The 72089-nt window shown below is 44.5% G+C and overlaps 1 long non-coding RNA gene across 4 annotated transcripts; it reads left to right on the forward strand.

The window, feature by feature from the left end:
* Positions 1–5055: 5055 nt before the first annotated feature.
* LOC148138548 (uncharacterized) lies at positions 5056–54878 on the forward strand. 4 transcript variants are annotated; one of them, XR_015753984.1, is made up of 8 exons: positions 5056–5141; positions 13035–13141; positions 15843–15925; positions 17644–17739; positions 18628–18714; positions 32573–32650; positions 34867–34975; positions 54774–54878. It is a non-coding gene; the product is annotated as an uncharacterized LOC148138548 (long non-coding RNA). The 4 variants fall into 4 exon arrangements; XR_015753983.1 differs by lacking the exon at positions 5056–5141 and adding an exon at positions 12270–12395; XR_015753985.1 differs by lacking the exons at positions 5056–5141; positions 32573–32650 and adding an exon at positions 12270–12395.
* Positions 54879–72089: the final 17211 nt, after the last annotated feature.

The raw sequence follows: 72089 nt of genomic DNA on the forward strand, positions 1-72089 counted from the left end.
GAATAATTTTGCTAATCCTCTCTTCCACATCCCTGGAACTCTGTGGAGGCCTATAAAAAAAACTCCAAGCAGTGTGACCTCTCCTCTTCTGTTTCTAACCTCAGCCCACACTACCTCAGGAGACTAGTCCTCATCAAAAGTTCTCTCAGCCACCGTTATACTCTCCTCGACTAACGTGACGTGCATGGACCCATTGCAGAGCTTCAAACTCCATGAGGCAGCCATACTCTCTGACAGACAGACTCAGTCTGGAACCTCCTCTGTCCTTAAGACCTTATGCACTGCCTGTGCTCCTCCATTTCCCCTTGGCACGGTCCCTTTTCAACCCACCCTGCATCACTCCATGAATGGTGCTGTCAAGGGCAGAAGTCTGTAGAATACCCTCCCTAACCTTCTCTATCCTCCTTTAAGAGGTATTTTAAAATCATTCTCTTTAATCAACGTTTTAATCATCCATGAAGCACCTTAGGAGATTTGCCATTGTGAAAGATTCCATACAATGCAAGTAGTTGTTGTTATTGCTGTACATTAGGAGAATGTACAGCAAAATTCTAACAAGAAAGTCACTGACAGGTGTAGTGTGCAGGCCACCAAATAATAACATCACATTGGGATGGGCAATAAACAAAGAAATAACTATTGCGTGTAAAAATGGTACGGCTATTACCACAACTGATTGTAATCTACATGTAGATTGATCGAACCAGCTCAGTCAGGGTAGCCTTGAGTTTATTAAGTGTATCCATGATAGTTTTCTTGAACAGTTGAAATGGAATTGACAAGGGAGCAATCTATCCAGCATCTGGCCCTGTGCAATGAGACAGGAATAATTAATGACCTCAGAGTTAGGGATCCTCTTGAAAGAAGTGATCACTGTATGGTTGAATTTAGAATACATATGGAGAGCATGAAGATAAAATCTAATACCTGGGTCCTGTGCTTCAACACAGGGAACTACAATAGAATGAGGGAGAACCTGGATAAAGTAGACTGGAAACAAAGATTTTATAGAGGGACAGTTGATGAGCAGTGGAAGATTTTCAAAGGCACTTTACAAAGTGCTCCGCAATGGTATATTCCAGTGAAAAGGAAGGATTGTAAGAAAAGGCATACTCTGTGATGGGTATCTAAGGAAAGCGATCAAATTGAAAGAGAAGACATGCAAAGTGGCCAAAAACAACCTGAAACTAGAACTGGGAAAACTTTAAAGGTCAACAGAAAGCCACAGAAGAGCTATAAAGAAAAGTAAGATAGAACATGAGAAAAATAAACTAGCACAGACTATAAAGATAGCAAAATTTTATATTGAATGAGAAAAGAGTGGCTAAAGTAAATGTTGGTCCTTTGGAAAAGGAGAAGGAACATTTAATTATGGGATATCACAGTGGAGGACACTAATATCTTGCCAATAATTAGCAAAGAGACAAAGATAGGTGAGGATTTGGAAACGATCATTATTAGGGAACAGCTAGTGTTGGACTGTTGGAGTTAATTGAGCTAATGACAGAAAAGTCTTCTGACCCTGATGGAATGCATCCCAGGGTAATAAAGGAGATGCCAGGAGAAATAGCAAATGCACTGGCAGTAATTTTCCAAAATTCTCTGGACTCTATGGCAGTCCCAGCAAATTGGAAAGCAGCAAAATTGACGCCACTTTTTTTAAAAAGGAGGTGGACAAAAGGTGGGGAATTATACACAAGTTAGCATATTCTCTGTAGTGGGAAAGATGCTTGGGTCTATTATCAAGAAAGAAATAGCAGGGAATCTCGATAGAAATTGTCCCATTGGACAGACAGAGCATGGGTTCATGTAGGGCAGGTCCTACTTCACAAATCTTTTGGAATTCTATGAAGACATTTTGAGCATGGTGGACAACGGGGACCCAGTGGATGCGGTGTACCTGGATTTCCAAAAGGCCTTCAACAAGGTGCTGTGCAAGAGGCTGTTGAATAATATAAAGGTGCATGGCGTTAGGAGTAGAGTATTAGCATGGATAGAAGATTGGTTGACTAACAGGAAGCAAAGTGTGGGGATAAATGAGTACTATTCTGGCTGGCAATCAGTGACTAATAGTGCGCCTCAGGGATCAGTGTTGCGACTGCAAATATTTAGAATTGATATAGATTATTTGGAGTTGGCGACCACATGTAGGGTGTCAAAGTTTGCATATGACACTAAGATGAGTAGCAGAACAATGTGTGCGGAGGACTGTGAAACTTTGCAGAGGAACATAAATACATTGAGTGAGTGGGCAATGGTCTGGCATTTGGAATAGAATGTTCATAAATGTAAAGTCCGACTGTTTGGTTGGAGTAACATTAAAAAAGAGATTATTACTTGAGTTTTTAAAACTTGCATCATTTGCTATGCAGGGCCACCTGAGTATCCTTCTGCATGAAGGTTGGTCACCAGGTACAACAATCAATTCAGACAGCAAATGGAATTTTGGCCTTCATTGCTGAAGGGATTGTGCTTAAAAGCAGAGGTTATGTTCCAGCTTTATTTGGGTGCTGGTGAGGCCACACCTGGAGTGCTGCATGCAGTTTATGTCTCCTTACTTGAGAAAGGATGTACCGGCACTAGAGGGGGTGCAGAGGAGGTTAACTCGGTTGATTCTGGAGTTGAGGTGGTTAGCTTAAGAGAGACTGAGTAGATTGAGATTATATTCATTGGAATTCAGAAGAATGGAAACATATAAAATAATGAATGGAATGGATAAAATAGAAGTAGAGAGAATGTTTCCACTGGCAGGCGAAGCTAGGACAAGAGGGCATCACCTCAAGATTAGAGGCAGCAAATTTAGGACTGAATTGGGAAGGAATTTCTTGACCTCTATGGAATTCATTGCCCAGGGAAGTAGTTGATGCTAGTTTAGTAAACGTTTTTAAAGCTAAGGTAACATTTTTTTAAAAGAATTAATTAATTAATTAATTAAGGGATATGGTGAGAACGTTGGTAAATGGTTCTGCGCCCACGAAATGATCAGCCATGATCTTAATGAATGGCAGAGCAAGCTCAAAGGGCAGGACGGCCTTGTCCTGTTCCTAGGTCTTTTGTTGTTATATTTTGCATTCCTCCCGCACTCTTGACTTTCAGGTGCTGGTGTTGGATTAGGATGGACAAAATTAAAATTCACAGAACACCAGGTTATAGTCCAACAGGTTTATTTGGAAGCACTCACGTTGCAGCTTCTTCCTCAGGTGGTTGTGTGATTTTGAACTTTGTGTCTCACTCTTGTAACTGATAAACAGCAACAAAAGCCACAAAGCAGTGCGCATGCACCAGCCAACAATGGGCCCCTGGTGGTTGATGTCAGCGGAAGACCAATGGAAAGGCAGGGGCAGGGCTGGAGGACCTGGCGGGGCATTTGGCCCTCCGACCAATCACAGTAAATGAGGGACGGGACTAGACTATACCACGTGATCATCCTCACGGTGGGCGCGGATGTGCGGGACGTGTGGATGGAGAGCTGTTGGTAAGGAAAGAAATAAACAGCAGGAAGTGGGACGGAAATGGTGTTGGTATGGGCTGAGAGGTTTTACAAACATTTAGTGCACATCGGAAAATACAAATTTGAAACTTACAGTCCCGTTTTTGCAGTAAACTGGAAAATAACCTCATCGTGTGATTGCCGCCATCTTTATTCGGGGCAAAGATTCACTTGGCACATGCGTGGCCGCCAGCTTTGTCGGGGGCAAAGTTCAGAGGGGTGTATGTCGAGCCCTCCCTGGTAGAGAGTCATAGGGCAGGATTTACCTAGAGCACATTTAAACCCAGAGAAATGGATTTTTTTTTCTGGATTTGTTTCTTCATCCATTTAAATGATTTGGATGTGAATAGAGCCAATACGTTTCGTAGGTTTGCAGATGACACCAAAATTGGAGGTATTGTGGACAGTGATAAAGATTGTCTCAGAATACAATGGGATAATGATCAGATGGGCCAATGGGCTGTGGAGTGGCAGATAGGCTTTAATTTAGATAAATGTGAGGTGCTGCATTTTAGAAAAGCAAATCAGAGCAGGACTCACACTGAATTGTAAGGTCTTGGAGAGTCTTGCTGAACAAAGAGACTTTGGAGTGCATGTTCATAGCTCCTTGAAAGTAGAGTCACAGGTAGATAGGATAGTGAAGAAATTGTTTGGTATTCTTCCCTTTGTTGGTCAGAGCATTGAGTAAAGGAGCTGTACAGGACATTGGTTGGGCCACTTTTGGAATATGGTGCGCAATTCTGGTCTCCCTGTTATCAGAAAGAGGCACTGAAACATGGAAGGCTTGAGAATTGATTTTGTAAGGATGTTGCCAGGGTTGGAGGATTTGAGTTGCAAGGAGAGGCATAATAGGCTGGGGCCATTTTCCCTGGAGTGTCATAGGCTGAGGTGTGATGTTGAAGAGGTTTATAAAATTGTGAGGAGCATGGATAGCGTAAATAGACAAAGTGTTTACCCTGGGGTGGTGGAGCCCAGAACTAGAGGATATAGGTTTAGGGTGAGAGGAGAAAATTCAAAAGGTGCCTAAAGGGAAACCAAAATTGTAACATTTAAAAGGCATTTGAATAGGAAGGGTTCAGAGGGATGTCGGTCAATTGCTGGTAAATGGGAATAGTTTAGGTTAGAATATCTGGTTTGCATAGATAGGTTGGACTGAAGAGTCTGTTTTTGTGCTAGACATTTCTGACTGTGGGATCATAAAAGTGAACACTGCTCTGATTCACCTCTGGGCTCCTTGATGTCCACTTGTTCGTTATCTAGCTTCCTCAGTCTCACATGAGTGTATTTTTGCCATGTTTAGTATTTTACTACTACGTTCACAGATCTTTTTGTAAATGGATTGTCCACTGCTGCCTGACTCTTGACCGTATGCTGCTCCATTATCAGGTTATTTTTTCCACAATATCTTTGACAGTCAAGAATTCTTTTTTCCAATAGTGAGTGGATTTTTCTTCCATTTCTGACAGTCAAATTCTGCACCATTTTCATTCCCTATAATTCATATTGCACTCCCTGAAACATCATGTGTATTTCTCCTTCCACAGATACCAGTGATCATTACCAAAGCCCTGTTGCCTGTGGAGAGGGTGATGTTCGACTTCCTTGTACAGCTGCAGTTTGAATGGTGAAGGCGCTCCCACAACGTGGTTGGGTAAGAGACATTACAGATTATTCACTCAGCGATAGTGAAAAGTCGAAGATATCTGTACAAATCAACATGTTTTTAATTTCACAAAAATATTGAAAACTTTTGACATAAGGCCACAGCTGGAGAATATTATGTCCGGTGACCAAAACCATTGCCAAATAAGCAATTTTTCAGGAATGCCTTAAAGGAAGAAAGCAGATGTTAGAGGGTGGGAATTCCAGACCGTGTTGCCTTGGAATCTATAGAAACAGTCACACAGCTGAACTCAAATAAACACATCATTGGGAGTCTAAACTAAAATGAGTTATTGAGATGTGAAAGTGTGTCTGTTGCATGGAGATAGGAATGATTACAGCCAGGTATTAAATCAAGTGTGTGAAAGTAAATTGTTGTTGCTTATAAATGGGAGCCTTTTGATGGATCAGCAAGTTCTAGTACAAGTGAACACTTGGGCGGTAGAGCTTTCAATATTCTGGAGATTATAGGGAGGGTGATTGTGGGATGCTGGCCAGGAGTGGGTTTAGATCATGAAATCTAGAGTTAACAAAATGAATGAATGAGAGTTTCAGTAAATGAGCTGAGACTGTGGTGAGTTCAGGTGATATCACTGAATTCGAAATAGTGGTCTTGGAGTGGGAATGGGCTATCACCCTCACCTCACCTCTGGAATTCAGCTGTTTGTCAGTTTGTGAATCAAGTCTGCAACAAGATCAGGAGCTGAGTGGCCCTGGCAGAACCCAAACTGAGTGTCACAGAAGGTTATTGCTGAGCAGCTGCGTGACAGCACTGTTGGTGACTCCTTCCATCACTTCACTGCTGAGGGAGTGTGGACTGATGGAGGGAAATTGGCTGGGTTGGCTCTGTCCTGCGTTTTTGTGTTGGAACATCCCTGGGAAATGTTCCACAATGTCAGTAGGTGCCAGTGCTGGACTTGTCTTGGTGGGCAGCAAGTTCTGGAGCACAGCCATCAGTATTATTGCCACAATGTTGGTAGGGCCGACAGCCTTTACTCTACTTCTCCATTTCTTGATCTGATTTGAAATAAGTTTTCAACCAAGTTGATTCATATCTGTGATGTCAGGGACCAATGGAGAAGGCTCATCCACTTGGCACTGCTGGCTGAAGATTGCTGCAAATGCTGTTGTCTTGTCTGTTGCCTGGATGTGTGAGACCCCTCCATCAGTGAGGGTGGGGATATCTGTGATGCTTCCTCCAGTGAGTTGTTTAATTGCCCATCACCATTCCTGACTAGGTGTGGCAGAACTGCAGAGTTCAGATCTGATCCATTGGTTGTTGGATCACAGTTCTATTTGGTGTTGCTTGCGCTGTTTGGCATGCGGGTTGGGTAGCTTCACCAGGTTGGCACCACACTTTTAGGTATGCCTGGTATTGTTCCTGGCATGCCCTGCGGAACTCTCCATTGTGCCAGGGTTGATCCACTGGCTTGATGTTAATAGTTGAATGGGGGATATACCAGGCCATGAGGTTTCAGATTGGGCTGGAGTACAGTTCTGCTGTTTTGGCCCACAGTGAGACAGAAGTTGCAGGGTCAAGAGGGCTAATTGTGTTGTATTTTCCAGTGCATTGGTAGCTGCAATGTGGTCCATACAGTTTCATTCCTTTGTTGAGACTGTGCAGTGATTAATACAATGAGTGATTTGATGGACCATTGTCAGGAATTCAACTTTTTAAAAAAGGTTTTGTGGTTTACACATGAAAGAAGTGAAACTATCATGGTATTCGAACAGATGAAAGACTCAACAGACAATCAAGGTATTTTTCAATGGATAATTTCAGTTACATCACACTACATTTTTGCTATAAATTCTGTGCCTTAGAATTGTGCCCTCCACAATCACCTGATGAAGGAGCGTCGCTCCGTTAGCTAATGTGCTTCCAATTAAACCTGTCGGACTATAACCTGGTGTTCTGTGATTCTTAACTGAGAATATGACAGCACTACTAACAGGGCTGCATGTAAACAGGCTCAGTGCAGTTAATCAATACATTCGGAAGGATTTCCTCCAAGTTTGATGACACAATATTCGTCAAATCCGTCAACTTCAATCTGCAATGTTGTTATTAACAAAAACTTCAGGCTGACACAAAGCTCCCCACCCCACTGCAATGTGGTAACTGGGCCCGGCCCAGGAATTGGAACTGGGACATTTGTGGACTGTGATCTCAAAGGAAGTGAGCAAAGACAATTCTGACAGATTAGTCCTCAAAGATGAGTAGCAAGTTTGAGACAAGGCCAGTGGTATACCATCTTGCACGTAGCTTAATTGCATTTCTTATTTACAGTCGTGTTTTGCAAAGTATAAAGAACTATGTGGTTTTTTTTCATGGTTGGGGAGTTATATCCCAGTTGATCACAGTTGCTGCCTCTCGCTCCCCAAGTCAAATCATAGGATCGAAAACAAAACAATAAACTGCAGGTGCTGGAGATCTGAACCCAGAAACAAGTGCTGGAGAATCTGAGCAGTTCTGAGGGCATCGGTGAAGAGAAATAATGTTACATTTCAAGTTTACTGACTCTTCCTCTGAATGGACAAATGGTCATGAGACTTGGAGCTTACAATGTTTTCCCCCCTCAAAGATGCTGCAGGGCCTGCGGTTCTCCAGCACTGTGCGTTCTATATTGAACTTTATTTACAAACAGATCGGAAAAATACTGATCTCCAAAAGTGAAAGGTTCAATGCAAACATGAGCATAGTTTCCACACTTGAGTTACACAAGCACGTCTCGGTTTAAAAACAAGATTTAACTCAAAGTAATATTCCATCTCAAAATTAGCCGAGTTACACCAGTAATAAAGCTCATCCACCCAATGAGGCACTTCAGCACAACATCCTGCAGTGTTGCACACAGCCAATCTTACCAAAGAATGATCACATGTCACAAAATTGAAGGCCAAGAGCATGTCTCTTTAAAGGAGCTGAAGTCAAACTCTCAATTTTTGGAAGGATTTTTTATTAAAGCTGATTGAACATTTAAATCTCAGAGCATAATCTTTGTTTAAAAAAGCAAAGTGTGTGGGAAACATCCCACATCTTGGTAAAGGTTCAGTTCGGCCTGATACAAAGGTCAAGCAAACATCACACTTTCCATTCACTTCTACTACATCACAGTTCTTCAGGATTTAATGTATTTTATAAATTGTTTGTAAAATCATTTGTCACATTAAAGAACTGGACAATAAATGTCATTGTATGCAATAAGAGTGAAGCCTGTGACAGCAGATTGAGCTTTGGAGGGCAGTATGTGCACTTTCTAAATTCTGGGAGCACTTTGGGAGACTGCTCCCAGATGGTGATAATGAGCATATCTGGAATGCACTGTTCAGATTTGGGAATCCTTGGGAGACAATCTGTGGTTTCACTAATACTTGGTTTGCGTTGTTGGTGTACAGTAAGCAATTCATAAAGTTACTTATGTATTGTTGTTGACTACCTGAATGGTATTCAAATCTGCCAGGTTACCTTCAATAGTGTGAATGCATCTATTGGAAATATTTGGAATATTCCAGAACTGCCCAGTGCTTGGCAAATTCAGGGGGGATAAAAAAATCACTGAGTAATTTGAAATTAAGAATCCAAGAGGACTTAACCACTGAAGTATTCAATTCAAATAGTTAAATGGAGTGCTCACATTTAAATTACCTCTTATCCATAGGAATGGATGGACTGACAGAATTGGGATCAAATTCCTAGCTGGGGAGTGTGAAATGTGTTTTCATAAAGTCACCTGCATTTATCAACAATAATTTGGCAAGCTCGGAAATTTAAAAAACAATACGAGCTTCATTGCTGCTCCAGTCGGTTCCTAAGCTCTGTGAAAAAAATAACAATGTTCAGGTTTATTGTTTACAGTCTGAAACATGTGTTCCTTCTACAGATCTTGCAAGTTTCCCCAATGCGCATAGTCCATCTAAATGATGTTGCTAACTTTGGCCAACTCATTTCTTTCCTAGCCTCTATAGCCTGAAGAGTGACCAGAAGCAATTACTCCCCATATGTGGGAACATTACCAACGAGGAATTTTTCCTTCAGCATTGACTTCCATATATTCAGTGCCCAGAAAAAATAAAAAGCTTGTTACCTTTTATAGAGCAATGATTCAGTGGGAGTAAAACACCAACATTTTCTTGCTTAACAATCACGCTGCCTACATTTAAACATGAACACTTCTTAATAGTTCACTAGATCCTAATGAAATATTTTGTGCAAAACAAATCACATGATACATAGTTATTCAGATAATAAAACAAGTTTGTTCATTGAAGAACCCAGAGGAAAAGGTCATGAAATAATGTGAGTTTGATACACCTCAATCATCATTTCAAATGCATTCTCTGCATAAATTCTCCTTTTCCTCCTAGAAGTATTCAACTTCTTGAATAATTGAGAGAATGAAGTCACAGTTGTACAACACAAAATCAGACCCTTCAGTCCAACTTGCCCATGCTGACCAGATATCCAAAATTAATCTAATCCCATTTGCCAGCATTTGTTCCATATCCATCTTAAACCCTTTCTACTGATTATCAGTTTTATTTTACTTTATCAGCACTTCAAATACTGACATTTTCTTCTCCCATCATTGGCTAAAGAAATCATAAGTTCATTCATCCAAGTTAATTTTGTAATCTTTCACAAAGAAACAAGTGAGAACAACATATAGCTGAGTGCAAAACAAAATACTACAGCTGTGTGATATCTGGAAACACTCTAAAGCTGAGGCACTGATACTGCACAAGTTTGTCAGCACGGTTTCAATTATTGACAATAATTTAGTAATGTCTTAGCCTTCACATAGTTAAGGTAAATGTGAGATATCTGAATTTCATGAATTCAGATTAAACCAAGAATAATTTTTGTTGATCAAAGGAGAAAGTGATGACCAATAAAGCTGGACATCAGAGTCGAAAAGTGTCATGCTGGAAAAGCACAGCAAGTCAGGCAGCATCCGAGAAGCAGGAGAGTTGATGTTTCGGGCATAAGCCCTTCATCAGGAATCACAATCTTCAGAAAATTAACTGGCATAAACTTATGCCAATGCATATGTAGAACGGGTCAGAGCATGTTACTATCAGATTAGAGACTAATTTCAGATTTGGTACCATTCAGTGCAACATTTTAGTATGATATTTACATATGTACATAAAAGAGAAGTTGTCTAAAATTACAAGCTCTAGAATGATTATACGATTAAACCTGGAAATAAAGCTGGTGAACAAGAATGGCAAAGTGAAGTCCCATCAGTGGCGCCTTGGGCAGTGTCAGGTAAGAATTTGACAACAGAGTTGCCACTTTGGTGTAACCTGCAGTCTGGCCAAATTGCAGCAAATATCTGTTCAATTTTATCTGCAAACTATTGCATGCAAAATCCTCCTTGCACAATAATGAGGCAGCATTTTGGGATGTCATTTTTAAAATATATTATTTTCAAAGTTACTCACAATTAAGAGTGATCACTTGGTGCTGTCTGCATAACACAGTACGAAAAGGAATAAACAGAAAAAAAACATTATAACCCAAATTCAGAATCATTGATTATTGCATGGGTCCAGCATTTATAAGTAATCGATTTTTAAAATTAATACAGATACATTTACTAACTATATTGGAGTACAGTCAAGTTTCTTACTGAACACTGACAGGATTGGACAGAGTCCGCATGGATTTAAGAGAGGGGAATCATACTTAGCAAATCTACTGAAAGAATCTACAGAGTTGAATATTAAAGAAAAAAATTGCAGGACATTTAGAAAAGCTTATCATTAAACATGGGAGACTGGGTTTTGTGAAAGAGAAACTATATTTGACAAATGTACGACAGTTCATTGAGGAGACAACAAGCAGGGCTGATAAAGGGCAATCCAATGATGTTCTGTATTTGGATTTTAAAAATGTAAATGATAAGGTGCTACATAAAAGTTAATTGCACAATTTAGGAGCTCATGGTATTGGGGTAATGTATTAGCATGGACTCAGGATTGGTTAACCACACTGGCTTTTGCTGAGTCCTCACTTGGAGTACTGTATACAATGTTAGCTCCCATATTTAATAAAGGATAAACCAACACCTGAGACCATTCAAAAAAGATTCACTTAGCTGCTTTGAGGACGAAAGGGTTGACATATCAAGAATAGATAAGCAGGGGTGATCTTATGGAAACAAGATTCTGAGGAGCTTGACAGGGTAGATGTTAACTCGATCTTCTAGCACCAGTGAAGTCTCAAAACAGGGGACATTACATAAGGGAACATTCATTTTAGAAAAAGTAAAGAATTTTTTCTCTCAGTGAATGGCTAGAGTTTTCTCGCCCAAACAATTGTGAAAGTTAAATGTGGGAGGGGAATGGTTGGGTTACTCTTCAGAGGGTTGTTCTGGCTTGTTGGGCTGAAGGGCCTGTTTCTACACAGTAGGGAATCTGTGATTCTATCTCAAATTATTTTAAAAGACGGCAGATAGATTTTTGAAATATTGAGCAGTTGAGGGCTATGCGGATCAAGCATAAAAGAGCTGTTGAGGCCTGGGTTGGCCCAGCTGTGATCTGATAGAATGGGGGAACAAGCTGAAGGCGATGAATGCCCTATTCCTGCTCCGATTCCTTGAGGCTCCATTTCATGTTTTTTTTGTTTCCGAGGAAGAGCGTTATACAATGTGCGAAAGATCTCAGCTGTTGTGAAAATGGGGTGTTTATGTACTGATTCAGATGGCATTGATTCATCAATCACAGCTATGCAGTCATGAGTAGGAAGGCAATTCCCTCCATGAATAAAGGAAATCTACTGCAGAGCTCACACAAAGGGAATTCTTAGCCTCAGTAAACTCTCCCATCACATTACCCAACATATCAGCTAAAGCAGGACGCACTGCGCATGTTCTCGCCAACAAAGTGACCCGAAGTTGATTGATGTCAGCACCGGACCAATGAAAGGACGGTGGGCGGTGTTGGAGGACCTGGCGGGGCGGTTGGTCCTCCAAGCAATCAAAGTGAATGATGGGCGGAGCTAAGCTAAACCATGTGATCACGAGGTAAAAACAATGACTGCAGATGCTGGAAACCAGATTCTGGATCAGTGGTGCTGGAAGAGCACAGCAATTCAGGCAGCATCCGAGGACAGGCAGTGCTGCCTGAATTGCTGTGCTCTTCCAGCACCACTGATCCTAAACCATGTGATCACCCTCGCGCGCGGCGCACAGTCGCTGTAATGAATGCTCGGCAAGATATGGAGAGAAAGGATACGGTAAGGAAAGAACTAAACAGGGAAACGGGAGAAAAACTGTGTTGCTATGAGCGGAGAGGTTTTACAAACAAATTGTGCACGTCGGAAAACACAAATTTGAACGTCCCAGTCCCGTGTTTGCAGTAAATGGGGAATTGCCTCAGCGCGGCTGCAGGCCTGAGTGAGCGCCGCCATCTTTATTCGGGACAACGATTCACTGGACATGTGCACCGCCGCCATCTTTGTAGGGGGCAAGGTGCAGCCAGGCGCATGTGCAGCCTTTCTGTTGTATAGAATCTTTGGGATCATAGCAGTCAATACTGCTCTGATTCATCTCTGGGCCCCCTCATCACCACTTTGTCAATATCTAGCTTCCTTAGTCTCGAACCATGAGTGTATTTTTGACCTGTTTACGACTGTATTATTACTATTATAGACCCTTTGCAAATGAGTTATTCACTGCGGCCCAGCCCCTGACCATGTGCTGCTCTATTATCAGATTACTTTTTTTCTTGAATATTTTTGACAGTCAAGAATTCTTTTTTCCAACAAGCAAGTGTATTTTCCTTTCATTTCTGACTATCAAATTTTGCACCATTTTCATTCCCTGTAATCCATTTTGCACTCCCTCAAACATCAACTGTGTTTCTCCTTCCACAGATACCAGTGATTAATGCCAAAGCCCTGTTGCTTGTGGAGAGGGTGATGTTTGACTTTCTTGTACAGCTGCAGTTTGTGTGGTGAAGGTGCTCCTACAATGTGGTTGGGTAAGTGGCATTATAGATTATTCATTACAGCAACAGTGATGATTTGAAAATAATGTCAAATCAACAACAGTTTGTATTTTTATTATCATGCTTATAAATTCACAAAAAATACTATTGAGAACTTTAGACATAAGGCCAGAGATGGAGATATTAGGTCAGGTGACCAAAAGCAGGTTTTGAGGGATGTCTTCAAGGTGGAAAGCAGACCTGAGAGGTTTTGGCTGCGAATTTCAGACCATGCTGCTTCAGCAACTGTAGAAACAGCCACACAGATGAAGTAATGAATTAACAAATGGTTGGGAGTCTCAAAGAAAATGGGTTGTTGAGGTCTCAAAGTGTGTGTGGTGCAGGGAGCTAGGGATTATCACAGCCAGGAATTAAATCAAGTGTGAGAAATTTAAATTGAGGGATATTGGCCACATGCTGTCAGGTGAGACTAGATTGGGTTGGGATATCTGGTTGGCATGGACGGGTTGGACCGAAGGGTCTGTTCCCATGCTGTACATCTCTATGACTCTATGTTGTTGCTTATGAATAGGAGACTTTTGATGAATCAACAAGCAGATATTTAGATGTTCTTGAGATTACAGGGAGGTTGAATGTGGGAAGTTGGCCAGGGAGTGAGTTTGGATAATGAAGCCTAGAGATAACACAATGTGGATGAAAGTATATGAGCTGAGACAAGGGTGAAATCAGCTTGAAATAGTGGTGTTAGAGTGGGACTGAGCTATCACCCTCACCTCACCTCTGGGATTCAGCTGGTTGTCAGGTTGTGAATCAGGGTGGTAACACAATCGGGAGCTGAGTGGCCCTGGTGGTGCCTAAAATGAGTGTCACTCAGCTGACTGTTGCAGAGCAGCTGCTGATTGATTTCCCGGTAATGACATTTTCCATCACTTTACTGCTGATCGAGTGTAGACTGTTGGAGGGAAATTGCCTCGGTTGGATTGCCCTGTGTTTTTGTGTTGAAAATCCCTGGGCAATGTTTTGCATTTTTGGTAGATGCCAGTGCTGGAGCGGTACGTGGCTTGGTGGGTGGCAAGTTCTGGAGCGCAAGCTATCGGTATTATTGCCAAAATGTTGGCAGAATCATAGCCTTTGCACTACTTAACCATTTCTTGATGTTATTCAAACTCAGTCGAACTGACATCTGTGATGTTAGAAGCCACTGGAGAAGGCTGAGATGGATCATCTCACTTTACACTTCTGGATGCAGATTGCTGCAAATGCTGTCATCTTATCTGGTGCATGGATGTGTGAGGCCCCTCGATCAGTAAGGGTGGGGATTTCTGTGATGCTTCCTCCAGTGAGTTGTTTAATTGTTCATCACCGTTCACAACTGGGTGTGGCAGAACTGCAGAGTTCCGATCTGTTCCTATGGATGTAGGATCACGTAGTTCTGTTGCTTGCTGCTGATGCTGTTTGAAAGGCAGATGGTCCTGTTTGGTAGCTTCACCAGGTTGGCACTTCATTTTTAGGTCTGCCTGGTGCTGCTCATGGCATGCCCTCCTTTACTGTCCATTGTGATGGGTGAGTGCGGGATTTACAACCCCATGAGATTACAGATTGTGCAGGAGTACAGTTCTGCTGCTGTTGATGTTCCACAGTACCTCATAGATACGCTGTTTGAGATCCTACATCTCTTTGAAGTCTGTCCCATTTAGAACGGTAATAGTGCCACTCAACACAGTGGAGGTTTTCTCAACTTTAACCCAAGACTTGTGTCTCCAAAAGGAACGTGTGATTGTCGTTCTTACCGATACTGTCATGGCCAGACGTATCTGCAGCTTGTCAATTCATAACAATGAGATCAAGTATGTTTTTTTCCCTCTTGTTGGTTCCCTCACCACCTGCTGCAGACTCAGTTGAGCAGCTATGTCCTTTAGGACCTGGCCAGCTCAGTCAGTAATTCTGTTGCAGAGCTAGTCTCGATTGTGGACATTGAAATCCTGTACCCAGAGTACGTTTGACACCATTTTGTTGCCTCAGTGCTTCTTCCAAATGTTGTTCAACATGAAGGAGAAGTAATTCATCAGCCAAGGGAGGACGGTACATGGTAATCAGCAGGAGCCATGAGACTCCCAGGGCGAATCCTCCCTGTCTGTACACCACTGTGCCACCACCTCTGTCTGGTCTGTGCTGCCGGTGGGACAGGACATATCCAGAGATTTTAGGAGAAATTGAAGACTGCAGATGCTGGAGGTCAGAGTCGAGAGTGTGGTGCTGGAAAAGCATACCAGATCAGACTGATGAAGGGCTGAGGTTCAAAACGTCGATTCTCCTCCTCTGATGCTGCCTGACCTGTTGTGCTTTTCCAGCACCACACTCTCGATATCTAGGATGGTGATGGTGGTGTCTGGTCTTTGTTTGTAAGGGATCATTCCGTGAGTATGACTATGTCAGGCTGCTTCTTGACTAGTCTGAGGTACAGCTCTCCACATTTTGGCACCAAAAACTAGATGTTAGTGAGGAGGACGTTGCACCATCTAGAGGGCTGATTCTGTGGTTGTAATTTCTAGTGCCTTGTTAGATGCCACATGGTCCATCCAGTTTCATTCGTGTGTTGAGACTTTACAGTGATTAGTACAGTGAGTCGCTGGCTGGGCTGCTGTCAGGTTGGCAGGATTTTTTTTCACCATTGACAATGGTTTCATGGAAATCAGGAGATTCGTAATTCCAGTTATTTTTTTCGTGAATTCAGATTCTACCATCTGCCAAGATGGGATTCGAACCAGGACTTCAGTCGCTTGTTTTAATATTCTGGATAAAAGCTAAATACATCAGGTTTGTTAACTCATTTTAAATATCACTAACCCTGAATTTGTTTCTTGTAAAACACTGTCCATCATCCTGTCTCCTCTATCCTCCCCTCCAACAACATGAGTGAGGAGCACATGGAGTTTCTCTGTCACCATGACTGAGATAATCCGATCTGCTGCTTCCCTCCCTCCCACTAGCCCACTGAGCCAAACTGCCTCACGTAGTGTTCCTGGTTTTTGTCCTAAACCTACATCTTTCTCCAGTCTCTTGTTAAGCCTTATCAGAGCTCCTCTTTACAATTTACCCAAAGCTCGCTAAACCACAGACTTTCCAACACTCTGTCTCCTCCTTCTCACCGATTCACAGATATTGTTACTTGTTCTGTCTGTCTGTCTTTTCTGGTTATGCCCTTCTCTCCCCTTCTTTGAAAAACTTCCTTTTGACCTCACGGTTTTTGGAAAATCCTGCTCCATTTCCACTCTCCCTTTCCTTTCTGAATTCCTTGCATTTGGTGTCCCTCCAGTATCTATCCTTGCTCTCTCCTGTATCTCACCTACATACTGCCAGGAGTTGACATTGTGAAAAAGCACCATGTTAGGTTTCACATGGACAATGACACTGCCCAGCTCTCCCTCCCCACCATCCCTCTCCATTACTCCACTGTTACTCAGTTACCAAACTGCTTATCACATTCCCACTACTCGATTAGCTGCAGTTTCCTCCAATGAAACATTGTCATGGTTAAACCCATTGCCTTCAGTTGTTATTCCAAATTCCTTTCTCTTACTGCTGAGCCTCTCCCTCTCCCTGGTAACTGTCTGAGGCAGAAATACGTTCTTCACAATATTGCTGTTATATCTGACCCCAAGATGACCTTCTGATCAGACATCTGCACAATCCCAAACACCAGGAATTCCAATCTCTTAAACATTGTTTGTCTCCTCCTCACCCCAGCTTCATTGCTACTGAAACCCCTTACCTGCCTCTGTGTCGCCTTAAACTTGATGAATCTGAAGCAGAACCCTTGATTCCGCGACTGACCCAGAATTTGGTTCCAGACTCCCTTTTCAGTATTAACACTCGGAAACGTCCACTCAGTATTTATCCTGTCAAACCCCTTAAGAATCCCATCTGTCTCAATGAGATCACCTCTCTTTCTCCAAACTCCAGTGAGTAGTGTCCCAACCTGTTCAGCCTTTATTTAAAAGATAATCCCTCCAAACCAGGGATCATCCCAGTGAATCTCCCCTGCTGAAAAATGTGTTGCTGGAAAAGCACAGCAAGTCAGGCAGCATCCAAGGAGCAGGAGAATCAATGTTTCGGGCATAAGCCCTTCAGCTTATGCCCAAAACGTTGATTCTCCTTCTGCTTGGATGCTGCCTGACCTGCTGCGCTTTTCCAGCAACACACTTTTCAGCTCTGATCTCCAGCATCTGCAGTCCGCACTTTCTACGAGTGAATCTTCCCTGAAATGCCTCCAATAAAGTGACACATTTCCTTATCTAAAGGGACCAAAACTGCTCACTTTACTCCAGATATGGTGGTCTCACCACCACTTCCTCACGTTACTCTCAGGTATATACTCCAAACTCTCATACTGAAAACCCTCTGAACAAAACATTCCATTCCCCTTCCTGATGACCTGTTGTAACTATGTACAGTAATCCTGCGCCAGGAGGAGGGGATGGTGTGGGTTTCTAACTTGAACTGAGAGTGACAGATTTTATAAACTTGTATTACAGGATATTACAGGTGGACATTCAGATGGTAATCTCAGTAAATGTTCTGCCAAACTCTGATTGAATTACTCAGTACATCAGGACCTGGATATTCGCATTGTGAGTATTGCATTCCAGATCAATCCCCTTTGCTGCTTAAAATTTCTCCTTTGAATCATCACATTCTCTCAAAAGGTCTCCCCAAACCATCATGTGTTATGTAATCCTTTTATGATGATGTGATGAATGTAATGTTTATTATTCGAATGTGTAATTTTTGTACAAGGATGCCTCAGAGAGGGAGCAGAATATTCTTAAAGGGGAGAATAACCATTTTGAGGGGTGGCTGTTGTTTATTGGTATCAATGACATAGGAATAGAAGAGTTCACATTGTTGGATCATTCGAATCTCTTGTGGGGTAGAATTGACCTCCATCAGAAGGATGGATTGTACCTGCACTGAAAGGGAAGAGTTGCTAGTGCTATTCAGGAGGCATTAAACCAGTGAAGGAATGGAGGTAAACTCAAAAGAGTGAGGAAAGAGCCAAGTCTGAGGCTGGTACAGTTCAGGCGTCAAACAGTCAAGGCAGGCAAAGGCAAGGCACAGAATGAGGTAGGACTGAGCAGTTACACTGCATTTATTTCAATGCAGGAGGCCCGATAGCTCAGGGTATGGTTTTGAACATGGCACTGGGATATTACAGCAATTACAGAGGTATGACTTAAGCTGCTGGTCCTAACCATTCCTAATGTTCCAAGGTATAGATGCTATAGCAAGGATAGAAAGGGGGCAACAGAGCGGGGGGGTGAGGTGGTTTTGATGAGGGATAACATTATGGCTGGGCTTCAGGAGGATATTCCTGGAAGTATATCCAGGCAAGTTGTACAGGTGGAACTGAGAAATAAATAGTCAGCCGGGAATTGAGAAGCAAATTTACTAACAGATCACTTGTCTGTAAGAATAGTATGATTGTATACAAGACTTGACCTTTTTTAATTCATTCACAGGATGAGGGTGTCACTGGCTGGGCCTCAGGGGCAGTTAAGATTCAACCACGTTGCTGTGGGTCTGGAGTCACATGTAGGCCAGACCAGGTAAGGATGGCAGATTCCTTCCCTGAAGGATATTAGTGAATCTCATGGTTTTTTTTTGCAACAATCAACAATGGATTCATGGTCTTTAATAGATTCTTACTTCCAAATTTTTATTGAATTCACATTCCACTGTCTGCTGTGACGGGATCCAAACTCTGAGCCCCAGAACGTTATCTGGGTGTCTGGATTATCCATCTAGCGATAGTATTACTAGACCATTGGGCAGGGTGAGTGACTGAGGTATCAATGGGGCAGCACATCAGCACCAAATATCCCATGGTCTCTGTGGAACATAGAAAGGGCTGGGGAGGGAGATATATCCCTGGTGGTGGGGTCTGACTGTAGGTAGTGGAAATTGCAGAGGTTAATGCGCTGTATCTGGAGATTCGTGGGGTGGCAGGTGAGGACCGGTGGATTATATTCTTATTGTGGTTGGAAGGGTGGGGGGAAGGTGGAGGTACGGGATGTGGAGGATATGCATTGGAGGGAATTTTTGATCACGTGGGAGGGAAATGCAGTCCTTGAAATAGGAATCCTTTCTGGGATGTCCTGGAGTGGAATTGCTTCTCCTGGAAGCAGATATGGCAGAGGCGGAGGAATTGGGAGTACAGGTTCATGTTTTTACAGGAATATACTCAAGGGAAATCAGATGAGCAAAAAGGGAACATGAAATATCTCTAGGAAATGGTTTAAGTAGAATCCAAAGCGATTCTACAAATATATCAAGGATAAAAGAAAAAATAGACAAAGAATACAACTTCTTAAAGATCAAGAAGGCCATCTATGGAACAACAAGAGGTGGGAGAGATACTATGCTACTCTTTTCTGGAGAGTTTGGAGAACTTGATACTTAACAACAGTGATAACTTGAAAAGTGTCCATGTTACAGAGGAGGTGGTACTGGATGTCTTAAATGGCATCAAGATGGATAAATCCCTGGGTCCTGATCAGGTGTATCCCAGAAATTTGTGGGAAGCTAGGAAAACAGTGCCCCTCCCTGAGGTATTTATATCATCGTTTGTGACAGGTGAGGTGCTGGAAGACAGGTGTTGTTATTTTAAAAAGGTGGTAAGGAAAGGCCAGGGAACAACAGAACAGGCAGCCTGAAGTCAGTGGTAGGCAAGTTATTGGAAGGGATTCTGAGGGATAGGATTTACATGTATTTGGAAAGACCAGGAAAGATTAAGGATAGTCAACATGACTTTGTGTGAGTAATTCTCTCTTTCTAACTTGATTGAGTTTTTTTGAAGATGTGACAAAGATGATTGATGAAGGTAGACTGTGGACGTTGTCTATATGGACACTGAAAGATGTTCCACAAAGCAGACTGGTTAGCAAGATGAAGTAGTGGAGGCTGATACAATTACAACATTTGAAAGGCATCTGATTGGGTACATGAATAGGAACGGTTTCGAGGGATACGGATCAATAGCTGGGAATAGGATTCCATTAGTTTAGGATTCCTAGTTGGCATGGACAAATTGGACCAAAGGTCTGTTTCTGTGCTGTACATCTCTATGACACGAATAAATGAAAATAAGATGTGTTCCTCTTTTGTAGAGAGCTATCAGAAGCACAGATAATTGTATTTGGAGCTGAGAAGGTTAAGCAGTGAGTTTGACCAGTTGCAAATTTGTGTCTTGGATATTTAATTTGCAGAGAGAAGGGAATTGTGAACAATGCCACAATTTTAGTAACTATTTTCAGGTAATTGGCAAATAATATGTGAACATGTGAACATTATTTTATTCAGTAAAGTCTGAGCATCTGGAACTGTCTGATTGGCAGCTGGACACAGACTCAGCAGTTATTCATAAACAGATTTGGAATTTTACTTTTTAGGGGAAGATTTGGGGGGCTATGGGCAAATGGGAAGGGAATTGGGACAGATGTGCAGCATCTCCAGAGGGAGAGAGTACAGTCCCAATGGGCTGAATAGCCCCCAGCCCCTGTGCTCTGTGATACTGCCCCATTCACTGTGAATGATGAAGCTCTTCCCAGGGCAGAGAGAGGGAGGATCCCACCACTCACCTCACAATGGGCCCCGATGATTGATGTCAGCGCAGGCCAATAGGGGGCAGAGGGCAGTACTAGAGGACCAGGTCGTACCAGTTTGTCTTCCAACCAATCGGAGTGAATGAGGGTATCCTCAAGGCTGGAACTAAAGAAAGGCACATGTAGCAGAGATTTGAGAAACTGGAGGACATGAGATAGGGAGCGTTCTGTGGCTGGTGAGGAATTATATAAATAAGGAAGAGTTGTGAGGCTGGATGAGGTGACAGTGATCAGGAGAGTTGAGGATGGAGGAATTTAGAGTTAGTGAGGATTAGAGTCATAATGTTATACAGCAAGGAAACAGGCCCTGTGGTGCAACCAGTCCATGCCAACTATAATTCCAAACTGAACTAATTGTACCTGCCTCCGCTTGGTCCACATCCATCCAAATATTTCCTATTTATGTACTTATCTGAATGTATTTTAAATATTGTAATTGTATTCACAGCTACCACTTCCTCTGGAAATTCATTCCACACGTATATATTTTTTAAAAACCCTTATGTCTTTTCTCAAACCTTTCTCATTTCTTCTCAAAATGAATGCACCCGAGTTTTGAATCCCCCTCTCCTCCGGCTATTCACCTTATCTGCACTCTTTTTCTGATTTTATAAACCTCTAATAAGGTCACCCCTCAACCTCATGCACTGCAGTGGAAAAAATTCCCAGCCTATCCAGCCTCTCCTTAGAACACAATCCCTCCATTCATGGCAACATGCTGGTAAATCTCTCCTGACCCTGGTCCAATTTAATAATATCCTTCCTATAACAGCACAACCAGAACTGGACAGAGTATTCCAGAAGTGGCCTCTCCAACATCCTGTACGTTCTCAACATAACGTCCCAACTCCTGTACTCAAAGGTCTGAACAATGAAGGTAAGTGTGCTAAGCACCTTAACCACCCTGTCTACATGTAACACAAACTTCCAAGACGTGAAGCCCTCTGTCTCTTCGTTCCCATATCACTACTCAAGGTCCTACTTTTATTGAGTGTCAGTCCTACCCTCGTTTGTTTTATCAAGATGTAATATTTTGCATTTATTCCAATCCAAAAAATTTTCAAGTATAAAGGCAGTAGGAGTATAATTTAAGAAGGAAATCAGGAGGCAAAAAGGGGACGTGAGATAGCTTTGGCGAATAGGGTTAAGGATAATCCAAAGGGCTTTTGTAAATACATTAAGAACAAAAGGCTAACTAGGAGAAAATAGAGATCAGCAAGGCAGTCTTTGTGTGGGGCTTCAGGCGATGGGTGAGATAGGGAAACAAGTACTTTGCATCAGTGTTTACTGTGAAGAAGTACATGGGAGATATAGAATGTGGTGAAATAAATGGTGATATCTTGAAAAATGTCCATATTACAGAGGAGGAGGAGGTGCTGGAAGGAGCTGGTGCAGGGGAAAATGATTCACATTTTTGCATCATTGTGATCTCCTCTGGAGTAGAGTTGACCTGCATAAGAAGGATGGATTGTACCTGATTTGGAAGGTGTCTAATATCTGGGCAGGGAGATTTGTTAATGCTACTCAGGAGGCATTAAACCAGTGAGGGAGTGGGTGTGATTGCAAATAGATAGTGAGAAAAGAGGTATGTCTGAGGCTGGTGCAGTTCTGAGGTCAAATAGTCAAGGCAGGCAAGGGCAAAGCAGAGAATGAGGTCAGACTGAGCAGTTACACTGCATTTATTTCAATGCAAGAGGCCTGACAGGGAAGGCAGGTGGGCTTAGGGTATGGTTTTGAACATGCCACTGGGATATCATGGGTATTCCAGAAAAGTGGCTCAGGGATGGATAGGACTGGCAGCTTAATGTTTCAGAGTATAGATGCTATAGGCAGAATAGAAACGGGGCCAAGAGAGGAGGGGGAGTAGTGTTTTTGATTAGGGATAGCATTATGTTTGTGCTTAGGGAGGATATTCATGGGAGTACGCCCAGTGAAGTTATTTGGGTGGAACTGAGAAATAAGAAAGGGATGATCACCTTATTGGGGTTGTCTGCGTGGATTTCATCCGGGTTCTCTGGTTTCCTCCCACAGTCCAAAGATGTGCAGGGCAGATTGGATTATCCAGGCTGAATTGCCTGTAGTGCTCAGGGATGTGTAGGTTGGGTGGCCCTGGAAAATGCAACGTTACAGGGGGAGGTTAGGAGGCTCTGAGCGTCAGTATCGATGTGATGGGCCGAATGGTCTCATTCCAGACTGTTGGGATTCTGGGATTCTCTGATAATTCTACTAGTTTTAAAATAGTTACAGAAAATAATAGACCAGATTATCCAATTTCGAAACTTAACTTTTCAAAGGTCAATTTTGATGGCACAAGGCAAAAACTTTCATCTGACCCCTCAAACCTGCTCTGCCATTCAATAAGGTCAGGGTTGATCTTTTCATGGCCTCAGCTCCACATTCCTGCTCTCTCACCATAACCCTTAATTCCTTTCTTGTTCCTTAAAGGCAAATAAAGTTGATAGCTCAGCTGCTTCACTCAGCAGGGAATTCCACAGATTCACAACCCTTTAGCTGAAGAAGTTACTCCTGAACTCAGTCCTAAATCTGCTCCACCTTATTTTGATGCTATGTTCTCTAGTTTCACCCACCCCTGGTGAAAATAAACTCCCTGCTTCTATCTTTCTTACTCCCTTCATAATTTTGTTTTTTTTACCCCATCCAACCTCTCATTCTTCTAAATTACAATGAGTATAGAACCAGTTTTCTCAATCTCTCCACATAGACCAACCCTCAACTCCAGGCCCAAACTTGTGACCCTCCTCTGCACCCCCTCCAGTGCTAGTACATCTTTGCTGAAGTAAGGAGACCAAACCTGTACCCAGTACTCCAGGTGTGGCCTGTACAGCTGCAGCATAACCATCCCTCTAGCAATGAAGGACAATATTCCGTTCACTGCCTTAATTACCTGCTGCACCTGCAAACCAACTTCCTGTGATTCATGCACAAGGACACCCAGATCCCTCTGCACAGCAGCATGCTGAAGGTTTTCACTATTTCATCATCCAGTTTGCTGTTAGTTCGACCAAAATGGATGACCTCACATTTCCCAACATTGTCCTCCATCTGCCAGATCCTTACCCACTCACGTAACCTATCTGTATCCCTGTGCAGACTTACGGTGGCCTCTGCACACATTGCTCTACCTCATCTTTGTATCAAATCTGAACTCTGACACCGTACACTTGGTCCTCAACTCCAAAACATTTGTGTAAATTGTAAACAGTTGTAGTGCCAACACTAATCCAAACACCCATTTATCCCCATTCTTTACTTTTTGTTGGTTAACCCATCCTGTATCCCTGCTAATACATTACCCATAATGCCGTGCAGCCTTTATCTTATACAGCAGCCTTTCATGTGGCAACTTGTCGATTACTTTCTGGAAATCCAGATACACCACATCCACCGGGTCCCCCTTGTCCAACGTATTTGTGATGTCCTCAAATAGTTCATGTAAATGTGTTAAACATGAGCTGCCTTTCATGAATCCATGCTGTGTCTGCTCAATGGGATAGTTTCTACCCAGATAACTCGCTACTACTTCCTTGAGAGGTTCAAGCATTTTCCCCACTACAGAAGTTAAACTAACGGGTGTTTTTTTTTTAAATAGTGGCATCACATTTGCAGCTTTCCAATCTGTCAGATACGTCCCAGAGTCCAGCAAATTTTCGCGAATTATCATGAACACATTTGCTATTTTCCCGGCCATCTCTTTTTGCCCCTGGGATGCATTCCATCACGGCCAGGCGCCCCTTTTACCTTTAGGCTGTTACCTTTCCCAACACTTCCTCTTTACTGAGAATGATTGATTCTCTGTCCACATCTGCCATTGCCTCCATAGACCTGTAAAAATGAGACAATGAGAGTACACAGACAGTATATTCCTGTTAAGGCCAAGGCTGGGAAGCGTAGAGAATGCTGCCTGTCGAGAGAAATTGAGGCTCTGGTCAAGAAAATGAAGGAGGGATATGGCAGGTACAGACAGCTGGGTTTGAGTGGATCCCTGGAGGAGTATAGAGACAGTAGGAGAATACTTGAGGGAAACCAGGAGGGCAAAAAGGGGACAAGCGATGGCTTTGGGAAATAGGTTTAAGGAGAATCCAAATAGATTCTAGAAATACACTAAGGACAAAGAGTGACCAGGCAGAGAATAGGGACCCTCAAAGACCAACAAGACTGACTATGGAACCCCAGGAGTTTGGAAAGATTCTATATGAATATTACACATTGGTTCTTAATGAAAAACGATGTGGAAGCTAGAGAATTTGCACAAATAAATAGTGATAACTTGGCAAGTGTCCATGTTACAGAGGAGGATACCCTGAATGTCTTAAAATGGATAAAGGTGGATAAATCCCTGGGACCTGATCAGATGTATCCCAGAAATTTGTGGGAAGCTAGGGAAGTGATTGTTGGGCCCCTCCCTGAGATATTTGTGTCATCAATAACCATAGGTGAGGTGCTGGAAGATGTGTGCCATTATTTGAGAAAGGTGGTAAGGAAAAGCCAGGGAACTATAGACCGGTGAGCCTGTAGTCAGTGGCAGGCAAGTTGTTGGAAGGGATTCTAAGGGACAGGATTTGCATGTAATTGGAAAGGCAAATAATTGGGGAGAATCAGCATGGCTTTGTGCATGGACATCGTTAACTCGGACTTCAGGAAGACACAATGTTCCACATAACAACAGACTGGTTAGCAAGTTCAACATCATAGAATACGGGGAGAACTAGCTATTTGGATAAAATTCATCACAGAGACATACAGCACAGAAACAGACCCTTCGGTCCAACCCATCCATGCCAACCAGATATTCCAGCCCAATCTAGTCCCACCTGCCAGCACCTGGCCCATATCCCCCCAAATCTTTCCTATTCATATACCTATGAATGTTACAATTGTACTCGCCTCCACCACTTCCTCTGGCCACTCATTCCACACACGTACCACCCTCTGTGTGTAAACGTTGCCCCTCAGGTCTCTTTTATATCTTTCCCCTCCACCCTAAACCTATGCCCTCTAGTTCTGGAAGCCCCCACTCCAGGGAGGAGACTTTGTCTATTTATCTTATTTATCCTGTCCATGCCGTTCATGATTTTATGTTTCTCTGTGAGGTCACTCCTCAGCCTCCGACACGCCAGGGAAAACAGCCCCAGCCTATTCAACCTCCCCCTGTCGTGATTTCGACCAGGAGCAGATTTGTCTCCAGGATATTTAGTTGACAGAGAGGGAAAGTAGAAAGTTTGTCACAATTTTTAGTAACTGCATTCATGTAACTGGCAAATAATGCAAGGTAAAAATGAGAAGATTATTTTACTGAGTCAGTTCTGAGCATCTGGAACAGTTTGAACAAGAGCTGAATGCAGATTCAACAGTTAGTGTCAAAACAAATGTGGAATTCAACTTTTTAAGGAAAGATTTGGAAGGCTATGGACAGTTGGGAGGGGAGTTGGGACAGATTTGCAGCATCTGCAGAGGGAGAGAGTACAGCCCCAATAGGCTGACTAGCCCCCAGCCCCTATACCCTGTGATAATGCCCCATTCGCTGTGAATGATGAAGCTCATCCCACCGCAGAGCCATCGAGCCATAGAGATGTACTGCACAGAAACAGACCCTTCTGTCAAACTCGTCCATGCTGACCAGATGTCTTAACCTAATCAAGTCCTATTTGCCAGCACTTGGCATATATCCCTCTATACCCTTTCTATTCATATACCCATTCAGATGGGGTAATTGTACCAGGCTCCACCACGTGTCCTGACCGAAAATTCAATGCATGTAGCAACCTCTGATTGACAGAAGCCCGTTAGGTCCCTTTTAAATATTTTCCCTGTCAACTTAAACCTCTCGTTCTGGACCTGTCTATTTATCCCATTCATGCCCCTCATGATTTTATAAAACTCAATGAGGTCACCCTTCAGCCTCCAACACTTATGGGAGGATCCCACCAACATGACACAATGGGGCCCAGGTGATTGACAGCAGCTGCAGACCAAGAGGAGAGTTGGCGTGATCCTCCAGCCAATAGAAGTGAATGAGGGGTGTGGCCAGCAGGCCAGCACGTGACCATGAGCTGTGCAGGCGCAGTGTCACTGTGAGGGGGGACTCAGTGAGTGTGAAGGGAGTGGCATAGACTGGGAGAAAAATGGAGTTTGTGGGTACTGGGGCGGTTTATAAACACACGGTGTAGGCTGCTTGACATGAATTACAAGCTCCCGCTAAATAAAAACCAGAAAAAATTGTGGATGATGGAAATGATAAACAACAACCAGAAAGTGCTGGAAAAGCTCAGCAGATCTGGCAGCATCTGTGAAGACAAGTCAGAGTTAACATTTCTGAACCTATGAACCTTCCTCAGAACTGATGTGACTGAGGGAAAAATGTTGGTTTATATGCAGAAGGTATAGGTAAAAGAGTAAATGATTGGGAATAGAGTGCAAAGAGAGAGATAGGAGACATTGGACAAAGGAGTGTATATCGATCTGGCTGGGGGAGAGTGAATAGCTGTTCATGGGGACTGTTGGTGGCTAATCACAGATAGTGTGTAATAGCAGGCTATGTAATAACAAGGCCTGGTGTGTGGGGTGTAGGGGGCTAGGATGCTAGGACGTGGGAGAGTTCAGGATCTAAAATTATTGAATTTGATATTGAGGCCAAAGGGCTGAAGGGTCCCCGAGTGAGTGATGAGGTTTTGTTCTTCCAGCTTCGTTAACATGTGGCACTGGAAATGCACAGCAGGTCAGGCAGCATCCAAGTAGCTGGAGAATTGCCGTTTTAGTATATGCCCTTCATCAGGAATGTGCGGTGTGGGAAAGAGTGCTGAGAGATAAATAGGAGGGGGTGTGTAGGGCTGGGGGGGAAGGGATCTAGGAAGGCAATAGGTAGATGCAGGTGGGAGGTAATGGTGAGACGGTGGAGTGGATAATGGGGAAGGAAGATGGACAGGTGGGTCAGTTCAAGAGGCCAGTGCCGAGTTGGAGGGTTGGAGCTAGGATAAGGTGGGGTGAGGGGAGATGAGGAAACATTGATGCTGTGTGGTTGAAGGGTCCCAAGGCGGACGATGAGGTGTTATTCCTCCAAGCTTTGGGTGGCTTGATTTGGCGATGGAGGCAGCCCAGAACCTGCATGTCCTTGGCGGAGTGGGAGGGTCCGTTGATTGTGTCGGCCACAGGGCAGTGGGGTTGGTTGGTACATGTGTTCCAGAAATGTTCCCTGAAATATTCCGCAAGTTGGCATCCTGTCTCCCCACTGTAGAGGAGACCACATCGAGAGCAAAGGACCCAATAGGTGAGGTGTTTGAATGTAAGAACTATCTCTGCTGAATGTGGAAGGATCCTTTGGTGTCTTGGATGGAGGTGAGGGGAAGGTGTGGGCACAGGTTTTCCACCTCTTGCAATGGCGAGCGAAGGTGCCTGGGAGTGGAGGATGGGTTCGTGGGGAGCGTGGATCGAACAAGGAAGTCACAGAGAGAATGGTCTCTGAGGAATGCTGAAAGGACTGGGGAGGGAAATATATCTCTGATGGGGTCTGATTGTAGGTGGTGGAAATGGTGGAGGATGATGTGTTGTACCTGGGTGGAATGTGAGGACTTGGGGGATTCTATCCTTGTTGCAGTTGAAGTAGTTGGGTTCAAGGGTGGAGGTGTGGGAAGTAGAGGAGATATGGTGGAGGGTATTGTTGACCACATGGGAGGGGAAATTGCTGTAATTGAAATACGGAGCCATTTGCTATGTTCTGGAGTGTTCTGCCAATTTGTATCAAGCTTCACTGGAACATTGCAGTAAGTATGAGACAGGGATGTTGCCCAGGGAACAGGCTCGTGTGTTGAAGTGGCAGGCAACTGGAAGCTCAGGGTCTTTTTTGCGGCAGAATGTACATCAGCCACCATTTCCATCCCATCCACTGAGATGCTGCCAGACACCAGTTCCTGTTCCCTCCATTAACAGCTATGCGCACTCCCATCCAGATCGCTATCCAGTCCTTTTTCTTTCCAAATGTTCCTTTGGGCTCTGTCCCCACCTATTATTCACTCTTTAACCCCTATCTCCTTTGCCATTGCACTGGGAGCTAAATTGCCCAGAGTTTTCAGAGATGTGTAGGTTAGGTGCAAGATAAATATTTGTCTTTACTATTCATCCTGCACTGACTGTGAGTGTTGTTGTGTGAATTCATTTTATGGGATATTAATTGAGACTGGGATCTCAGAAACAGGTTTTTACAGTCAGCAGAGACATCAGGACCTGAATATAATTGGCATTTAACTGTGAAAACAGAAAGGTTTGTCTGTTCTGTCTGTGAGAAAATATCTTCAATACTTTTGTCAAGCAAAAATCAGAGAGATGGACAAATTTGTGGCTGGATCACCCTTTGGGTGTGTGCTCTGTTCTGGGCCCTGCAGCTGAGGAAGGAGATATTGCCCTGAGAGGGAGCACAGATTTATCCAAATTGCACCTCATCTCTTTGCAGCAACTGTCAGATTTAGTCCCCCAATCACCCACTTCGTAATGTTAACCTGAAAACTCCTTATTTTCAGTTCTCTGCAAACTACCCACTAAAATTCCTTATGGACTCAAATTCCTTATGAACTAAAATTCCAGCATCTTTTCAGGTGGAATGTTCCAGATTCTGACAACTGAAAATGACAGGGCTGCACTGAGAGTGCTGCTTGGCTCAGTGAGTGTGTTTTGGAATTGGGTGAAAACAGTGAGGCGAGACAGGGAGAAGGTGATGCTGAAACTCAGGTTTAGTTCAGGCCGTTCAGAAATTCATATGCTCCCAATGGGAATAGCCAATTTTTATGAGATACCTGCTGAATATTTTGTAACAGGTTTTAAAGTATAACATGTCAGCTTAAGTAAAGGTCGGGGATTTAGATTATAATGGACATGCTTGAAGTGAAGAAAGGTTGCTAGCTCATTTAAGTTCTCGCGATGGGAGAACTAGCTGAATCTAGAGAGACATTGTTACAGGAGACCTCAGATCCGCGGTGTTCTCCTCTTGCACAATGTGGGAAATAAGGGATGCTTCCAGTGTCCCTGGCGACAATATGTGCAGGAAGTGTGCCCATCTGCAGTTACTGGGAAACTGCTTTTCAGATCTGAAGCTGTGAGTGGACTCACTGTGGAGCATCTGCAATACTGAGGATGTTATGGACAGCACGTTCAGTGAGTTAGGAAAGGGAATGGATGACTATCAGATCAAGTAAAAGGCTCAGGAAGGAAATGCAGGAGTTCCCAGTGATCATCCCATTATCAAACAGATACTGTATCCCGCTTCGGATTCTGCACCGAACGGAGGAAAGAGAGTAACGGGGATTCAATAGTCAGAGGTACAGATAGGCACTTCTGTGGCCACAGACATGAATCCAGGATAGTATGTTACCTCCCTGGTGCCAGGATCCGCGATAGCATGGATAGGTTATTGGACATTGTGGAGCTGGAGGGTAAACAGCCAGTGGTGGTGGAATCCTCTCACTATGCAGACCATGTATCATTTACATTCTCCACTGCTTCTCACTCATGTCTGCTTCAAAAAGAGGGAATCACTGAGAAACACGGAATAAAATGGGGTCAGAGTCTCTGGTATAAAACTGTTGAACACAATGCCCCCATCTTCTCCATATTGGTCATCAAGCACACAGACCCATCTCATACCTTTTTGATATTAGAATAGATGATAGATGATTGGTTAATGTTTTGGGGAGGCAAATGAGCAGAGAGGTTTAGTAGGAAATTCTGGAGCTCAGGGTGCAGGAATCTGAGTTAAAAATGGGCTATCCTCAAGGCTGGAATTACAGAAAGGCACTTAGCAGAGAGATTTGTGGGGATCGAGATTACAGAGATAGGGAGGATTGTGTGATTGGAGGATGTTACAGAGATGCTTATGATAGGAGAGATAAGGAAGAGTTGTGAAGCTTCATGAGGTGACAGTGATAGGGAGAGTTGTGAACACGAAGACACCGAGAGTTAGAGTTTCAAAGTTATATATCATGGAAATGGACCCTGTGGTCTAACCAATCCATGTCGACTATAATTCCACCTCAACTAATCACACCTGCCTCTGCTTGGCCTATATCCCTCCAAATATTTCCTATTTATGTACTTATCCAAATATCTTTTAAGTATTGTAATTGTGTTCACAGCTACCACTTCCTCTGGGAGTTCAACCCATAAGTGCAAAAATAGAAAAACTCATGTCTTTTTAAAATCTTTGTCATCTCTTCTCAAACTGTATGCACCGGTGTCTTGAATCCCCCTCCCATGCAGCCATTCATCTTGTCTACACACTCCATGATTTTATAAACCTCTAATAAGGTCACCCCTCAACCTCCTGCTCTCCGGTGACAGACATCCCAGCCTATCCATCCTCTCCTTCTAAAACAATCCCTCCGTTCATGGCAACATCCTGGGAAACATCTTCTGAACCTTTTTCAATTTAATGACATCCTTCCTCTAACAGGGGGACCAGAACTGAACACAGTGAAGAGGCCTCACCAACATCATGTATAACCTCATGATAGTGTCCCAACTCCTATACCTAAAGGTCTGAGCAATGAAGGTAAGCGTGCTAAACACCCACTTAACCACCCTGTCTACATGTGACACAAACTGCAAAGACCTGAACCCCTCGGTTTCTTTGTTCCACATCACTACTCAAGGCCTTACTTTTAATTAGTGTAATTAATTAATGAGGCTAAAGGAGATTTTGTTTTATAAAATATAATATCTTACATTTATTCAAATTAAATTCCATCTGCCACATTTCAGCCCATTCACCCAATTGATCAGGATCCCTCTGTATTCGTGGATAACCTTTTGTTACTGTCTACCTTAACAGTTTTTGATGTCACCCACAAACAAACCATGCTTTGTGTATTCTAATTCAAACCATCTACACACATGACAAACAAAAATGGACCCAGCACCGATTCCTGGAGAACACTGCTGGTCACGGGCCTCCGTGTGAAAAACAACCCTCCACTATTACTGTCTCCTATTGTTAAGCTAATTTTGTATCCAGTTGGCAAGCTCTTGCTGAATCCCATGGGATCGAACTTTACAACTTCGTCTCCCCTGCACAACCTTTTTAAAGGCTTTACTAAAGTCCAAATAAACAATGTCTGCCACTCTGCCCTCATCGATCTTCTTGGTGACTACCTTAAAAATCTCAATCAAGTCTGTGAGACACCCTGTTAAGTAACCATGTTGAGTGTCCCTAATCATTCCTTAACTCTCCAAATACATGCAAATCCTATCCTTCTGAATCGCCTCCAGCGGCTTACCCACCACTGAGGTCTACAGTTCCTAGGCTGCTCCTTATATCCCTTCTTTAACAAAGGTACAACATTAGCCACTCTCCAGTCATCAGGCAGCTCACCTGTAGTTATCGATTACACAACTATTTCTCCATGGTGCCCACAATTACCTCTCACCCAAACTGTTCCCGTCCAATCACTTCCGTCACTTGCCCTGTCTGATCAGACAAGAAAAGGTCAGGTGTTGCTTGCTTCCTGATAGGAACATTTAAATATTGATAAAGAACATTTCTTGAACTCATTTAACACATTCTTTACCAACCAAACCTTTCACACTATCGTAATCACCTACTACTATAACCTTATTGTTGTGACTGTATATCGGAGATCTCTCTGTATATTTGTTCCTTATGTTCTCCCTGATTATTGCAGCGTCTATAGTGCCATCCGACCAAGGTGATTTTTTTTTAAAGTTTGAAAACACAATTTTGTTTTTAAAAAAGCTTTCCTCTGTGATTTAAATATAAATCTCTTTTTGTTTATTCACTCAGATGTGGATGTTTACCCTGAGGGCAGTTGGTCGTTAACCACATTGCTGTGGGTCTGGAGTCACATGTTGGCCAGACCGGGTGAGGATGACAGTTTCCTTCCCTAAAGGGCATTAGTGAACCAGATGGGTTTTTTCCTAACAGTCGACAATAGTTTCATGGTCATCATTAGCCTTTTCATTCGAGATTTTATTGATATCAGATGCCACCATCAGCCATGATGCTACCATCTAACCGTAATCCTCGGAAGATTGCTCATTTTACTCGTCTAGCAAGAAGTATCATCTGGCCATTGCCTCCCTTTTTAGCAATATATTATTTTTTAACAAAGCTCCATCATTCTCCGTGTACAATTTGAGGTAAAATTACACACATGCAATTTCTGAAGCCGGAGGGGGATTACAGAGACAGAGAGGGATGTGGGTCTAGTGGGGGATTGTTGTCCAAACATCACTGTGGTGTACATGGACTGCAGCATTTCAGGGAGGCCGTTCACCACCATTTCTCCAAGACACATAAAGGTGGCCAATAAATACTGGTCTGGGCAGCAAAGGCAACCTCCAGTGAATAAAACCGAGCAGTGACCTCTCCCAGCTGACTACTTGTGAAGGTATAAACCTCTCTGGAAATGCAGCTTGGAGAAAAGAGAAACAAACAGTGACATTTCACAGCTGCCCTCAGAGAGACCTTGCTCTCTGAGCTGCTCACAGCCGGGATCAGCTCAGTGGGTTTCAGTCTCTTGAAACATCAATTTTAGACGGTTTTATTATATTAATAGTGAGAAAGGTGAGGGTTTCTTTTTCATGTCTTTCGGTCTGTTGTTTAAATGTTTAAAATATAAAGCGTAAGCATTAAGTTATTCTCGGGCAGTATTTTTCGAGCAGTAAGACTGTGCCTTTGTCTTGGTCTGTAGATTGTTAAGGCGGAGAGATGGCCTGTTGTAGAGTGGTGTGCTGTTTCTGTCGGATGTGGGAGATTAGAGAGAGTTTCAATGATCCTGATGATTGTGTCAGCAGGAAGTGTTTTTGCAAATCCTATCAGATCACATGGATTGGTGGAGGAGTGATTAAAGGCAGTGAGGAATTGACAGGGGTCAGGGGTGTGATAGGTGGCAGTCTCAGGATTGCAGGATACTGCAGATACAGTCAGGTACATGGGTTACCTCCAGGAAAGCTAGGAGGGGTAGGCAAGTACTGCAGGAATATCCAGTGGTTATCCCCAGCTCAAACAAGTGTACTGTTTTGGAAAATGTAGGGGGTAATAGACTTTCAGGGGAATATAGCACTGACTGCCAAGTTACTGCAACTGAGACTGGCTCTAACATAAGGTATATCCAGTTCCACGCAAACGATGGTGATAGGGGACACTCTAGTCAGGGGCACAGTCTGCCATTTCTGCAGCTGACAGTGAGACATCAGAATGGGGTGGTGCCTCCATGATGCTAGGGTCAAGGATGCCTCGGAGAGGGTGCAGAATATTCTCAAAGGGGAGAATAGCCAGTGGGAGGACATTGTACATTGGTACCAATGGCATAGGAAGGGGAAAGCATGGGGTCCTGATGAGCAGGGAGATTTGCTAGTTCCACTCGGGAGGCATTAAACCAGTGAGGGAGTTGGGGCAAACCTAAAGAGATAGTGAGAAAAGAGGGATGTCCGAGGCTGGTACTGTTCAGATTAGACTGTCAAGGCAGGCAAGAGCAAGCCACAGAATAAAGTGGGACGGACTAGTTACACTGAATTTATTTCAGTGCAAGAGGCCTGACAGGTCAGGCAGATGTGCTCAGGGTATGGTTTTGAACATGGCACTGGGATATTATAGCAATTACAGAGGCATCACTCAGGGATGGATAGGACTAGCAGCTTAATATTCCAGGGTGTAGATGCGATAGAAAGGGGGCAACAGTACAGGGGGACTGGCGTCTTTGATTAGGGATAACATTACAGCTGGGCTTCGGGAGGATATTCCTGGGAGTACATCCAGGCAAGTTACTTGGGTGGTACTGAGAAATAAGAAAGGGATGACCATCTTATTGGGATTGTATTATAGACTCTGTCCCAATAGTCAGCGGGGAATTGAGACACAATTTTACCAGGAGACCTCAGTTATCTGTAAGAATAATATGGATACAATGATAAGGGTTTTAACTTTACCAACATGGCCTCGGAGTGCTGTAGTGTGAAGGGCTTGGATGGAAAGGTATTTGTTCAGTGTGTACGAGAACATTTCAGATTCAGTTTGTAGGATGTACCTACTAGAGAAGGAACAAAACTTGACCTGTTTTCTTTATTCATTCACAGGATGAGGCTGTCACTGGCTCGGCCAGCATTTATTGCTTCGTTTAACCAGAGGGCAGTTAAGAATCAACCACGTTGCTATAGGTCTGGAGTCACATGCAGACCAGACCAGGTAAGGATGGCATTTTCCTTCCCTAAAGCTCATGAGTGAACCAGATAGGATTTCCCAACAATTGACAATGGATTCATTGTTGTCACAAAATTAATTTTTCCAGATATTTATTGAATTCACGTTCAAAAATCTGCCGCGGGATTCAAACCCAGGTCCCCAGAACGTTATCTGGTTCTCGGGATTAACAGTCGAGCGATAATTTCACTCCATCATCACTGCCACTTAGAAAATGAGGCAGGGTGAGTGACTGAGTTATCAGTGGGGTAGCACATCAGCACCAAAGATATTGTGGCTTAGTGGTTAGCGCTGCTTCCTCAGCACCAGGGACCTGGGTTTGATTCCAGCCTCGGGCGACTCTGTGTTGGAGTTGGCACGTTCTCCCCAGCGTTTGTGAGGGTTTCCTTCGGGTGTTCCAGCTTGTTCCCAGAGTCCAAAGATGTGTAGGTTAGTTGGATGAACCATGTTAAATTTCCCATAGTGTCCAGATGCAGTATATGAGGTTTTGGGATGTGCGGAGAAATCTCTGCCTAATGTGAAAAGATCCTTTTCAGGTCTTAGACAGAGGTCAGAAGGAGGTGTGGCCGCATGTTTTACATCTCCCGTGGCGGCAAGGGAGGGTCAAGGGTGTGGAGCATGGGTTGGTTGGAGGGGGTGGGCCTAACAAGGATGTTGCTGAGGGAATGGTCTCTGTGGAACGCAGATAGGGGTGGAGAGGGAAATATATTTGTGGTGGTGGGATCAGACTTTAGGTAGCAGAAATAACAGAGGTTAATGCACTGTATCTGGAGATTAGTGAGGTGGAAGGTGAAGATTGCAGGGTTATAATCTTATTGTGGTTGAAGTGGTGGGATAAAGGTGGAGGTGCAGGAAGTGGAGGGTACGCATTGGAGGGCATTGTTGATCAAGTGAGAGGGAAATTGTGGTCCTTGAAGTAGGAGGCCTTTCTGGGATGTCCTGGGGTGGAATTGCTCCTCCTGGGAGCAGATATGGCAGAGGCAGAGGAATTGGGAGTACAGGATCACGCTTTTATACTTGAGGGAAATCAGGAGAGCAAAAAGAAGACATGAAATAGCTTCAGGCACTGGTTTAAGTAGAATCCAAAGAGATTAAACAAATATATCACAGACAAAAGATTAACTGGACCAGAGAATAGGACCCCTTAAAGATCAACAAGGCTGTCTATGGAACCACAGGGAGTGGGAAAGATATGTGAATATTTCATGTCATTTTTTACTGGAGAAGGATATGGAAACTCGAGAGTTTGGAGAAATAAACAGAGAGAACTTGAAAAGTGTCCATGTTACAGAGGAGGTAGTACTGGATGTCTTAAATGGCATCAAGGTTGATAAAGTCCTGGGATCTGATCAGGTGTATCCCAGAACCTTTTGGAAATCTAGGGAAGTGATTGTTGGGCCTCTCCTGAGATATTTGTATCGTTGATAGCGACAGGTGAGGTGCCATTATTTTTAAAAGATTGTAAGGAGAGGCCATGGAACAAGAGAACAGTGAGCCTGAAGTCAGTGGCAGGCAAGTTGTTGGAAGGGATTCTGAGGGACAGGATATCCATCTATTAGGAAAAGTAAGGAATGATTAGGGAGAGTCAATGTGGCTTTGTACATGCACAATCATGTCTCACTAACTTAACTGAATGTTTTGAAGTGACAAAGAAAATTGATGAAGCCAGGCGGTGAATGTTGTTTATGTGGACATTCAACAAGGTTCCACAAAGCAGACTGGTTAGCAGGGTTAGATAACATGGAATACAGGGAGAGCAAGCCATTTGGATACAAAACTGGCTTGAAGGTAGGATACAGAGGGTGGTAATGGACGGTTGCTTTGCGGACTAGAGGCCTGTGGGCAGCAGTGTGTTACAAGGATCGATATTGGGTCCTTAAATAATTGACTTGGATGTGAATGTGTAAGGTATGGTCAGTAGGTTTACAGAAGGCACCAAAATTGGAGATGTAGTGGACAGTGAAGAAGGTTAGTTCAGAATTCAACAGGATCTTGATCAGATGGGCCAATGGAGCAAGGAATGGCAGATGGAGTTCACTTTAGATAAATGTGAGCTGTTGGATTTTGGAAAGGCAAGTCAGGGCAGGACTTGTGCACTTAATGGTAAGGTCTGGGGAGCATTGCTGAACAAAGAGACCTTGGAGTCCAGGTTCATAGTTCCTTGAAAGTCGAGTCACAGGTAGGCGGGGTAGTGAATGCAGTGTTTGGTACATTCCCCGTTATTGGTCAATGCATTGAATGCAGGTGTTGTGACGCCATATTGTGGTTGTACAGGACATTGATTAATGCTCTTCTGGGATATTGTTTTCAGTTCCAATCTCCCTGTTCTAGGAATGATGTTGTGAAACTTCAAAGGTTTCAGAAAAGGTTTGCAAGGACTTTGCCAGGGTTGGACGCGTTGAGCTATTGGGAAATGCTGAATAGGTTGGGACTATTTTCCTGGAGAGTTAGAGACTGAGAGGTGAACTTAAATGTTTATAAAATCATGATGGATCTGGATAAGGTGAGCAGTCAGGGACTTTTTCCCAGGTTCTGTGGGTTCAGAACTAGAGGGCACAGGCTTAAGATGAGAGGGAAAAGATTTAAAAGGGATCTTAGGGCATCTTTTTCTCAATGAACTTAGTTATCAGAATTTGGAACATTCCACCTGTAAAGGTGCTAGGATTTGAGTCCATAAGGAGTTTACAGGTTAACATTATGAATTGGGTGATTGGGACTAAATCTGACAGTTCCTACAAAGAAATGAAGTGCAATTTGGATCATTCTGTGCTCTCTCTCAGGCCAAAAAAGACCCTGAGCTCCCGGTTGCCTGCCACTTTAACACATGAGTGTGTTCCCTGGCCAACATCTGTCTCATGCTTAGGTGCAGTGTTCCAGTGAAGCTTGATGCAAGCTGGCAGGACACTCCAGAACATACCAAATGGACCATATTTCAAGGACTGCAATTTCCCCTCTCATGTGGTCAACAATGCCCTCCAGTGTATCTCCTCTACTTCCGACACCACTGCCCTTGAACCCCACCCCTCCAACCTTAACTCACACACATTGTTATCACATTGCCTGCCATTACACACTACCCACGATTAACCACTAATTGTCTCCGTTGACAGCTATTCCCCACCTACATCACTCCACGATTGGAGCTGCCAAGGACACAAACCTCTAGAATATCCTCCCTAACCCCCTCTGTCCTCCATTAAGATTGTTGGGCCTCTCCTGAGACATTTGTATCATTGATAGCGACAGGTGAGGTGCCATTATTTTTAAAAAGGTGGTAAGGAAAGGCCATGGAACAAGAGAACAGTGAGCCTGAAGTCAGTGGCAGGCAGGTTGTTGGAAGGGATTCTAAAGGGCAGGATATACGTGTATTTGGAAATGATTAGGGAGAGTTAAAGTGGCTTTGTTTGTGCAAAATCGGGTCTCACTAACTTGAGTGTGTTTTGTTTCTTGAAGAAGTGACAAAGACAATTGATGATGGCAGCCTGTGAACGTTGTCTCCATGGGAATTGAACAAGGTTCCACAAAGCAGACTGGTTAGCAAGGTTAGATAACATGGAATGCTGGGAGAACGAGCCATTTAGATACAAAACTGGCTTGAAGGTAGGAGACAGAGTGGTGATGTAGGGTTGCTTTGTGGACTGGAGGCCTGTGAGCAGCAGTGTGCTGCAGCAATGGATATTGGGGCCTTCAATAAATGACTTGGATGTGCATATATGAGATATGGTCAGAAGGCACTAAAATTGGAGGTGTAGTGGGCAGTGTAGAAAGTTAGTTCAGAATACAACAGGATCTTGTTCAGATGGGCCATTGGAACGAAAAATGGCAGACTGAGTTCAATTTAGATAAATGTGAGCTATTGTATTTTGGAAAGGCAAATCAGGACAGGACTTATGCACTTAATGGTAAAGTCCTGGGGAGTGTTGCTGAACAAAGAGACATTGGAGTTCAGGTTCATTGTTCCTTGAAAGTAGAGTCGCAGGTCGGCAGACTAGTGAAGGTGGTGTATGGTATGCTTATATTTATTGGTCAATGCATTGAATACGGAAGCTGGGACGTCATATTGTGGCTTGACAGGACATTGATTAAGCCATTTCAGGAATTCTGCTTTCAGTTCGAATATCCCTGTTCTGGGAAGGATGTTATGAAATTTGAAAGGAGTCAGACAAGATTTGCAAAAACATTGCCAGGGTTGAAGGATTTGGGCAACAGGGAGAGACTGGGGCTATTTTCCCTGAAGAGTCAAAGACAGAGGGGACTTTATGGAGATTTATAAATCATGAGGGGCATGGATACGGTGAACAGCCAGGGTCTTTCCCCCCCCCAGGTGAGGTGGGTCCAAAACAAGAGCACATGGGCTTAAGTTGCTAGGGCAAAGATTTAAAAGGGATCTAAGGGGCAACGTTTTCAAGCTGAGTGTGGTGTGTGTGTGTGGAATGAGCTGCCAGATGAAGTAGTGGAGACTGATACAATTACAACATTTGAAAGGCATCCATGAATGGGATGGGTTTTGAGGGATAGGGCCCAATAGCTGGCTAATGGGACTCCAGTAGTTTAGGATTCCGAGTCGGCATGAACGAATTGGACCGAAGGTCTGTTTCTGTGCTGTCCATCTCTATGACACTAATAAATTAAGATGCGTTCCTCTTTTGTGGAGACCTAGCAGAAGCACAGATAATTGTCCTTGGAGCTGAGACGGTTAAGCAGTGATTTGGACCAGGTGCAGATTTGTTTCCAAACAATTAATTTGCAGAGAGAGAGGAATTGTTAGCACAATCACAATTTTTCGTAACTACTTTCAGGTAACTGTCAAATAATGCAGAGTGAAAATGGGAACATTATTTCACTCAGTAAGTTTTGCGCATCTGGAATAGGCTGAACGGCAGCTGGACACAGATTCAGCAGGTGTTCTCAAACAGATTTATAATTTTACTTTTTAAGGAAGGACTTAGTGGGCTTTGGGCAAGTGAGAGGGGAGTTGGGACAGATTTGCAGCATCTCCAGAGGGAGAGAGTACAGTCCCAATGGGCTGAATAGCCCCAGCCCCTGTGCTCTGTGATACTGCCCCATTCACTGTGAATGATGAAGCTCATCCCAGGGCAGAGAGAGAGAGGATCCCACCACTTACCTCACAATGGGGCCCGGCTGATTGATCTCAAACAAGTACACTGTTTCGGAAAGCGTCGGAGGTCACCCTCTCGGGGCATATCGCACTGACAAGCAAGGTACTGGTACAGAGACTGGCTCCAATGTAATGTGAGGTATATGAGGTTCCTGGTGATCGATGGTGATAGGGGATTCTCTGGTATAGGGCACAGACTGCCGTTTCTGCAGCTGACAGTGAGACATCAGAATGGGTGGTATCTCCCTGGTGCCAGGGACAAGGATGTCTCGGAGAGGGAGCAGAGTATTCTCAAAAGGGAGTATGATCAGTGGGAGCTCATTATACATTAGTACCAATGACATCGGAAGAGGAAAGGATGAGGTTCTGACGAGAGAATATAGCAAATTATCCTGGAGGATAAAAAGTAGGTCTTCGTGGGTAGTAATATCTGGATTACTCTTAATACCGCATGCTAGTGAGAGTAGGAACAGCAGGATAGAGCAGATGAATGTGTGGCTAAGGATCTGGTGCAGGGGAGAAGGATTGCCATGTTTGGATCATTGGAATCTCTGCTGGGGTAGAATTGACGTGCATAAGAAGGATGGATTGTACCTGAATTGGAAGGTGTCTAATATCCAGGCAGGGAGATTTGCTAGTGCTACTCAGGAGGCATTAAACCAGTGAGGGAGTGGGGGGTAAACCTAAAGAGATAGTGAGAGAAGAGGTATGTCTGAGGCTGGTACAGTTGAGAAGTTAGACAGTCAAGGCAGGCAAGGGCAAGGCACAGAACGAGGTGGGACAGAGCAGTTTCACTGCATTTATTTCAGTGCAAGAGGCCCGTCAGGGAAGGCAGATGAGCTGAGGATATGGTTTTGAACATGGGACTGGGATATCATGGATATTACAGAAACGTGGCTCAGTGATGGATAGGACTGGCAGCTTAATGTTCTAGGGTGCAATGGGAAGGATAGAAAGGGGGACGAGAGGAGGCAGAATGGCGTTTTGGATTAGGGATACCTTTATGGTTGTGCTCAGGGAGGATATTGGGAGTATTTCCAGTGAAGTTACTTGGATAGAATTGGGAAATAAGAAAGGGATGATCACCTTGTTGTGGTTGTCTGCTTGGGTTTCGTCTGGTTGCTCTGGTTTCCTCCCACAGTCCAAAGATGTGTAGGATGGTTGGGTTATCCAGGCTGAATTGTCCATAGTGTTCAGGGATGTGCTGGCCAGGTGGATTGCTCATTGGAATTGCAACGTTATAGGGGTAGGGTAGAAGGCTCTGATGTTCAGTGTGGATGTGATGGGCTGAATGGCCCGCTTCCACGCTGTCTAGATTCTCTGATAGTTCTACTAGCTTTAAAATAGTTACAGAAAATAATAGACCAGATCTAATAGGTAGCCTTCTAAATTGGACAATTTCGATGGCACAAGGTAAGAACTTGCAAAATTTGTTTGCGGGAGGTTATTTCCAGGGAAAGGGATGGCTGGACAAAAGAGTAACCAGGCAGAGAATAGCAACCCTCAAAAATCAGTAAGGCTGTCTATGGAACCGCAGGCGGTGGGAGAGATTCTGTAAGTATTTCACATCAGTTTTTACTGAAAAATGATATGGAAGCTAGAGAGTTTGGAGAAATAAATAGTGATAATTTGGCAATTGTTCATATTACAGTGGAGGAGGTCTTAAAAAACAGAAAGGTGGATAAATCCCAGGAATCTGAGCAGGTGTATCCCAGAACTTTGTGGGAAGCCAGGGAAGTGATTGCTGGGCCCCTCGCTGAGATATTTGTATCATCAATTGCCACAGACAAGGTGCTGGAAGATGGGTGCCATTATTTGAGAAAGTTAAAAATCACACACCAGGTTATAGTCAAACAGGTTTATTTGGAAGTGTGCTTCCAATTAAACCGTTTGGACTATAACCTGGTGTTGTGTGATTTCTAACTTTGTACACCCCAGTCCAACACTGGCATCTCCAAATCATTATTTGAGAAAGGTAGTAAGGAAAAGCCAGGGAACTATAGACCGGTGAGCCTGAAGTCAGTGGCAGGCAAGTTGTTGGAAGGGATTCTCAGGGACAGAATTTACATGTCATTGGAAAGGCAAGAAAAGATTAGGGAGAGTCAGCATGGCTTTGTGCATGGAAGTCATTAACTTGGACTTGAGAAAGACACAAGGTTCCACATAACAGGCTGGTTAGCAAGTTCAACACCATAGAATACAGGCGGAACTAGCTATTTGGATACAAAATTGTTTGGAAGATCAAAGAGTCATAGATGTACAACACAGAAGCAGAGACCCTTCGGTCCAACCAGTTGACCATGCTGACCAGATATCCCAACGCAATGTAGTCCCACCTGCCTGCACCCGGCTCATATCCTTCCTATTCATATACCCATCAAGATGCCTTATAAATGTTGCATTCGTCCAACCTCCACCACTTCCTCTGGCAACTCATTCCATACACGTACCACCCTTTGTGAAAACGTTGCCCCACAAGTCTCTTTAAAGTCTTTCCCCTCTCACCCTAAACCTATGCCCTCTAGTGCTGGGATCCACCACCCCAGGGAAGAGACTTTGTCTATTTATCCTATCCATGCCCCTCATGATTTTATATACCTCTATAAGCTCACCTCTCAGCTTCCGACGCTCCAGGGAAAATAGCCCCAGTCTATTCAAAATCTATTCAACCCCCAGCTGAGCTCAAATCCTCCAATCCTGGTAACTTTCTTGTAAATCTTTTCTGAACCCTTTCAAGTTTCACTACATCCTTCCGATAGGAAGGAGACCAGATTTGTACGCAATATTCCATTAGTGGCCTCACCAATGCCCTGTACAGCCACAACATGACCTCCCAACTCCTGTACTTAATGTTCTAACCATATGCCGCCTTCACTATCCTATCTACCTGTGGCTACACTTTCAAGGAGCTATGAACCCGCACTCCAAGGTCTCTTTGTTCAGTAACACTCCTCAGGACCTTACCATTAAGTGTATAAGTCCTGCTAAGATTTGATTTCCCCAAATGCCACTCCTCAGCCCATTCACTCATTTGATCAAGATCCCATTGTACTCTGAGGTAATTGTTTTCACTGTCCACTACACCTCCAACTTTGGTGTCATCTCACTAACTATGCCTGCTATGTTCACATCCAAGTCATTCATATAAATGACGAAAAGTAGTGGATCCAGCACTGACCCTTGTGGCACTCCACTGGTCACAGGCCTCCAGTCTGAAAAACAACCCTCCACCACCACCCTCTGTCTTCTGCCTTTGAGCCAGTTCTGGATCCCAATTGGCTAGTTCTCCCTGTATTCCATGAGCTCTAACCTTGCTGAGCAGTCAGTGTCTTGGTGGGGGGTGCTGTTAGGACTGGAAGCCTGTGGTGAGCAAAATGCTGTCAGGCTGGGTGCTGGGTCCATTGCTTTTTGTCATTTATATCAATGATTTCCATGTGAATATAGGAGCTATGGTTAGTAGGTTTACAGTAGACACCAAAATTTGAGGTGCAGTGGACAGTAAAGTTACCTCAGAGTACAATGAGACTCCGATCAAATGGGCTGAGGAGTGGCAGATGAAGTTTAATTTTGATAAATGTGAGGTTCTGCATTTTGGAAAAGCAAATCAGGGCCGGACTTCTACACTTAATGGGAAGGTCCTGGGCAGTGTTGCTGAACTAAGAGACCTTGGAGTGCAGGTTCATAGTTCCTTGAAAGTGGAATCATAGATAGGCAGGGTAGTGAAGAAAGTGTTTAGTATTCTTGCCTTTATCGGTCAGTACATTGAGTACAGGAGTTGTGACGTCATTTTGCGGCTGTACAGGACATTGATTCAGTCACTTCTGGAATTCTGCTTTCAGTCCTGGTCTCCCCACTATCGGAATGATATTGTGAAACTTGAAAGGATTCAGAAAAGATGTGCAAAGATGTTTCCAGGGTTGAGGGATTGAGCTATAGGGAGAGGCTGAATAGACTGAGGCTGTTTTCACTGGAGAATCGGATGCTGAGGGGTGACCATAGAGGTTGATAAAATCGTGAGGGGCATGGATAAGGTAAACAGCTAGGGTCTTATTCCTGTTTAGGTGAGTCCAAAACTAGAAAGCACAGGCGTGAGGGAAAAGATTGAAAAGGGATATTAGGGGCAAAGTTTCAAGCTGAACATGATACGTGTATGGAATAAGCTGCCAGAGAAAGTGTGGACGCTGGTATAGTTACAACATTTAAAACGCATCTCATTGGATATGTGATTGGGAAAGGTTTAGAAGGCTATGGGCCAAGTGCTGGCATATGGGACGAGATTAATTTAGGACATCTGGTCGGCATGGACATTTTGGACAAAAGGGTTTGTTTCTGTGTTGTACATCTCTACGACACTAATAAATTAAAATTAAGATAGGTTTCTCTTTTATGGAGAGTTAGCAGAAGGTCAGACAATTCTCCTTGGAGCTGAGAAGGATAAGCAGTGATTTCAACCAGTAGTTGATTTGTTTCCAGGATATTTCATTTATAGAGAGACAGAGTGAGAAATTTTTAACGTCACAATTTTTAGTAACTACTTTCAGGTAACTGGCAAATTATGCAGGTTAAAAATGTGAAGATTATTTTACTCACTAAGTTCTGAGCATCTGGAACAGTTTGAAAGACAGCTGAATGCAGATTCAGTAGCTATTGTCAAAACAAATTTGAAATTTAACTTTTTAAGGAAGGATTTGGAAGGCTATGTCCAAATGGGAGTTGAGTTGGAACTGACTGGTACCATTTCCAGAGGGAGAGAGTACAGCCCCAATGGGCTGAATAGCTCCCAGCCCCTGTGCTCTGTGATACTGCCTCATTCACTGTGAATGATGAAGCTCATCACAGGACAGAGCTGTAGAGATGTACAGCATGAAAATACACCCTTTGGTTAAACTGGTCCATGCTGACCAGATATCCCAACCTAATCTAAGTCCCATTTGCCAACACTTGGCTCATATCACTCTGCACCCTTCCTATTCATATACCCATCCAGATGCCAAATGGTATAATTGTACCAACATCCTCCACTTCCCGACAGAAGATTCCATACACGCACCAACCTCGGTGGGAAAAGAAATTGCCCCTCTGATCCATTTTAAATTCTTCCCCTCTCATGTTAAACCTATGCTCTCTCATTCTGGACTCACCCACCCCAGGGAAACGACCTTGTCTATTTTTCCTATCCATGCCCCTCATGATTTTATAAACCTCTATGAGGTCACCCCTCAGCCTCTGATGCACCTGGGAGGATCCCACCACTCAGGTCACAATGGGGCCTGGCTGATTGACACAGCTTCAGACCAATAGGAGAGTTGGCATGATCCTCCAGCCAATGGGAGTGAATGAGGGGTGGGTCCAGCAGGCCAACACATGACCATCAGCTTTGCAGGCGCAGTGTCACTGTGAGGGAGGACTCAGTGAGTGTGAAGGGAGTGGGAGAGAATGCAGAGACAGGGAGAGAGATGGAGTTAGTGTGGAATGGGAGGGTTGATAAACACTGTTTCAGTCTGCTAGAGCTGAATTAGATACTCCGGGTAAATTGAAAGAACTGTGGATGCTGTAAATCACACAGAACAACTGAAAGTACTGGAAAAGCTCAGCAGATCTGGCAGCATCTGTGAAGTGAAATCGGTTCGCATTTTGGATTCGGTGACATCCTCAGGAACTGATGCTACTGAGAAAAAAATGTTGGTTTTTATGCAGAAGGTAGGGGTTAAGGAGTAAATGATAGGGGGGATAGAGTCCAAAGAGAGAGATAGGAGCAGTTGGACAAAGGAGTGGATAACGATCTGAGGGGGAGGGTGAATAGCTGTTTATGGGGACTGTTAGTGGCTAACCATAGGTAGTGTGTAATGCCAGGCTATGTAATAAAAAGACCTGGTGTGTGGGGTAAGGGGCAAAGACACTAGGACGTGGGAGAGTTCAGGACCTAAAATTATTGAATTTGATGTTGAAGCCAAAGGATTGTAGGGTCGCTGACTGGGAGATGAGGTGTTGTTCTTCCAGCTTGTGTTAAAGTGTGGCGCTGGAAAAGCACAGCAGGTCAGGCAGCATCCAAGGAGCAGGAGAATTGACGTATTGGGCATGTAAAGACTTCATCAGAAATGTGGGCGGTGGGGGAAGAGGGCTGAGAGATAAATAGGGAGGGGTGTTTGGGGTTGAGGAAGGGAACTAGGGAGACAATAGGTGGTTGTAGATGGGGCGTAGTGGTGAGAGGGTGGAATGGATAATTGGGAAGGAAGATGGACAGGTGGGACAGTTCAGGAGGCCAGTGCCGAGTTGGAGGGTTGAATCTGTGATGAGGTGGGGGAGAGGAGATGAGGAAACCTTGATGCCGTGTGGTTGAAAGGTTCCAAGGTAGAAGATGAGGTGTTCTTCCTCCAGGTGTCGGGTGGCTTGGATTTGGGGGTGGAGGACACTCAGGACTCGCATGTCCTTGGCAGCGTGGCGGCGGAGGGGGGGAGTAGCTGAAGTGGTCGGCCACAGGGCGGCGGGGTTGGTTGGTGCATGTGTCCCAGAAATATTCCCTGAAATATTCCACAAGTTGGCGTCCTGACTCCCCAGTGTAGAGGAGACCACATTGAGAGCAAAGGACACAATAGTTGAGGTGTTTGGGTGGGCAGGGAATTCTCTGCTGGATGTGGGAGGATCCTTTGATGCCTTGGATGGAGGTGAGGGGAAAGTGTGGGCACAGGTTTTACACCACTTGCAGTGGCAATCGAAGGTGCTGGGAGTGGAGGATGGGTTGGTGGGGAGCGTGGACCTAACGAGGAAATCACATAGGGAACGGTCTCTGTGGAATGCTGAAAGGGGATGGGAGGGAAACATATCTCTGGGGTCTGATTGTAGGTGGTGGAAGTGGCAGAGGATGATGTGTTGTATCTGGGTGGAAGGTGAGGAGTGGGGGATCCCATCCTTGTTGGGGTTGGAAGGATGGTGTTCAAGGGCAGTGGTGTGGGAAGTGGAGGAGATACACAAGAAGGGAAATTGCAGTCCTTGACATAGGAGACCATTTGGTATGTTCTGGAGTGTTCTGCCAGCTTGTATCAAGCTTCACTGGAACACTGCAGTAAGCATGAGACAGAGATGTTGGATAAGGAACAGTTTTGTGTGTTAAAGTGACGGGCAACTTGAAGCTCCGGGACCTTTTTGCAGCTACAATGTAGCTCATCAGTCACCATTTCCACCACCTGAGATGCTGCCAGGTTCCTGTCTCCTCCACTAACAGCTTTCGACCCTCCCACCACATCGTTATTCACTCCTTTGTCTTTTCAAATGTTCCTATCTCTCTTTTCACTCTATCCCCATCTATTATTTACTCTTTAACCCCTATCTCCTGTAGTCCAAAGATGTGCAGGTTCGGTGAATTGACCCAGCTAAGTTTCCCGTAGTGTTCATGGATGTGCATTAGTCCGGGGAAATGGAGAGTAATAGGGAGGGGAGTGGGTCTGGGTGAGATGAACTTCGGAGGGTGGGTGTGTAATTGTTGGGCCGAAGAGCCCGTTTCCACGCTGTAGGGATTCTACTTTTCCCAGCTGTCACTGGTTCTGAGGACGGGTCACGGAACCCGTGATGACCCTTGGTGTGTGCAGGAGGCGGAAAGGGGAGAGTGGCAGCAGAAACCGGATGAGATGTATCAGTGTAGACTGGGAGGGTTGAGTCATACTCTGTGCAGGTCGTTAATCTGAATTAGAAACTCCTGGTCCCACGTTTGCAGCAAAGAGGAAAACAGCTGTGGGCCTCAGGCAGTGAGAGGTCCTGGGTTATGGCCGCCATTTTTATTTGGGGCAAGGTACAGCAAGGTGCATGCACATGTCCTCTTTTGGGGGGGGGGGGGGGGGGCGGGGAGATTTCAAGAGGAGTGTTTACACATCAAACACATACCAAGAGAAGTGTTCGCCTTCACTATTCACCTTGCACTGATTGTGAGCTTTGTTTTGCGAATTCATTTTATAGGATATTAATTGAGAATAATTGAGACTTGGATCTCAAAAACAAGTTTCTACAGTTAGCGGAGTCATCAGGATCTGAATATCATTGGCATTTAACTGTGGAATGAGAAAGGTTTGTCTGTTCAGTCTGGGAAAATATCACCAATAGTTTTGTCAAGCAAAAATCAGAAAGATGTTCAAGTTCATGGTCGGATCACCCTTTGGGTTTGTGTTCATTTCTTGGCCCTGCAGCTGTGGAAGGAGGTATTGGCCTGAGAGAGAGCATAGATTTATCCAAATGCCAGATTTAGTCCCAGTCACCCACTTCATGATGTTAACCTGTAAACTCCCTACTTCCAATTCCCTGCAAGCTTCTCGTTGAATTTCCTTGTGGACTCAAATTCCAGCACCATTTCAGGTGAAATGTTCCAGATTCTGACAACTGTCTGTTCATCCAGAAACTGCTGAAGTCCATGTTGACTCTGGGGTTACAAAGGGCTGAACTGAAAGATGAGATGCTGTTCCTGAGCTCCCATTGAGATGTATTAGAACAGTGTAGGAGGCTGAGGGCAATGTAGATTTGAGCAGACAATGAAAATGACAAGGCTGTACTGAGAATGCTGCTTGGCTCAATGAGAGTGTTTTGGAGTTGGGTGTAAACAGAGGGAAGTGAGACCGGGAGAAGGTGAAGCTAAAACTCAGGTTTAGTTCAGGCCATTCAGTAATTCACGTGGTCCGAATGGGAACAGCCAATTTGTCAGTGATACCTGCGGAGTATTTAAGGTTTTAAAGTATGACATATCTGCTGAAGTAAAGATTTTTTTTATTATAATGTACATGTTTGAAGTGAAGGAAGGTTGCTCACTCATTTAAATTTTCTTAATGGGAGTAACGAGAAGAATGTAGAGAGATGTTGTGATAGGGCACCTCAGACCCGTGGTGTGGTCCTCTTGTACAATGTGGGAAATAAGGGACGCTTCCAGTGTGCCTGACGGCTATGTGTGCTGCAAGTGTGTCCATCTGCAGTTACTGGGAAACTGCTTTTCAGACCTGGAGCTGTGAGTGGACTCACTGTGGAGCAACTGAGAATGTTATGGACAGCACGTTTAGTGAGTTCGTCACACTGCAGGTGAGGGCTACACAGGCAGAAAGGGAATGGGTGACCATCAGATCAAGTAAAAGGCTCAGGAAGGGAGTGCAGGAGTCCCCAGTGGTCATCCCCTTCTCAAACAGATACTGTATCCCGCTTGGGATTCTGTAAGGGCGGGAATGGGTGGGGTAGCTTCTCGGGAAATCAGCACCAGTCAGGGTCATGCCACCACAAAGAGCTCCGCTGCACAGAGCGGGAGGAAAGAGAGGAAACACGGCTATAGTGACAGGGGATTCAATGCTCAGGGTTAGGGCGGGCACTGCTGTGACCATAGACGTGAATCCAGGATGGTATGTTACCTCCATAAAGCTAGGATCCACGATATCATGGAGCGGCTGCAGGACTTTCTGGAGCTGGAGGTTAAACGGCCCGTGGTGGTGGATACCAACGACATCGCTAAACAGGGGGATGAGGGCCTGAAAGCTAGATATAGGGAGAGCAGAGATGGATTAAAATGTAGCTCCTGAAATGTAATAATGTCAGACTTACTCCCAGTGCCATGTACTAGTGAGAGCAGGAATAAGAGGGTAGATCAGCTGGATGTGTGGCTGGGGAAATGGTGTACCAGAGAAGGGTTTAGAATCTTCAGGCACTGGGACTGTCTCGGATTAGGTGGGACCTATACCAGCCTGACTAGTTATCCTTGGGCAGAACTGAGACAAATCTGTTGGGGGCTTTTGCAGTTCCATTGGTGTGGTTTTAACTAGTCTGGCAGGGGGTTGGGAACTAAAGTGTCGGCTTAGATGGGTCAGATTCAGGTCAGGGAATGGGAGGTAGAATATTAGTGATGTAGTCAGCAGCTCAGAAAGCCAAAGAAAAGGAGGATTAAACGAGGATTGAGTCCTTCTTCAGCCATCAGTCCTGCCATCTCAGAAATGTGAGTCAACAAAATATGGAGCTGTTTACATGTCTATGACTCTATGTGCTTCAGCAAAATGGTGGAAATCTGCAATAAGAACATAAATTGCTGGAGATCCTCAGCAAGTCTGTCAGCATCTGAAATGGTGACAGATGCAGGAAACATTGCAGCCTTGCAGAAGTGTTAAGATGATCACACCAAGCACTACAATATCGGTTACACACTGAGTGCCAGAACGTGGGACTAGAATACATAGGCGCTTGATGACCAGCATGAATACGATGGGGCTGGAAAGTTGATGTTTCAGGTCTGGACTATTCATCCGGACTGACAAACTGTCCTGACCCAAAACATCAACTTTCCTGCCCCTCTGATGCTGCCTGACCTGCTGCACTTCCCCAGATCAACATTGTATAAACTCTGACTTCCAGCATCTGCAGCCCTTAACTATCTCCACCTCCCATGACTCAGGCTGGTGCCACTCCTTTACTCTCTCTCAGTAACCAGGAGAGCCTTCCTTGGGAAAGGGGAACAAAGGTACACGCAGTACTCCAGGTGTGGTCTCACCAAGGCCCTTCCAGAAAGGGATCCCTGCTCCTGTACTCGAATCCTCTCACTAGGAAGGTCATACATCATTTACATTCTCCACTGCTTCCCACTCCTGCCTGCTTCTGAAAAAAGGGAATCTCAGAGAAACACAGAATAAAATGGGGTCAGAGTCTCTGGTCTAAAACTGTTGAACACAATGCCCCCATTTTCTCCATATTGGCCATCAAGCGCACGTGCCTGTTGTGATCATCTGAACACTTCTTCAAGGCTCCGATGTTTCCTGCATCTGTCACCATTTCAGATGCTGCCAGACCTGCTGAGGATCTCCAGCACTTTCTGTTTTCTCTGTTGTAGAGTACTGAAAGGGGGGATTTGCAGTTGAGAAATTCAAATTGAATTTCATGTTCAATTTTGATAGTTACTGGATCCGTGCTGATCTGGATATCATTGGCCTTTTCATCTGGAACGAAAGGTGTGCATTCTGCCCGTGAACGAATATTTCAAATGTCAGTGTGGCTGGAAAAAGTACTGAGACAGCAAAGTCCGTGTTAGTGTGATGACTGTAGAGAGAGATTTCATTTGGTTTTTGAAAGTCTAAAAAATCATGGCACATTTCCCAGGAACAGATAAGCCACAGATTGGTTTTGTATGAGGGCAATTAACCATGAAACCAGAAAGACAAAAGGATTCCTGCATCATGGAAAAAGCTATGAAAATGTGATTGTTGCAACGGAGTGAATTATCGATCATGGATTGTAATGCATTGGCGTTGTCACGTCGGTTCCAGCGCCATGGGGAAACACGGGAAATGTGATGAGTGCAGTGTAGGTTTCAGTTATTAAACTGGAAAGGTACAGAAGAAATTTACAAGGATGATGCTAGGTCTCAGGGGTCTGACTTACAGGGAGAGGTTGGACAAGCGAGGACGTTTTTGTTTAGAGCAGAGGAAACCGAGGGGGAATATATTAAAGAAGTATATAAGATCATGAGAGGCATGGGTAAGGTGAATGCACTCAGTCTTTTTCCCAGGGAACTAAGGACTGGAGGTATAAGTTTAAGGTTAGAGGAGAAAGAATAAAAGGGAACCTGAGGGGCACCTGTTTTACACAGAGGGTGGTATGTATATGGAATGAGCTGCCAGTGGAAGTGGTTGAGGCGGGTCTGTTACCAACATGTAAAAGACATTTCGATAAATACATGGATAGGAAAGTTTCAGAAGCAGATGAGCCAAGTGCATGGAAATGGGGTTAGCGTGGATGGACATTCTGGTCGGCATGAGCCAGTTTGGGTCAAAGGGCTTACCTCTGCTGTAGGATTCTATGACTAAGTGCATTTGCTATTTCTCCCCCTAACTCTGTTGGTATCTTGGGATGTATTCCATCAGGGCAAAGAGACTTGTCTACCTTTAGCTCCATTAGCTTGCCCAGCTCTAACTCTTTCATGATAACTGTTGTTTCTAGGTCCTCACCTTCCTCAGTCTCCTTATCAATTAATGTCATGGTCTTCGTATCCTCCACTGTGAAGACTGACTGCTGTGTCCTCATATTCCTGAACCCTGCTGGGTAGGAATAACTGGGCACAGAACTCTGAGAGGTCTTCTTTGAGTCTTTATTGATGAGACATGGCAGTTACATGGATATTTTACGTGCAAAATGCCTCCAGACAGCATCAGGTAACCCCCCGCCTGTCCGATGTACGGCTCCCTTTCTTCTACCTTTGTGGTTTGTGACTTTGAATAGTGACTGTCTCTCAAGATTATCTCCATGGCAACAGCAGTTTAAAAAGTCTAGTCCAGTTCAGCACTTTGTGGTTAAACCACACACCCCTCCCCCCACGCCCCTTTGGCTCCCTCAAGTATCTGACAGGCACTTCAGTTTCAGTGGGGCTTTCTATCAGGATTCTGATATGGAGGAGCCGGGGTTGAGGTGGGATGGACAAAGTTAAAAACCACACATCACCAGGTTATAGTCCAACAGGTTTATTTGGAAATACAAGTTTTTGGAGTGTGCTGTGATTTGTAACTTGATCAGGATTATCTCTATGGTAACAGCTAAGTGCTTCAACAATTACAGAGGCCATATGTTCCCCACACAATAGGTTCCCCTCCAGCAGTGTAAACTGCTATTATGGCCCTGGGGAAAGCTACTCATTACATTTTATCCCGAATCCCATCAAGCTTTCTGTTGATCTTTGAAGTTTTTCTAATCTCCTGGTTTCTCCTTGGTCTTTACCAATTTGTATGCCTTCTATTTCAATTTGATATACTCCATTATTTCCTTAGCCACCCATGGCAGATTACTCCTTTTCCGACAGTCCTTCCTTTCACTGATATATGTTTCTACTGAGCAGTTTGAAAAATTGCTTTGATATCCCTCCACTGTCTGTCAACCGTCCCACCGTAAAGTCTTTGCTTCCAGTCTATATTAGCCAACTCCTGCCTCATCCCATTGTAGTCTCCTTTGTTTAAGCACAGGATCTTGGGATTGGATTTAATCTTCCCTCTTTCCATTTGTGTTCTAAATTCAACCAGACTTCTCAGGTCTTTTATCAGATTACGTAGGGAGGCGGTGTTTTGGGTTTCATTGTCAAAGACCTTGGCTTTGTAGTACAGTATAGGATAGACTATTCTGGACGCTGTGAATGTCCTACACAGTCTAACACCATAAATCACTGTTTCCCCTCAGTTTAAAATTGCAAAATGATTATCTCCTACTCGCTTCCTCACTATCTACGTTTGGAACACTAATCCACCTGAGTATCCTGTATTTTCTGAAGTTGGTGAGTTTTGGATTCAGCTTTCCAGTTATTACTGTAAGAAGATAAGCACTGGTCACAAGAGAGTCAATGCAGCTCTTCCAACCAGCTCCATCATTTAATACCATGATGATTGAGCTCACCTCGCTCTCAGCTGGATTTTCCCGCCTGCCCTCTCTCACCCTTCAACTCATTGCAAATGAAACATCTGTATCTTTTCATTAAGTTTGCTCATTGCCCTGGCATCCACTGCATTTTGAATAGGGAATTCCACAGATTCAGAACACATTGAGATAGGTACATTCTTCTTCGTGAGAATAGAATAGAGTCCCTATAGTGCAGAAACAGGGTGTTCACCCATCGAATCCACACCAACCCTATAGTGAGCATCCCATTTAGACCCATCCATTCCCTGTAACCCTGCATTTCCTGATGTTAATTGTCTAACTGGCACATGCGTGGACCCTGTGGGCAATTTAGCATGGCCAATCCATCAAACCTGCACATCTTTGGACTGTGGAAGGAAACCGGAGCATCCAGAGGAAACCCACGCAGACAGAGGGAGAATGTGTAAACTCCACACAGTCGCCTAAGACTGGAATCAAACCCGGCTCTCTGACACTGTGACGCAGCAGTGCTAGCCACTGAGCCATCTCTCTTAAGATTTGCTGCCCATTATTGACCTCCCCATTCCACAATTGGCTGAATGTATATTCCTTCCGTCAGAACTCGGGTTGTCTCAGCAGATGTCTCAGTAAAACCCAATGACAGCCCACATGTCCTGTGTGTCTGAATGGGGAGCCAACACCCTCCAGCCCACAATTTTCATTCACTTTCCAGAGGCTTCATGGGGACAACAACTCCCACAATCCCTGAGGCAGGGACCACACATGTGTGGGGAAACCCGGCACTGTACATGTACGGAATGTGGGCGTGTTTTGGAGCATTTGTTTTGGGTAACTAGCGGAAAGCATTTCACACTGATTGGCTGGAGAAGGGACGCATCTACTTATAGTATTGATCGGTTGGGCGGGGGCGGGGGGGGGGGGGTGCTCAATGTGCCATCACACCCACGTGGAACCAAGTTCCATCCCCAACTCGTTGTAATGCTGGGAATCGACCTATGGGAAACGAGGAAGGATCTGACACCTCCCAGACTGAAGGTTTCTGTTCTGTCCAGGATCTGCCACCTCCCTGTCTGTTTCCTTTTGTTTCATTCTGCTGTTACATTATTGACTTGCAGCAAATGAAGGGAAAGGAAGTGAACCCAGAAATGGAGCAGAGTCTAACCAGGGACGGAAAGTGGTGGCATGGATCTGTTTATCAGTTACTCCATGAGAATGTGAAGGAAGGAAGGGGAAAAATATTCCAAAGAAATTAGAATTGTCTGTTCTGAATTTCTAATCTGTACATATTCCTTTATACAGGGTGCTAGATGGTGAAGATTTGCAGACTGAAATCTCAAAATTATGTGCAGATCGTGATTAAGTTAACCAGCGTTTGAAGAACCAAAGATAGAGACTCACTCGGCCAAAATCCTGAACACTTTCCCTCAGAGCATTGTCGGTCTCTCTGCACCAAATGGACTGTGAATGGTTCAAGACAGCAGCTTACTACCATCTTCTCAAGGGTAGCTGGAGATGGGGTATAAATGCTGGCTGAGCCAGTGATGCCCATATCCTGGAAATGGGTTCTCTCTCTAGTTGCTGAAACGCGGTTGATGTTACTGCAGGATGATGAGGGACGCTGAGTGCATCCTCCAGGAGGCAGCACCATCACATTACCCCTGCCTACACCCACACAGTAATACAGCAACGTCACTGAAACAAAAGCTGGTGAAGCCAAATGAGGATTTCGATGAATTTATCTCGAAGAACTATATCTAAGGGGATTGGGAAGCAGCAGGAACAGGAGACTGAGCTGGATGGTCAGCTGGTTCCCATTGGTTGGTGGAGCAGGATTGAAAAGCCGAATAGCTGCTTCCTGCTATCTCCCAGGTGTGTATATAGCCATGGAGCCCGAGTAGGAAGAAGTAGGCAGGGCAGGGATTCTCCAGGAGATGGCACCTCCACATCAGTTTTCTGTGAGGGAAGGTTTGATGGATTTTATTTAATATTTGTCTTTTACATTAAAAAAAAATAAATTTGCAAACCTTGTGTTCAAGTTTATCCCAGAATAACAGTAAATGAATCGAAACGATCTGAATATAACAGTTTTTAAAATTTCAAACGCCCTGTAAAACAAAATCCTGTCTATTCCCGACACCATCACTTCCCAGTTGCTCAAACTCCAGGGAAATATTCCCTCCCTGACTGAACCTTTGGTTTGATTTAACTGCTTTTCAGTTCTCGTTCTGTGAGCTGTGAAGCGTTCTTTTTCCCCCCATTTCTCCGCCCCAGAAATGTTATCTCACACAGCTGTGCAACCTTCCCACCATCAACATCATCATTACGCCATTTTGCTTTTTGTTACCAGCAGTAAGCCACCCGTGTAACCAATTGAATATTTCCAAACAAGACCCCTTACAGGCAAAGCAAACCATTACAAGTGACAAAGTGAGAAGGGACTAAATCAAGGTAGAGTTGTAGGGAGGGGGCAGCGACAGAGATAAAGCATGTATCCCCTGCGCTGCCCACCTCTATCTAAAGGCATTGAGAGCATTGATACACACCACATGCTCCTTCTCCAGGGACACCCTGCTGTGTAGCGTTTATCCTCAATCATAGAACAGAATCCCAACAGTGTGGAAGGAGAGCATTGGCCCATCAAATCCCACCAACCATCTGAAGAACATCCCACCCACTGCACTCCATCCCTGTAACTCTGCATTTCGCATGGCTGATCCACCTAGTCTGCACATTCCTGGACACCATGAGCAATGTAGCACGACTGATCCACCTAACCTGCACATCTTTTGACTGTGGGAGGAAGCCAGAGGACCCACACTATTGTGGGGAGAATGTGGAAACTCCACACAGGCCGTTGACCAAGGCTGGCCTCTGACCTTGTACCTGGTGCTTTGAAGCAGAGTTGCTTCAATCCCAATATATTAATCAAAACAGATGATCCCTGCTCATTGTCACATTGCTGTTTGTGTAGCCTTGTGCTCAGAGAGACATCCTGAGGTTCAGAAAGTGGTAATATAAATTCAGTCAACTCCAGCCCAGTTAATGTGGTTAACACCAACAACAACATCAATATTCCAACAGTGTCATCATGTACAAGGTTCACTCCTGACTCTGATTAACAGTAACTGCAGAATCAGAGTCCTGCAGTGATGTGTGAACTCTACCCCACACGGAGCAGAGGGATGACCACTTCCCTGTGTGCACTCAGTTGAAGATGCAGCAAATCCCTTGTCACACTGAGAGGTAAACAAATCCTACCCAGTGTGAACCCTCTGGTGTATCAGCAGGAGGGATGAATCACTGAAACCCTTTTCACACACTGAGCATCTGAATGGCCTTTCCCCAGAGTGGGCTCACTGGGGTCTCAGCAGATCAGAAGACTGGGTGAATCCTTTCCCACACATGGAGCAGGTGAATGGCCTCTCCCCGGTGGGAACGCACTGATGTCTCTGCAGGAGAGAGATTTGAATGAATCCTTTCTAACACATGGAGCAGGTGAAGAGTCTAAATCCTCTGTGCCCTCTCTGGTGCCTCAGCAGATTGCAAGAGTGAGTAAATCCCTTCCCATACATGGGGCAGGTGACCAGCCTCTTCCCAGTGTGACTGTGTCAGTAAGTGTCCCGCTGGGAGGGGTAAGTGAATTCCTTCCCACAGACCCCACGTTTACACAACCTCACCCTGGTCCCGTCATAATGGTGTCTTCCCAGATCACATGACCAGTTAAATCCTCAACCACATGCACAACACGAATGGTTTCTCTGGGCTGGGAATGCTGCTTTCCCCTTCCATATTATGTATAATGTTCGGGACCTGCGGAATTGGGTGCGTTAAATGTGATGTTAAAGCTGAGTTTCCCATCTGTGAACTCTCTCTGTAAAACAAATTTATCTCCTTCATTACTACAGCTCCCAACACCAACTCTCCCTTTAGTTCTCCTGAAATTCTCAATTTGGACTAATGCAATAATGTGGCTTTCTCTCACTTGTTTCTGAAAGTAAATTAGGATGATTTTGAATAACTGGACTTTACTAGCCAAACTCGTTCCTACTCTATCATATATGACTTTTAACCCATGGGAAATGTGTTACCAGCTTCGATGACCGTTATAATGCTCTGACCACTTCTATGGAGTCGGTATAAGTTGATTCTAACAATTATCAATAGATTGTATCTAAACAGGATGCCCACACAACAGTAGGCGCTCTGACACTCAATGCCCGTAAATTAAGTTATTTTTCTTAAAGCCCCACATGTGTTTGGCAATCTGGCAATACAATTGAAGATAGTTTATACAGTAACCTTACAGTCTTAGTTGCCAATTCCAATCCATGAAGCAGTCAGTAACATTCCCCAGTGAATTGAATTCTATTAGCAGCTTTGTCCTGTCAGGAGAGATTGAGGAGCATGAAGCTGTCTTCTCTGGAGGACTGAAATATGAAACACTTGAACAAAATTCTTCAAAAGCTCAATAGGATAGATATAGGACGATGTGCACCCTGGCTGATATGTCTTGAATGAAATAAGCACTAACTGCGGTGTCTTTACACAGCATCCCTTTTAGCTGCATAAATGTTCATGATTTATTTGCTGCGCTAATTCCACTCTCTTATTGAATCCCATTTGTAACTGCTGTAATGTTGGTTGCCGTGCAATTGGTAACATTTGATTCAATCTATCCTGAAACCTCTCTGTATCTGTGTCTCCCTTTTGTTCACCAAGACCCTCATTCAATCTGACCTCTTTACAAACCCTGCCCTGATATTTTCTTAGAGGGCTCAGAATTAAATGTCCACAGAATTGTTACTGCACAAAAGGAGGCTGATTGGCTCATCAGCTCTCCAAAGGATCACCTCACCGAATGCTATTCTTCTACCTTTACCCCATAAACCTTCCCATTCGTCCTCTTCCAATAACTGTTCTGTTCGATTCTATTCTCTTCATTATACCTGGCTCCCATTGTACTCTTTGGCAGTGCATTCCTGACCATAAACTTTCTCTGCATGAAAACACTTTGTATCATGTTACATGTGCTTCTTTTGTCAATCCCTTGACATCGGTGCCTCCTCATTATTGATTCTTTCATGAAAGAGAGCAGTTTCTCCTGGTCTATTCTCAATAGATCCCTTTTGGAGGTGTCTTTACCCAGTATCCCTCAGGATGGTGAATATCATCTCTCCCGGTCACAGGAGACCAGTGCGAGACCATTCAGTAGCTTTCACTGTGGGGCTGGGTTCAGGACACCATCCAGCCTCACTGTACTCCAGCAAATACACACTAGGGAGAGACCATTCACCTGCTCTGAGTGTGGGAAGCAATTCAGTCAGATATCCAGCTTGGTGAAACACCGGCGAGTTCACAAGTAACCACAGCGATTGGATTTATTTTGTTTGTTCATGGGATCATGGCAACACTTGCTGGGGCAGCATTTGTCATTCATTCTGACTGCCCAGAAGATGGTCCAGGGTCAACCCCATTATTCAGGGTCTGGATTCACATGTAGGCTAGTCAAGGTCAGAATTAACACAGTTTCCGAGACCCAGTGACATGAAGAGGGAAAACACTCAGACACTGACCAACCCATCTGATTGTTAACTCAGACAGAAAGACAGAAAGAAAGATGCACATTTAGATAGCACCTTTGATGACCTGGGGCAATAACACATGCTTCCATCCCAATGATTTCAACCACAAATCTCTGAAAACACAGGCACAAAGCTTCCTACTTGTACCAGGTTGTCTCTCAGCCTCCTCTTGAGAAAAGAGTTTTAAGCTGTTAAGACTTTCCTGGTGATTATAACCTCTATGTTCCTATAAGATTTGTGACTGAACCTTTATTTTCCTGTTCCTTGTGAGTGATGCCAGCAGCAGAAACAGCTCCTCACCTGTGCGGGTTTCGATTGGAGTATTTGTATTTAAAAAATCATTCTCACCCTTATGTGCAGTGTGAAATTGCTATAAAACAGAAGGAAAGGATTGAGTGAGAACCCACAGAAACACAAAGGCAGCGTGTGTACCTGAGCTGAATGAACCTGGCATGAGGAAAACATGACGACAATCACAACTAGTTAGAATCACAGCATCTCGTAGGTGCAGAAAGAGGCTATTCAGTCCATCAAGCCTGCAATGAACTGCTCTCCCACCCTCCCTCCATAACCTCTCATTTACCATGGCTAACCCAACCCGCTAAACTTGCACACTACAGGCCATGTTATCACAGCCAACAGAGCAAACCTGCACATCTGTGGGAGGGTCACAGATTACATCCAAATGCTCGGAATTGTGGATGGAGCCTCACGAATATTTGACTCTGATACAAATGCTCTGTTTTTAAAAATAAAATCTGGGAGAAACTGCAACCAGAAAGATTTCCAATTATCTCTGGAGGAAGAGAATTCAAAACTCGTGCCATTGACCCAGGGAACACAGTGAAGTCATAGAGGTCTGGGAACCATCAGAAATGTAACAGGTTGTGAGCAAGGTGGGGGTGAGACAAGGACAAACAGACAGTCTGTCACACAGGGGAAGGCAGGAGAGATTAAACAGCAGAAATGGTAGTCCCTCAAGGCCACAGGGAATAGTGTTCAGGCTGGGATTGAAACTAGGAAACAAGGTGTGCAGCTGTCAAAGAAATACATTGAAAAACAGATAATAAGAACATAGAGGGCAGAGATCACAGTTTGAAATTGTTGCTGTCAATGGTGAGTACAGAATGCTGTAAAGCCTGGATAGTTCTATTACAACCAACACATACAGGATGGGACAAGTGGCCGCGATCTGTGCTGCAACTTTCTGATAAATTTATTCCGACATTTGGATATCAAGTCTGATGATGCTAATAAATTCTCAAATTCGACTTGAGTTTAATATGCTGGAGAAATGTCAAATAAATCACATTGATCTCATTCTGCAGACTTTAGTCCGCAGCCCTGCATGTTCCAGCATCTCAGTTACATCCATAACCTTTTATCCTAATGTGATGCTGGTTACTGCCTCTGCCACCCCATCAGTGACTCACCATCTCCGAGTGAAATGAATTCTCCCCTCCCTTCTTTCTGAGAATTAGTTTCAATCTAAAACCTCCAGTTTCTGACCTCTCTGTTAATGAATAGCTCCTCCCTATCCACTCGATCTGTATTCTTCAGCATTTTATCACTTCAATTAAATCTCAGCTCATCCTCCTCGGAAATCATCCCCAGCCTATGCAACCTTTCCTCAGAGCAGAAATTTTCCAATCGGAGAAACATTCTGATCAATCTCCTCTGTACCCTCTCTGGTGTGATCACATCAACCCTGGAATGTGGGGATCAGAAGTGTGTGCAGTACTTTAGCTGTGGTCAAACGAGTGTTCCTGACCTTTCCCACGTCACCTCCGTGTTCTTGTGGTTGTCGCTCAGACAAGAAGTGTCCTGGTTTTCCCACATGGAACTGGATGTGCACTCCATGAGCCTGGGATTCCCTACCATGTGTTTATTTGTTAACTAATCCTAAATTAACTTCAGATTAAAACAAGATTATCAGCTACCCACCAATCAACTTCTTCCATTATACTCAAGTCACCTTACTTTTTAAAAATATCTTTAAAATTATTACTATCTAAACACAACAGGCTTTAATTTGCTGATCAAGTATTCAGATGTCTCCACTGTTACAATCACTTGAAGATTATCTTTACCTTCAGCTACATTTGGTGAATTGAACACTGCTTGTAAATATATGAATATCAAAAGGACTTGAGTTTTATGATAATTAATCCAGTCTGACATTCTTGTTGGGTAATATCTAGAAGAGAACTGTCCTCAGAACTCCAGCTGTGCTCTGACTTCATTGACAACAGTCCATGGCTGGACTGCAGAGCTTCGATCTATTCTGTTGTTTCCCGGATTGCTTCACTCTGTCTATCACTTGCTGCTTCTGCTGTTAGGCACACAAGTAGTCCTCTTTGGGAACTTCATCAGGTTGACACTTCATTTTTAGGTATTCATGCTGCTTTTACTGTACGTTTTGTTGGAGTACAATTTTACTGCTCTTGATGGAAGGAGAGAGCTAAACTCTTACACTGTCGGCCCCATACACAAGAAGCTACATGCAGTATCATGATCACTGAAAGGCCAAGACATGAAATACAAGCAACTCTGTACAATGATGCAGGATCACAACTGCAGCAAGGGGAGTTTAAGATCCAACCCGACATAGGAGTATGGAAAGAAGCAGCTGATCAGATTGTCTCATTCAGAGTCACAAAGAGACTCTGTGAGATTATTGTGCTGTTGGGGGTGAGGATGGAGGAGGTTGGGGAGATGGAGAGTCCTTCAAAAGAAACTAATCTGCCTGAGAGTTATGGGATTGACTTGATTGCCATGCATTTAACAGAAAGCTAATTGAAACTGTTTTTATCCCCAATAGATAACAAGGCATCAGAAACAAACCCCAGAACACATAGTTCTGAGATGGATGTCAATAGCCCATCAACATCCAACTCTTGCAATGAATAAAAGAAAATAAAAGTCTCTACCCAGTGTGAATCTGCATGTTCAATGATATTGTGAACATTTCCAAAACCACGTTCTCTATATGCAAAACTTTATGAACTGCCAAAACCATTGTTCATTACTTGGTGTGAACAAGAGAAAAAAAATCCTTCAACTTGTGGTTATGAGTAAATTGACTGGTGTCTCAGCAGGATGGATGCCTGAGTGAATGACCTTCCCACCACCGCCCCCCCCCCCCCCCCCCCCACTCCCCACCACACACACACACACAGCAGCAGCAGAGCAGGTGAACAGCTTCTCCCCAGTCTGACTGGTTTGGCCAGTTTCCAGGTTGGATGGGTAAAGAATTCCCTTCTGGCATTCCCCACATTTCCAGAGTCGGTCCCTAGTGTGGCAGCACTGGTGTTTTGCCATTTCAGACAAATGCTGGCAGACTGTTATACACACCGTCACACCCCCTCCCCTCCCCCACACCCGAAACAAGTATAAAACAGTAAACATTATCTCTTGCTGTGGAAGGACAGACTGTATTAGGCTGTGTAGGAACCCTGAGCAGATTTACCTCAATGACAATTTAATCGGTGACCAGAGCAAGTTAAGCAAGTCCAAATAAAATGCATTATAGCACAGAGAGAGGCCCATCAAATCCAAGCTGGCTCTCTGTAGCAGAATCCCATATTCACGATCCCTATACTTCCCCCAAACTCTGCAAGTTTACTTCCCTCAGATCGGATATAATTGTTTTTATCAATTATTCATCTTCTCCTCTGCCTGCACTACCATAATAGGCAGTATGTTCTGCATATTTCCAGCCAATACAGACAGCAGAAACAATGGCTCATCTCCCACTGTCTCAAAGTGGGGGTGGCGTTTTTGCCAGTTTGATGGTGAGTTTGGTGTTGGAGTGGATGGGGGTGGAGGTTTTTGTTGGTTTGATGGTGAGATTGGGGAGGCGCAGTGGTAGTTTGGCACACTGATCTTTACACTGCTGAGGCTAAACGCCAGCTCACGGACACCTTCTCCTACTGCCCCCTCGACCATGACCCCACCACCTCCCACCACCAAACCATCATCTCCCAGACCATCCATAACCTCATCACCTCAGGAGATCTCCCATCCACCGTCTCCAACTTCATAGTCCCACAACCCCGCACCGCCCGTTTCTACCTCCTGCCCAAAATCCACAAACGTGACTGCCCCAGCTGACCCATTGCCTCAGCCTGCTCCTGCCCCACTGAACACATTTCTGCCTACCTCGACACGGTCCTGTCCCCCTTAGTCCAAGAACTCCCCACCTACATTTGGGACTCCACCCAAGCCCTCCACCTCCTCCATGATTTTCGCTTCTCCGGCCCCCAACGCCTTATCTTCACCATGGACATCCAGTTGTTATACACCTCCATCCCCCATCACGAAGGCCTTCAAGCCCTCCACTTCTTCCTTTCCCGCCGACCCAATCACTTCCATTCCACTGATACCCTCCTTCGGCTGACTGAACTGGGTCCTCACTCTTAACAACTTCTCCTTCCAAACCTCCCACTTCCTCCAAACCAAAGGAGTAGCCATGGGCACCCGCATGGGCCCCAGCTATACCTGCCTCTTCGTCAGATATATGGAACAGTCCATCTTCCGCAGCTACACTGGCACCACCCCCCACCTTTTCCTCTGCTACATCGATGACTGTATCGGCGCTACCTCGTGCTCCCACAAGGAGGTTGAACAGTTCATCCACGTTACTAACACCTTCCACCCCGACCTCAAGTTCACCTGCACTGTCTCAGACTCCTCCCTCCCCTTCCTAGACCTCTCCATTTCTATCTTGGGTGACTGACTCAACACGGACATTTACTATAAACTGACCGACTCCCACAGCTACCTAGATTACACCCCCTCCCACCCTGTCCCCTGTAAAAACGCCATCACATATTTCCAATTCCTTCGTCTCCACTGCATCTGCTCCCAGGAGGACTAATTCGAATACCGAACAACTCAAATTGTCTCCTTCTTCAAAGACCACAATTTCCCCTCCGATGTGGTCGATGATGCTCTCCACTGCATCTCCTCCACTTCCCGCTCCTCTGCCCTTGAACCCCTCCCCTCCAATCGTCACCAGGACAGAACCCCACTGGTCCTCACCTTCCATCCCACCAACCTCCAGATACATCGTATCATTCTTCGTAATTTCTGCCACTTCCAGACAGACCCCACCACCAGGGATATATTTCTCTCTCCACTCCTATCAGCATTCAGGAGAGACCACTCCCTCCGCGACTCCCTCGTCAGATCCACAACCCCCACCAACCCAACCTCCACTCCCGGCACCTTCCCCTGCAACCACAAGAAGTGCAAAACTTGCGCCCACACCTCCCCCCTCACCTCCCTCCAAGGCCCCAATGGATCCTTCTATATCCATCGCAACTTCACCTGCACCTCCACACACATCATTTACTGTATTCGCTGCACCCGATGTGGTCTCCTCTACATTGGGGAGACAGGCCGCCTACTTGCAGAACATTTCAGGGAACACCTCTGGGACACCCACACCAACCCACCCAACCGCCCCGTAGCGGAACACTTTAACTCCCCCTCCCACTCCACCAATGACATGCAGGTCCTTGCCCTCCTCCATCGTCACACCCTGGCCACACGACGCCTGGAGGAAGAGCACCTCATCTTCCGCCTAGGCATCCTCCAACCACGAGGGATGAATGTAGATTTCTCCAGCTTCCTCATTTCCCCTCCCCCCACCTTATCTCAGTCCCAACCCTCGGATTCAGCACCGCCTTCTTGACCTGCAATCTTCTTCCCGACCTCTCCGCCCCCACCCCCTCTCCGGCCTATCACCGTCACCCTCACCTCCTTCCACCTATCGTATTCCCAGCACCCCTCCCCCAAATTCCCTCCCCCCTACCTTTTATCTCAGCCCGCTTGGAGCACTAGTATCATTCCTGCAGAAGGGCTTATGCCCAAAACTCGATTCTCCTGCTCCTCGGATGCTGCCTGGCCTGCTGTGTTTTTCCAGCACCACATTTTTCAACTCCCGCTGTCTCAAAACCTTACATCTGATCTTAATTCTCATGCTATCACCTATCGAATACAAATATTTTTGTCTGCTATATCTAGGTCTGTTGTAATCTTATACAGCTCTATCAAAAATATATTCTACATCTTCACTTCAAAGAAAATAGCAATTTCTTCAAATCAATCCAGTGACAGCATTTTCTTCATTAGTGAACCACTCCAGTAAGTCTGTACTCCACACTCTGAAGATCACTCATATCCTTCATTGTTGATGTCTATTTTGTTCCACAAATCCAGACGACGCAAGTTTTCTGCATAACAGCAGTAGCTTTATTATTGGACAGCTGGTGAGAGTTTCAAAGCATCTCTAAAGTAGCCGAGTATCTACTTGCAGAGGCTGTTCTTCCTGAATCTCTGCCTTACCCACAGAGACAGTATATTTAATAGGAATTAGACAAAGGCATATCAGTCACATGGGCGATTGTCAACAGATAGTTTAAAGTAGGTAATTATGACCTTACAAAGCTTGATGAATGGCGATGTCCTGTGATAACGTGTGATGGAATACAGAAACTGATTATTGTTGAAACTTTATTGCTGGAACAGCACAGCAGGTCAGGCAGCATCCAGGGAACAGGAGATTCGACGTTTCGGGCACAGGCCCTTCTTCAGGAATCAGAAACTGATTATTGTATTGTTCATGTTTATGTGTTGATGGGAAGAGATTAAGGCAGAAGGGTTCTTCCTTCAGTTAATGGGGGATTCACTTACCTATGCTCATATGGAGGGGAGGTAAGATAATGGGACCGGGAGGCAGTTTAACTGGTTTGTGCCCAGGGCTCTCAGTCTTGTCTGGCAAGGGCCAATTCGTCTGTCTGGGGATATGGTGGAATCCACATGTCCTGAAAGAGAAGCAAATTATGGAACTGGCCCCTCTGTGGTATTTTAACTTCCTCATTCTGATCAGGAATCTGTTGACCAGAATTGGATGCAATAATTGACTGTGACCTAACTAGAGTTTTGTCAAGGGTTAGCATCTTTTCCGTGTACAAAGTTAAAAATCACACAACACCAGGTTATAGTCCAACAGGTTTAATTGGAAGCACACTAGCTTTCGGAGCGACGCTCCTTCATCAGGTGATAGTGGAGGGCTCCTGATGAAGGACCGTCACTCTGAAAGTTAGTGTGCTTCCAATTAAACATGTTGGACTATAACCTGCTGGTGTGTGATTTTTAAATTTGTACATCCCAGTCCAACACAGGCATCTCCAAATCACAACTTTTCCGTGAGTTTGTTATCATTCCCCGTATTAATGAAGCCGAGCATCCCATATGTTTTCCTCAAAACAATTTATGTTCTCTCTCCGTTAATGATTTGTACACTTTGTTCCCCATTCCTGCTGTCCTGCTCTCTGTGTCTGTGCCATTCAAATTATATATTCCCTTTCTACATTGCTTCTCTCAAAATGCATCAACTTACTGTATGTTCTAAAGAAGAAACATATTCCATTCAAAATATTCTCTCGCTCCACACATTCTACCCCCTAGAAAACAGAACAGCACAGCACAGGAATAATCGGCCCACTATGTCTGTGTGGATCATGATGCTATTCCAAACTAATTCAATCTCCCTGTATATGATCCATATCCCTGACAACCCATGCCTGCTTATGTGTCTGTCCAAATGCCTCTTGAACATTGTGATTGTTTCTGCTTTTACCATCTCTCAGGCAAGTACATTCTAGTCACTTACCATCTTCTGCTCAGGAAACTTGCCTGACACAGCTTCCTTTAAACTTACAAAGATGTTGTTGGAAATGCTCAGCAGATCATGCAGCATCTGTGAAGAAAACTCAGTTAATGTTTCGGTTCTGGTCACCCTTCAACAGAAACGTTAACTCTGATTTCTCTTCACAGGTGCTGATAGAACTGCTGAGTTTTTTTCCAGAAACTTCTGTTTTTCTTTCTGGTTTACAGCATCTGCTGTTCTTTTGGTTTTCATTTCCTTTGAACTTCCCCCTCTCCCCTTAAATCTATGGCCTCTAGAATTTATCATTTCCACCATGGAAAAAGATTCAGATTATTCACTCTGTCTGTGTCTGTCGGATTATTCCGCAGCCATTGACTTTCCAAAGGCAGCAATTCAAGATTTTCCAATCTCTCCCAATCCAGGCAACATCCTGGTAAACCTGTTTCCACCCTCTCCAAAGCCTCCACATCCTCCTTATAACGTGGTGATCCAAACAGCACAAAATCCTCCAAAGGTGGCCTAATGACAGTTTGATATTCACTCCTCTGACAGAAGAAAGCTTTATTCCTGATGAAGGGCTCTTGCCCGGAACGTTGATTTTCCAGCTCCTCGGATGCTGCCTGAACTGTTGTGCTCTTCCAGCACCACTAATCCAGGAGAAGGCAAGCCTGCCATCCAGCTCCTTCACAACATTCAGGGAGCCGTGAACTTGCACCTGAAGATCCCTCTGTATACCAATGCTGATCAGGGCCCTTCCGTTTAGTGTATACATTCCTCTTACAATGAGCCTCCCAAAATGTATCACCTCACACTTATCTGAATTAAAATCTAGCTGCAATTTCTCCACATAACCTTCCAACTCACCTCTTCCATGCTGTATCCTTTCACAACATTCTTCATGATTCACAACTTCGTGAGTTTGTACAATCTACAAACTTGCTAATTAAATCGTTTACATTTTCAAACTAATCATTTATATATTACAAACAACAGATGTCCCAGTTCTGATCCTTGTGGAACAGCACTAGCCACAGACCTCCAGCCAGCAACTTGCCCCAACACAACTATTGCTGGGAGAAATATCAAAGAGGAGCCTTCAGTTCTGTGCTGTGCAGCACGACCGACGTTTATTCAGAGCTCCTTACTAACGCATGATGGGAGAGGTCCATCTCTGGCTCCCCCAGCCAATTCCAGCGTTTTGCTGCATTTCCTTCATACGTTCCGGTAATATATCCCCCCTGACCCAATCTGCTGGGTTTGGGATGTCAGCTTGGAGGTTTCTCTGCTCCCTTTTCCAGTTTCTGATTCTCTACCGTTCTGCAACTTCACCTCTCAGTTCATGCAGTTGCTTAGCCAGTTCTTTCACAAATTGTTTCATCCTATCCTTACCATTGCACATCTCGTGCCCTCCCACTGCCACACCCTCTGGCAGCTGCACAGTCCATACAGTCACTAATTCAAAGTTGAACAGCCCCGTTCCCTTTGCTGGGGTTGGCTTCAGTTTCATTGGGATGATGGGGAGTACTCTAACCCATCCCTGTCTGTCTCTGTCAGGGCCTTAGTCAGACTAGCTGTCAGTGTCTGCTTCATTCCTTCTGCTGTACCTGAGCTCTGGGGGTGGTGTGGGAGATGGGATTTCTGTTCAGTATCAAACAGGGCACATATGTGTTTAACTACATGTCCCTTGGTCAGAATCTGCAGGGGAATGCTTGCACCCACTGTGTAAACCTATTTATTAAGACCCAGCAGGATTTCCTTCCCCGGGCTTGGGATGGAGGTGTATGTAAAATCCATCTGTAATTATTCCCATGTGCTTCTGGGTCTCAGCTGCTCGATCCACTTTACCCTGATTGCTTTCTCTAGCTCACACAGTGTACAGACTACACACCTTCGACAAAACCTCTCCATGTTCCAGGCCACCCCGGTAGTGGGTCATCTGATATTGCATGATATCCTGCCCAATATGGTTCAGCCCATGATATGTTTTTAATAATGTTTGTCTTATACAGTGTAGAGGCACTGCTGGATCATCCAGACTCTGCCGTGTCCTATTATTGCCCCACCCTTTTCCTGCTCCTGTTTCTCCAGTTGTGTGACTGTTTATAAGAATGTCTTTAAACTTTCCTTTCTCACTTCTGTAGCTAGTGTGACTGCCACTTCACCAAATGTCTGCATTGTTTCAGTCAGTATTTTACCTGCCTTACCCACATACTCACTGTTCTGTTGGTGTGGAGTTTCTACTTTTGTGAGCTTTAATCTTCATCATTGTTGCCTCACTGGGAAATTTAGCTGTTTCCACTAACTCTCTGACCTGTTCCTCATGCTCTATGTGGCCCCCAGAGGATGATGTACCCTCACTGAGCCCAGGCCAACACATGGTCATGAACAACGTCAAAGGCATGCTGTGTACATGTTTCCTCCCTGTCCCCTGGCTAATGCCAGTGCTTCTTTCAGGGCTTTCGATGGCTCTGCCAATTCTGAATATTACGTACAAAATTCCCACAGTAGTTAAACAATCCTAAGGTTTGCCTTACGCCCTTCACGGTGTGCGGGTGGACAGTTTTAATATCATAGTTTTTGGTTCTGCTGGGACTGCCCGCTCACGCTTCATGATTTGATCTCCCCAGTATGATATCCCTACCTTCCCAGTTGCACTCTCTGTGAGTTAATTTTAAGCCCGGCCTGGATGACCTGACCCAATACTCTGTTTAATATCCAGAGATGTTCTATCTCACCGACTGAGGTAAGATCAATTTGACTAACTCCATCAGCCATTTACCGGTGGGATATACTGGAATATTGTGGGATCCCTGAGGTAACTGGATTGGGGTGTTCTGTTTCCTCAGACAGCTATCCGGCTTCTGTCAATTAGTAAGGGATACTGTCAGTCTGACGATTCTCTGCTGCTCTCAATCTGTCACTGTCACAATTACAACCTCCTCAGCCCCAGCTTTAATGGGATCCTGTTTGTGTGGGGAGTGAGCGGGTCCTCGATCTTTACAGGATCTACAGATAATAACCCACATTCCTGTTTGGGTTACCCACACCGCTGAGTGGGTCTTACCTGTAACTCCCAAGATTCCCTGACAGTCCCACTCTCCCTGCAATTCAGCTACTTTGGTGATGTCGCCTCTTATTTTCTTCCTGTCCCATTACTGGCTGGAGCGTCCCTATGTTATAGTCCAGGTCTCTACATCAATAGTTGCTCCCAATTGTTACAAAATGGCAACTACCAGAATGGTCCTTTCCTCAGTTTCACACTCCCATTTTGTCATATTCATGATCTACATCGGGACAGGTTCCTCCAGCTTCATCCAGCTTCCTCAGTTCCCACTCCGACTGCTCTCATGTTAGTAATTGAGAGGGTGAGGGGTAAATCCATATCGGTAACTGATATATATGCTCCTGTGTTAACATCATGTGTTGCTGGAGCCCTAACAGCATGTCAATAAATATTCATGGGCTATGCATGTGCACACGTGAACACAGGCCACACACAATGTGAGCACATATCTCCCTCTCTCTGCCTACGTTCCTTGTCTATATGCCCTTTTCTGCTTCCCTTGCAACATTGCGAGTCTGGTTCCCCTCCCTGTACTGCAGCTATTCCCTTGTGTTTCTGAGTTTGCCTCAGCTCTCATGGCCCAATTCAGAATTTGTTTAGAATTATCTCCCACTGGGAGTCTCATGTTTATAATTACAGTTACATGGGGTCCCATGTCATCTTCTAAATACATCAAACAAACTTCATCATCACAGGTTGACGTTTGGTATTCCCCCGTGATCCTTATACACCTCAAGCTTCCTCTCTGCATGATCCTCGATATTACCCTTGGGGCCCTGAGTCACTAAGGTTATTTCAGCCCATTCAGCCTGTCCCCTCCCCAGTGTGTCCCTGTAATATCTGTAAATGCCGGGAGCCACTGATCGGCTGTGCACTGGGGGGAACCAGCTCACACCCCCACCCTCTCATTACAGGGACAGGTTCTGCTGTACACGTCAGGGCAGCTTGGCCTGAAAGGGTTTGGCCTGACATCCTCATCAGTGAGACTGCACACTTCAATTAATTCATTCATATTCTCCCAATAAGACCCATTATAACAATTTCTCTATCAGGCTCGGTGTTCATTCACCAACATCTGTCATTCAGCTGGGTAAACAGTTCGGGTTTCGTTTATGTCCTTGGGTGCCCCCTCCTGTCTGTCCAAGTTTGGGTTTTGATGCCAGGTGGTGCCATAGACACGGCCTTCTGGACTTTACAGGGCGGTGAGTCATCCTACCCAATGCCGGCCCTCTCTCTATACATAGAGTCATAGAGACATAGAGATGTCCAGCATGGAAACAGACCCTTGGGTCCAACTCGTCTCTGCCGACCAGATATCCCAACCCAATCAAGTCCCACCAAACCTTTCCTATTCATATACCCATCCAAATGCATTTTAAATGTTGCAGTTGTATCAGCTTCCACCACTTCCTCTGGCAGCTCATTCCATACACATACCACCCTCTGCATGAAAAAGTAGCCCCTTAGGTCTCTTTTATATCTTTCCCCTCTCACCCTAAACCTATGCCCTATAGTTCTGGACTCCCCAACCCCAGGGAAAAGACTTTGCCTATTTATCCTATCCATGCCCCTCAAAATTTTGTAAACCTCTATAAGGTCAACCCTCAGCCTCCGACACTCCAGGGAATACAGACCCAGCCTGTTCAGCCTCTCCCTATAGCTCAAATCCTCCAACCCGGCAACATCCTTGTAAATCTTTTCTGAACTCTTTCAAGTTTCACAACATCTTTCCGATAGGAAGGAGACCAGAATTGCACGCAATATTCCAACAGTGGCCTAGCCAATGTCCTGTACAATCACAACATGACCTCCCAACTCCTCTACTCAATACTCTGACCAAGAAAGGAAAGCATACCAAAAGCCTTCTTCACTATCCTATCTACCTGCGACTCCACTTTCAAGGAGCTATGAACCTGCACTCCAACGTCTCTTTGTGCAGCAACTCTCCCTAGGACCTTATCATTAAGTGAATAAGTCCTGCTCAGAATTGCTTTCCCAAAATGCAACACCTCGCATTTATCTGAATTAAACTCCATCACCACTTCTCAGCCCATTGGCCCATCTGGTCCATATCCTGCTGTAATCTGAAGTAACCTTCTTTGCTCTCCATTACACCTCCAATGTTGCTCTTATCTGCAAACTTACTAATTGTACCTCTTATGCTCGCACCCAAATCATTTATTTAAATAACAAAAAGTAGAGGACTCAGCATCGATTCCTGTGGCACTCCACTGGTCAGAGGCCTCCAGTCTGATAATCAACTCTCCACCACCACCCTCTGTCTTCTACCT

This window comes from Chiloscyllium plagiosum, unplaced genomic scaffold (genome assembly GCF_037043375.1).
Source record: "Chiloscyllium plagiosum isolate Xiang-an unplaced genomic scaffold, Cpla_swu_hap1 HiC_scaffold_40, whole genome shotgun sequence".
Lineage (NCBI taxonomy): Eukaryota > Metazoa > Chordata > Chondrichthyes > Orectolobiformes > Hemiscylliidae > Chiloscyllium > Chiloscyllium plagiosum.